The 72089-nt window shown below is 37.3% G+C and overlaps 1 protein-coding gene and 1 pseudogene across 1 annotated transcript; both read right to left on the bottom strand.

Moving 5' to 3' along the window:
* Window positions 1-32858: 32858 nt before the first annotated feature.
* LOC111484909 (aspartic proteinase CDR1-like) lies at window positions 32859-34153 on the bottom strand. Its single transcript, XM_023131556.1, has 2 exons — window positions 33563-34153; window positions 32859-33458 (listed from the first exon to the last, which is right to left on the bottom strand). Exons 1-2 carry the CDS (start codon window positions 34151-34153, stop codon window positions 32859-32861), a joined length of 1191 nt encoding a protein of 396 aa, XP_022987324.1.
* A 4467-nt stretch (window positions 34154-38620) lies between these two features.
* On the bottom strand, window positions 38621-39766 carry LOC111488807 (annotated as a pseudogene).
* Between the last annotated feature and the right edge of the window lie 32323 nt (window positions 39767-72089).

Below are 72089 nucleotides of genomic sequence, written 5' to 3'. Positions count from 1 at the left end.
TCTACCTTGATAAGAAATTAGTCACTTTCCCAAATAGCCTACCTTTGTGTGTTAAACATGAGTGTTCCTGAGTGTAAAATCAGTGAGTTGAGTGTGTGAGGTTCTAAGCATATAAAACTATTGTTTGTACAATCATGAACCAAGACGAGAAAAATGGAGGGGAGATCAATAATCTAGTTGAAGAAGTCCAGAATAATGAGAAGAAACTAGAAGATGGTATTCATTTGGCACTTATTACAAAAAGACTTCTTAAAACTCAAGTTATGGAGAATAATATTTATGATCAAAGAGACAACCTATTTCACACGCGGTGTTTAGTCAAGGGGATTGCTTGTAGTCTTATCATTGATAGTGGAAGTTGCACCAATGTAGTAAGTACTATGTTGATCAAAAGGTTGCAAATTTCAACTCAAGATTATCCTAAACCTTACAAGCTCCAATGGCTCAATGATAGTGAAACAATGAAGGTAATTTCCCAAGCTTTAATATCTTTTACTTTGGAAAAATATAAAGATGAAGTTCTTTGTGATGTGTTGCCAATGCATGCTGGAGACATATTTCTTGGCCGACCATGGCAATTTGACAGGAGGGTTATGTATGATGGCTATTTGAATAGGTATTCTTTTGTAAAAGATGGTAGAAAAATCATTCTTGTACCTTTGAGTTCTGCAAATGTATTTGCTGATCAATTAAAGTTGGAGGAAAGAAAGAAAGAGTTTGAGGAAAAAGAGTTAAAAGAAAAACAAGAGTTGAGTGAAAAAGTAGAGAAAAATCAAAGAGAAAAAAAGAAGAATGAAAAAAGAGATGAAATTGAAGAAAAAAGGAAGAGAGATAGTTATTTGGCTACAGTTGGAGAGGTGAGAAGGTTTTCACAAAAATCAATCTTTGTATTGATGTAAAATGGAGGATTTTTTTGTCTCTAACTATAACAACTTGGCTTTGCCTAGTGATGAAATTGAAGAAAAAAGGAAGAGAGATAGTTATTTGGCTACAGTGGTAGAGGTGAGAAGGTTTTCACAAAAATTAATTTTTGTACTGATGTACTGATGTACGGAGGATTTTTGGTCTCTAACTATAACAACTTGGCTTTGCCTAGTTTTTTTCAATCTCTTTTACAGGAATTTAAAGACATGTTTCAAGATAAAGAAATACCTCCCATTAGAGAGACAAAAGAAATTCAAAGGCGAGTGGAGGAGCTCATGGAGAAGGACTATGTACCAGAAAGTTTGAGTCCATGTTCTATACGAGACTTATTGGTACCAAAGAAAGATGAACCTTGGCGCATATGCATGGATAATAGAGTCATCAACAAAATCACGGTAAAGTGTCGACATCCTATTCCTAGGTTAGACGATATGCTTGATTTATTGCATGATTCGTGTCTATTTATAAAAATTATTTTGAAATCTGGATATCATCAAATTAGAATGCATGTAGGAGATGAAAGGAAAACAACTCTCAATATTAAGTTTGGAGTGTTTGAATGGTTTGTTATGCCTTTTAGGTTAACTAATGCTCCTAGTACACCTATGCGCTTAATATATAATGTTTTGAGAAAATATATGAGAAAACATGTTTATATTGATGCTATTATAATTTATTTGAAGATTTTGCTTGAGTATGTGGAGCATGTTAAATTAGTTTTGATTACACATAGAAAAGAGAAATTTAATTTTAATAAGGGTAGTTTTTGCATGAAAAAGTTCACTCTATTGGCTTCATAGTTGATAAAAGTAGAATAACATTGATCAAAGAGTGCACGTAAAGTTCGAAGTTTTCATGAGTTAGCTAACCTCTATAAGAGATTTATAGATGATTTTAGAACCATAACTAAACAATTGAATGACTTAGTGAAAAAGAATGTTGTTTTTAAATGGGAAGGAATGCAAGAGAATGCATTAAATTTGCTTAGGAACAAATTAAGCAATGCATCATTATTTGTTTTGCCTAACTTTTATAAAACTTTTGAAATTGGATGTGATGCATGGTGTTTGGTCATAATAAGTGTTGTTTTAATTCAAGATGAAAAGCTTAGTGTATTTTTTAGTGAAAAACTAAATGGGGCAACATTGAAATACCCTACCTATGATAAAGAATTGTTTGTAGTTTATATATTGCATGTGCCGCAACACTACTTAAGGTCTAGAGAATTTGTGAACTTTGATCATGAAAACTTGAAGTATGTGAAGGGTCAAACAAACTGAACCGCAAACATGCAAAGTGGGTGGAATTTATTGAAACATTTTCGTATGTCATCAAGTATAAGCAAGGTAAGGATAATACAATAGCTCATGTGTTATCTAAAAGATATGATCTCTTTACTTTTCTTACTGCAAAAATTCTTAGAGTTGAGCATATTATTAAATTATATAGAGATGACTAAGACTTTAGAACTATTTATGCATCTTGTCTTGCAAAAAAAAAAGTGGTGGATGATTTTTAGAGTTGAGCATAAATTTTTAATTACTAAGAGTATGCTTTTTATTCCTAAATGCTCTATAAAAGATTTGTTTTTTAGAGAAGCTTATGGTGGTGCCTTAATGGGACATCTTAGGATTAATAAAGTTTATAAGATGTTGCATAAACACTTTTGTTGGTCGAAGATTAAGATGGTGTCAGATAGATTTATGAATGATGCAAAGCATGCGACTTATTCTTTAAGAAAGTAGTTTATGGATTTACTACATTTCATTTGCTTCCTATTCCTACTAATTTTCTTCTAGTATTTTTGTGAGTGAAGCATTTAGATTTGATCAAAACATTTCAAAAAGATGTGACGGAAAAAAGGTGATGATTTTTTCTGATTCAAAGACGAATCAAAACATTTCAAAAAGATTCACGGTGTTCCAAATTGACCTATTATCAAGAAGATTCAAAAAAATGTCATGAAGATTCAAAAAAATGATCAATTGATTTCAAGTCTATCGCATTAACACTCAAGCACATCAACCTTTGTTAGAAAAAATTATGTTTAATTTCATAAGGTATGTAAAAGTCAAATGGTAAATTTGACTTATTCTTTGGGAGATTAAAGGGGATCGGGAATAAATCCCGTCCACAAACATATTGGGATTGAATCCTTGCCGCTCACTATTTTTTTAATATAAAAATAGAATGTTATTTAAGTATTTATTTAGTTATTTCTATTTACTCAGATCGTATTAACTTTTCATATTTCCAACCCTTTATTAAATTTAGTTTTAAGCTAAATAAGGTAAACAAAAATATTTAAATATGAGTATATTTCTTATTCTATTTTAATAATCTATCTTTGTATTAAATAAAACTATGTAAACTTTTAAAATTAAGTAATTTTTTTTAAAAAACAGTATTTCGATTATTAAAAATAAAATCTTTTATTTAATTTAACTAATTAAATAAATTTAATGTATTCTTGGATGATTAATTAACAATTTATAGTCACGTACACTATATATTAAAATTAGATATAAATAATGTAATACCTGAATATTTATAATTCTATTTTAATAATTATCTTGGAATAAATGAATTAAATAAAATTATATAAACTTTTAAATTATCTTATATATGGTAATTAATTAATTAATTAAGGTTTGTTATTATTAATTACAACTTTAATTCTAGAAAGGAAAATACTTTTAATATGAGTACGTTAATAGTCAAAGTTAGCAAGGTTGGGAAAAGTTTTAAAATTGTGATAAATAATAATGAATGCTATATTTTTAAGTTTTAAACCAAAACTTATATCAAACCACGTTTTAGAACATAAGGATAACTTCAAAATTGTTAAAATCATTTCAAGTTAAAAATTATTTTAAAACATATTTTAATCATTCAAATAATCAATTATTATTTAACTTTTTGAAGCTTCAAAAAACCAAATCGTGACTAAAAAGACGAAATCGAAAACAAATAAAATTAAATAGAAAATAAAATAGAAGATAAAAATCAGATAAAATTTAAAATAAGAAAAGGAACGGTATGAATATTTCATCAGTTTTATCGATGATTCTTCAAGGTATGGCTATATTTACCTAATGCATCACAAGTTCGAAGCTCTTGAAAAGTTAAGAGAGTATAAGACTAAGATTCTGAATCGATGAGAAAAAACTAGGTCATCGAATGAAAAGAAGTTCATGTAGCTCAAGATTAAGATCGAGTTACCTAGGTCATCGAATGAAAAGAAAATCAGTCTTAACAGTAAACGACATTATAAAGTGAGAGTGATTTTCTTCATGGTTCGATCTTATGCAATACTCATTGCATAGGACGCCCCCACTCACATGTCTCTGCATGTACAATTTAGTGATCACATTGTTTATGTCATATACAAAAGTGGGCCGCATCCGTAGTGTCCCTAGGATAAGGTACTCAACCATATCACTGTACTATTGATCATTTTGACTATATACTTGAAATTGATCCATTCTAATGTCTCTACATATAGTTCAAGTAATCATACTATAGTTAGAGTGTTCTTAGTTTATTCGATTTAGATTAATAATCGTAAAATTCACTTTATTCAATAACAATCTTTACTGAATAAACATCGATAATAACTTTATTGAAAATAGAATATGTTTTGTTCACAAACTATGAGTTTTAGGACATAAAACCCAACAAGGGGCACATCAAAGGAGGACAAGGTATTCTTCTTTATAAACGGGTTACAACCGTGGGCCAAAAAAAAAATACACGAGAAAAATATCCAAGACCTAGCTACCGCAATTGCCAGCCCCAAGAGACTCCTAGACTTTGGGAACGAAGCGGGTTACCAAAGAAGAACAACACAGGCCCCAAACACTGGGGCAAAATATATAAACCGCAAGGTCATCGAAATGGAAGCCCCAATAGGCCAAACGGAAGTAACGACAGACCAAGCGGGTGGACAGACAGACCTCCTTAGAACAATCAAGCAGGGACATCTTGAGGACCTTACCCTCAAAAGAACCACCCGACGACACCTTTACAATGCCTGTTGTGTAAAGTGTTGGGTTTTATGTCTTAAAACTCATAGTTTGTAAACAAAAACATATTCTATTTTCAATAAAGTTATTATTGTTGTTTATTCAGTAAAGATTGTTATTGAATAAAGTGAACTATACGATCATTAATCTAAATTCAATAAACTAAGAACACTCTGGGTATAGTATGATTACTTGAACTATATGTAGAGACATAAGAGTTTATCAAGTTTAAGTATATAGTCAAAATGATCTACAGTATAAGGATAAGGCTGAGTTTTGATGTACTATAGATCATTTTGACTTATACTTGAAATTGATTCACTCTTATGTCTCTACATATAGTTCAAGTAATCATACTATAGTTAGAGTGTTCTTAGTTTATTCGATTTAGATTAATAATCGTAAAATTCACTTTATTCAATAGCAATCTTGATATGAAAAATCAACCCAAGGGAAAATATGGAAAGGATTACCTTGATGATCAAGATCAAGAGTAAAGAAAACTCGTTTCTAAACTCGTGATTGGAATCATTCCACAAGAAGTTTGATCAATACTACTTGAATGACTCTACATGCAAGTTCTAAACACAAAAATTTGCAAAGAAAGTTTAGCTCTCAACAAAGCTAAATAGAAATTCTATTCTTAATTCCAAAATCTGATGTCTAATCAAAGAAAAGAAGGCTTTATATAGCCCTTACAACCTTAACCTATGTGATATATAACTCCCAAATTAAATGGGCTAGTAAATGAAAAATACCCATAACCTCCATATTAAAATGGTTAGTTAAGGGTGGAATATAGTAACATATGTGGGTTACAATATAAACTTAACTCCTATATTTAAAACTAGTTTAAATATGACAAACAAATATTTAAACTATAATTAAATAATGCAATTAATAAAATGTGCTTATTGACTCATCCTTGGACTAGTTTCATAAATTCAGCGGAGTTCATTAAATACAACTTAAAATGCATTAAATTCATCTCTTTCTTGAGGCTCAACTTTGCACAACATATAAGGAAGGTCTCCAGCGTCTTCTAGAATTTCCTTTGATGAGCTCACCATAGCTTGAATAGAACTGTATAAGGTTTGTTGTAACTTCTTAGCTCTCGTTCTTGTAATTAGACCTTGAGGTATGGAAATTCCTTGGTCGTGGTTCATATCATTCTCCCCCTCTTGAGAAAGATTCGTCCTCGAATCAAAGCCATCACCTACATCAAAAGGACTCAAATCAACAACATTAAAAGTTGTACTAACACCGTACTTACCTGGTAAATCAATTTTATAAGCATTATCGTTGATACGCTCAAGAACTTGAAAAGGTCCATCTCCTCGTGGTAAAAGCTTAGATTTTCTTTGAGTAGGAAATCTTTCTTTTCGGAAATGCACCCAAACCCAATCTCCGGGCTTGAAGATGACAATTTTACGTCCTTTATTAATTCGGGTGGCAACCTTGGAATTTTATTTCTCAATTTGTTCTTTCACTTGCTTGTGCAGTTTATGAACAAACTCAACCTTGGCATTTGCATCAAAATTCACAAACTCTTTTGACGGTATGGGTAACAAGTCAATGGGGGTTAAAGGATTAAAGCCATAAACAATTTCAAAAGGTGTGCATTTTGTAGTGCTATGAACAACCCTATTATATGCAAATAATATAAAGGGCAAACAATCCTCCCAAGTCTTAAGATTCTTATCAATAATAGTCCTAAGCATAGCAGTCATGGTTCTGTTAACAGCTTCAGTTTGTCCATCCGTTTGAGGATGACAAGTAGTTGAATATACTAGCTTAGTTCCTAACTTACCCCATAAAACACACCAAAAGTGGCTTAAAAATTTTACATCACGATCACTAACGATGCTTTTAGGAATGCCATGCAATCGTACAACTTCCCTAAATAACAAGTCTGCAATATTTTTTGCATCATCAGTTTTGTAACAAGGAATAAAATGAGCCATTTTACTAAATCGATCAACCACAACAAAGATGCTATCATAACCTTTCCTAGTCCTAGGTAAACCTAAAACAAAATCCATTGATATATCAATCCAAGGACCATTAGAAACCGGTAATGGGGAGTATAAACCATGTGGTTGAAGCCTAAACTTAGCTTGTTTACATGCTATGCAACGAGCACAAACTTTATGAACATCATGTCTCATTTTAGGCCAAAAAAAAATGTTCAGAGAGCATATCATAAGTTTTAGAAACTCCACGGTGTGCCATTAAACCACCTCCATGAGCTTCCCTCACAAGTAGCTCACGGATGGAATAAGATGGTATGCAAAGTTTGCCTTTTCGGAACAAAAATCCATCTAACAACAAGTAATTATCCACAATGAGTCCTTTTTCACAAGATTCAACAAAAGGAGCAAAGAACATGTCATGTTGATACAAATCCTTTATGTGTTCATAACCCAACAACCTAGCATTCAAAGTATTGAGGAGGACATACCTTCGTGATAATGCATCTGCAACCATGTTCTCCTTACCTTGTTTATATTTTATGACATAAGGGAATGTTTCAATAAATTCTAACCACTTAGCATGTCGTCTGTTGAGTTTATTTTGTACTCTCAAATGCTTTAAACTTTCATGATCCGTATGAATAATGAACTTCTTAGGCCCAAGATAATGTTGTCAGGGTTGCAATGCACGAACCAAAGCATAAAGCGCTTTGTCATAAGTTGGATACCTCAAAGATGCACCAGTCAACTTCTCACTAAAAAACATTAAAGATCTTTGATTTTGCATTAATACAGCACCTATCCCTACTCCACTAGCATCACATTCAATTTCAAAAGTAGACTCAAAATTAGGTAATGCAAGCAAGGGAGCAAAACTCAATTTTTCTTTCAAAGTATTAAAAGCAACTTCTTGATCTTTTTCCCATATAAAGGATACATTTTTCTTAACAAGTTCATTCAAGGGTGAAGCAATTGTACTAAAATTCTTAATGAACCTACGGTAGAAACTTGCAAGACCATGAAAACTTCTTACCTCACTTACATTTTTAGGTGTAGGCCAATCTTTTATAGCCTTCACTTTCTCCTCGTCAACCTCAACACCATTAGATGAAACTACAAACCCAAGAAAGTTAACTTTTTCCATGCAAAAGCTACATTTCTTTAGATTTACGTACAAACATTCGTTTCTTAAAGTAGTCAAAACATTGCGTACATGGGTAATATGATCATCTAAAGATTTAGAGTAAACAATGATGTCATCAAAATAAATAACCACAAACTTACCTAAGTATTCTCGTAAGACATGGTTCATTAGTCTCATGAATGTACTAGGTGCATTAATTAATCCAAAAGGCATAACCAACCATTCATAAAGACCATGCTTGGTTTTAAAAGCTGTTTTCTACTCATCCCCAGTATGCATGCGAACTTGATGATAACCCGATTTTAAATCAATCTTAGTAAAAAGACTACATCCATGCAATTCTTCAAGCTTATCATCTAATCTGGGAATTGGATGCCTATACATTATAGTTATCTTGTTTATAGCCCTACAATCAACACACATACGCCAAGAACCATCTTTCTTAGGTACAAGAATATCTGGAACAGAACAAGGACTCAAACTTTCACGTACATACCCTTTAGCAAGGAGTTCACTTACTTGCCTTTGTATCTTCAGCCTCCTTTGGATTAGTCCTATAAGCTGGTCGGTTTGGAATGGGCGCACCAGGAATGAAGTCAATCTTGTGTTCAATCCCTCTAAGTGGTGGCAAACTACTATGTGTCTCCTCGAAAAATAAATCTTCAAACTCTTTCAAAAGCACAAAAATCACTAGGCAAAGAAGGGTTAAGCATGTTAGTAAAGTAACAAGATCCCTTGCACATAAGTACAAGAATAGTCTGATTAGAGAGCAAAACATTCCTAGCCTCACTTGATCTAACATACAAGCTTACTGATTTGGCTTTTCTCTCTTTTTTTTTTTCTCTAGGCTGAGTGTTACTCTCTTGCTTTTCCCTCAAGTTCTTTTTTTCACTTGATTCTTTTTCAATCTTTGCTTTTGTATCAGCCTCTTGCCTTTTCTTTTCAAGTTTGCAATGATCAATAAATACATCTTTTGGAGACAATGGAATAAGAGTAGTTTTTCTACCGTTGTGAGTAAAAGAGTATCGATTTGCATACCCATCATACATTACCCGACGATCAAATTGCCAAGGCCTCCCTAGTAGTAAATCTCCAACATGCATGGATACAACATCACATAAAACATCATCAACATATTTTTCAATAGTAAAAGAAACAAGAGTTTGTTGAGTTACCCGTACTTCCCCACAATCATTCAACCATTGAAGCTTGTAGGGTCTTGGATGTGGTTGTGTCTTTAAATTAAGTCTTTTGACCAGAATGAAACTCATAACATTGGTGCAACTACCGTTATCAATTACAACACTACAAGGTACAGATTGAACAAGACACCGAGTTTGAAACAAGTTCTCCCTTTGGTCTAGGCCGTCCTCCTTAATGTGGGTGTTTAGAGCTTGTCGAGTAACCAAAGATATATGTGTAGGGTCCTCTTCACTAAACTCCTCACTCTCATCAGTTTCCTCATTTATGTCGCCATGTGCCTCGTCATCCGTAACAATTTCTCCCTCCTTGATGGTCATAATTCTTGCATTTGAGCAATCTCTACTAATAGTGTCCTACCCCTTGACATCTCAAACACTTTAAATCTCTATTTCGAACATTAGACTTTTCTACTTTTTCTTTCCTTGTTTTAGAACTCTCCCCTTTCTCAAATTTAGCTTGAGGCTTCTCATTAATCTCTTGATTTTTATGCTTATAATCAATGTTCTTACTATCCCTTTTCCATGTAGAAGTAGAATTGGGAAAAGTTTTAGAAGAATACCATTGAGACCTTCGTTGGATTTGCCTCTCAATCTTAATTGCAATGTGCAACAACTCCTTAATATTAGAATAAGGCTGTAAATCAGTCTTGTCCGCAATCTCTGTGTTTAACCCATTAAGAAACCGCGCCATGAGAGCCTCCATGTCCTCATCGAGTTCAAGTCGATCCATCAATGTATCCATCTCCTTGTAATAATTCTCCACAGATTTGCGTCCTTGTTTCAATGCTTGAAGCTTTTGCGCCATGTCCCGGTGAAAATATTGTGGAACAAAACGCTTCCTCATGGACTCTTTGAACTCTACCCATGAATCAATTGGTGCTTCAAGATTTCTTCTCCTACTTGACATCAATTTATCCCACCAAATTTGAGCATATTGTTTGAATTGAGCAATGCATAATAGTACCTTCTTTTCATCACTAAAATTATGACAGTTGAACACCGACTCCACCATTTTCTACCATTGAAGGTACTCCTCTAGATCGGTTTTGCCATAAAACTTGGGAAGTTTTAATTTGATGCTCCCCACGTTACGATCAATTCTATCATCATAAGGAACTCGTTGTTGTAAATTATGATACCTTCTTCCATGGTCTCTCCCTCGCATCAAGCCATGACCAACCACATGTGGATTATCATCGTGGTGATCAGAATTGTCGCCCTCATATGTATCGGTTGAGGGCGTAGGTAGTGGAATCCTCTGTCGAGCTTGATTTTGAATCTCAAATCTGCCTATTCGATCAGTCAACTCTTCTATTCCTCGAATTAGTCTTTCCATGGTTCGTTGTTGGGCTTCTCTCAATCGTGCATCAGTAATGTTAGTATTGTCCTCTAGATTTCCATGCTACAAAAGAAAGGTAAAAGAAAAAAAAAGGACCTCACAAGCACTCCCTCACATGTATTCACTGGTAAATGTAGTTCACTTGTGTTTAGCACTCAACACTCGAATCAATGTGTCACTCCCTTACAAACTCACCCTCACAATTGAGCACACACAAATCACACTCCAAAAAACAAATTGGGATGTGAGACCAGCTATGTTATAGAGCTAAGTGCAATTCGAAGTGAATAGACAGCACACTCAACACATACACAAGAGTATTGAAGGAGCAATCCGAATAACGACAAAGAAACGAATTAAAGAAAGAAAATGATTAAGGACTAATTTAGACGTAGTAACATATGAGAGTTACATATAATAATCAAGAGAAAAAAAAGAAAGACATTTAACATCAATATGCTTTCTTTCTTTCAATGGTTTTGTTTTTCCTTCTGATTGACAAAATCTAATCAATTTACCAACAAGAAAATTCATGTAGAAGATCTTAAAGAAGAACAAAGTGTTGATAAGATCCAGATCTAACACTTTAAAGAATATAAGAATTTTTTTTTTCTATATTTTTGTGATAGAACATGAACATTCTACACAAACTGAGAAAAAAAAATTATAAGAGAATTAAAAGAGATAAGCATAATGAAACATATATCCGATCTTGAGCCTGAAGCTCTGATACCAAATGATATGGAAAATCAACCCAAGGGAAAGTATGGAACGGATTACCTTGATGATCAAGATCAAGAGTAAAGAAAACTCGTGTCTAAACTCGTGATTCGAATCACTCCACAAGAGGTAACTCCCAAATTAAATGGGCTAGTAAATGAAAAATACCCATAACTTCCATATTAAAATGGCTAGTTAATGGTGGAATATAGTAACCTATGTGGGTTACAATATAACCTTAACTCCTATATTTAAAACTAGCTTAAATATGACAAACAAATATTTAAACTATAATTAAATAATGCAATTAATAAAATGTGCTTATTGACTCATCCTTGGACTAGTTTCATAAATTCAGCGAAGTTCATTAAATGCAACTTAAAGTGCATTTAATTCATCTCTTTCTTGAAGCTCAACTTTACACAACATATAAGGGAGGTCTCCAGCATCTTCTAGAATTTTCTTTGATGAGCTCACCATAGCTTGAATATAACTGTATAAGGTTTGTTGTAGCTTCTTAACTCTCTTCCTTGTAATTGGACCTTGAGGTATGGAAATTCCTTGGTCGTGGTTCATATCAATTACGAAGCAGACATATATATGAGATGAAGCACACCCAAAGACAAGGTTGTCTCGACTCTCGTTAAGTCATAGTTGGGTAAACTCAAAACATAGTATGGAGGGATTAAGACGACTCTCTGTAAGAGACTTTATCGAGGCTTTATGCAACAACCCCTCATTTATACCTACCTTTCATAATACATATTGCGTTACATCCGTGCACTCATTCTCTTTTTTGAGCTTTCCTCTCCACCTAGACTTTCCTGGTCCTAGGGCTTGCGTTCCTTACTTCAGTCTGTCTTTCAGTATACTGGATATCTTCTTCTTAATGGTTGCCATCTTCCTTGTCGCCATCCTTTGGCTTGGCTTATCAACTTTCAACGCCATCCTGTCTTTCTTTCTACCTTGGTTCTTTGGATGCTTTCCCCAGGGTCTTAGTTACTCGCTTTTGAAGGATCTTCCACCGCCTTCGGAGTTCTGTCCATAGACTTTGTCTTAAGGGCTGGGTTGTTGTTACTGCCCTTGTAGGTAGTCCTTGTTGGAGAGTCATAGCTTATCTCAATTGAGAGTTCTACACTGCGTCTTATCTAGACCGCTGACAGCCTAAGCTAGAGCCACTGTATGTAAGATTGGGGTCAAATGTGTCCTGCCTTGAACGAAGATGAACAGAGTCTCCTTGGGACGTCAAGTTCGGATCTTGGCCTTTCCTATCCGCCAACAACCTGCGCGGTTGGAACCCAATCGTTGTGCGGCTCTAGGCATCCTGGGCTGACAGCACTTCGAATGGTCTCGAAATTGTCTGAAAGGAGAAGCAAAATTAGGTAGGCTCGACCTACTGGTAAGCTCTATCATTGGCTTTCACTGGTCCTTTGCTAGATGCCAATGTCGCATTGCCAACAACCCTTTCTTTGCCCCTTGTTCGTAAGGCTTATTACCTTTCTCACTTTCATCGGTACATATAGTAAGGATGGGGCTATTCATTCTGTACGGTATTGGGGTTGTGCGACACTAGTCCTGTCGTCCGCCTAATTAGTGGGGAGACATTGATGTACGCAGTCAGCCATGAATAAGGTAAAGGATCACCAGAGATACCTTCAAAAGTGACCAACCGGTAAGTTGTTGCCGTTTCCAGCTCTGCGGCTAACGAATGTGGGAATGAGTTTGCTCCTACAGGGGAGATTTGTCTTTCCCACCCTATCTCTAAAAGGCAGATCCATTTCAATCCCCTTTATTTCCTCCTACTCATCAGAAATCACTGTTATTGGTGTCATAAGGTGACGCCCGGTGTCTCGTCACTTTGACCCCCTGTTACCCTCTCTCGTTCTTCATGGCCTAAAAAGAAAGAAAGAAAGAAAGAAAGAGAATAGAATATCTATATCAAGAAATGGAAGAGAAAGCATATCAAGCCCAATGTTGGGATTTCAGGCTTATATGTAGGACCTTGACTACTACGATCGGAATCTTGAGTCCTTTCCTCTCCTTGACTTGTATTAGGAGAGCGTTCTTCATCTAAAGGCTCTGAATATCATGAACTTGTCTAAGTCAAACTCTGATTGTTGCGGGAGAAAGTTCTAATAAGCTCGTCTCAGGTGCTGGTGTAAGTCATAAAATAACTCCTACCCTTGCTAAAGCTTTCTATTTAAGGCTTTTCACTCCGATTATCCTTATTCAAGCGGTATCACAGAGAATCTTTCCTTTCGTCCTTTTGGCAAGGGTTTGAAGTGAAGAGGGAGGGGCTTGGTAGCTAGGAAAGTCAAGTCAGGGAGGAAGGCGCTGTACTATTGGGCAAGTAGCGGTTGTAGTCTCGTCTTTCTTGTAGCTTTGGGGATTTTGCTACTGACGGATTCAAAAAAAGGCTGAAAGCTCAAGTGCAAGCTGGGTAAACTTCTTCCATTTTACTGCAAGTCTAAAGATTAAGAAAGGGAGGGGAAAAGTCCACTTGCTATTAGCTCGCAACAATCTCTCCACTCGCATGGTAAACAGCGCTCGCCCTAGTCAAATCTGGATCTTGTTACCGGAAGAACGAATACCAAGACTCCTTTCTTTTACGCCTTATTAGTTATTCAAGCGGATCACTTTGTTTGTAATGAAAAGGAAAGAGAAGAAGGCTGTAGATCGAGAGTCTTTCTGGGGAATGAAAGTGGTAGGGCAAGTGAAACGAGATTTGTCAGGCTTAAGGTAAAGGGCATGAGAGAAATAAAGTTCTTGTTTCCACGCTCAACTATGGGAATAAGGGGAATAAGAGCTGGCGGTAAGTGAAGAAATTCCTTCGGGTAGTGGATGCTGGTGAATCAGAGTCAAATCTCTCTTTTCTTTCGGAAGCGAAGTCGTAACTTATACCGTTCGAAAGGCGCTACAGCCCTTATGGTTATGGATAAGGAGAAATAAATAGAACCGTTCGTTCTTTGCGGTTACGGTAAGCAAGTCGATTAGTACACAACACTCCCTCCTTTATAAAAGGCGAATAATTCACTTTACTGACGAGCGTGAGAACGATGAACTTTTTCTTTTGGTTTTAAACTTCTAAGAGCTTTTCAGTCGGAACTCAAAGCTAGTGCGTTAAGCAAGCTTCTTTGTTGTAAGGCTATCGGATTAGAGAATTCCCTCTTGCTCGCCCTACTTCTCAGTAGAGATACTAAAGGGAAAGCAAGTGCTGTGATGAGATCTGTCTTTCGGCTTGGGAGAGGAAATGGAATTGTGAGACACAATAATCTTTTGTTTACGTACAGTTCAATCTAGTGAAGAAAAGAAAAGAAAAGAGACCCTAAAGAATAGGAAAAGGTGAAGGGAGAGGAAAAGGAAGAAGAAAGAAAAATGAACAATCAAAGATTCGAAACCGAGTCTTTACAGTCTTTGAATAAATAGGAAAAGTAGTGAAAGAAGGATTGAATATGCGAGTGAAGGAGAATGAATCGGAAAGTGGCGAAGCAGCTCTCCCGAGTTTCCCTCCTGAAATAAGGCAAGGGAATAGAGGTGAAGAGGAAGGAGTTTATAGTGAAAGAATAAATAGGGACAAGTGATTGGATTGAGTTCCAGAGTTCAGTCTCTTTCCTTCTGAATTACCTCAAGAAAGAAGGATTAAAGCAGAGAAGGCAGCCTATTTACCGAGTTCGTTCAGTAGCGAAGGGAATAGAGGTGAACAATCACTTCCTGAGAATAACTCACAAGAACTGCACACTGTTACGTATAGTAATTTGACCATAAAAAATCTTTCTTTCCTTAATGAAAGAGCTACTGAACCTATTTACCTCGTGAAAGAATAAATAGGAAAAGAAGTGAAGGAGAATTCATCTTTCTTTCTTACAGGAGAGAGAGTAAAAGAGTGAAATCAGTTGAATGAATAAGGAGTATTGATCTTTGACAGTGAAGGGAGAGTACTAGAGTGAAATCAAGGATCAGATCAAGAATGAATCTTGAGTCTGACTTTGTTAAGTCTTAGTTTACAGTTCAAGAAAGGGAGAGGTTCAGGGGAAGGAGAAGAGAAAGAATGAATCTTGAGTCTTTCCTTTCTTAATGAAAGAACTGCACACTGTTACGTTATCTATATTCCCATCAAAAAGCTTTCCTTCCTTAATAAAATGAGCGGAACACTTGATATCTGCTGTCTCAATCAAAGACAGTTCCATTCTTCTATCTTAGATGATCTGAGGTTACTCGACTGTCCGGCCCCGCAGGGCACTATTGAAGAGTTCATTGAGGCTCGCCGCTTTCTCAATATCAAATGGAAGCTGTAAAGATGAGCTGCTCTTATTATCTATGTCACTTTGCCCGAAGAGAAGAGAAAGAGAAGTAGCGAAGCCACTTTATCGTTCAAGAAGGAAAAGGTTTGAGGTTCAGTCTTTCCTTCCTTAATGAGCGGAACACTTTCTATCTGTAGTCTCAATCAAAGATAGTTCCATTCTATCTTAGACGATCTGAGGTTACTCGACTGTCCGGCCCTGCAGGGCACTATTGGAGAGTTCATTGAGCCCCGCCGCTTTCTCAATATCAAATGGAAGCTATCAAGATGAGCTGCTATGATTATATATGATATTTCAGTTTCTTCCTTAAATCAGAGAAGATCAGTTGAGAGTAAGGTAAACTAAGAGTTTTTAACTAGGTTCAGGTTCATTCTTGTTGAGTCTTGACTTGATGAATAAGGGAGAGGTTCAGGAGTGAAGCCGAGGTTCAGGAAAGAGCTACTTACTTTGACCTCCAGAAATAAGGGAAGAGAATACTCAGGGGCAGGAGAGAAGCCAGCCACTTTACAGTGAAAGAATAAATAGGCTCACAGTGAAAGAGGTGAGTGATCTGAATTTAGAACCTCGATGATAATGGGATCCCATATCCAACGGGAAGAATAGCGACGGAACGACTGTAATGATATTTGACCACTTTCCCGTAGTTCAGGGCTAAGAAGGGAAGGAAAAAAGTCCTCTGGTTTGTCTAAACGCCCTGCAATCAAACTCAAGGAAAGCTCTGAAGAGCCGATAGGTGAAGAGTATGACGAGGGGCTGACTTAATAAGCAATGAATGCGAAAGAGTAGTCTTTATAGGTGAGACAAGAACCCTGCCTTCCTTCTTAGGGGGATTTTTTTGCATGATGATATGATTCTAATTGTTCGTGGCATAGCGCCGCAGGACCTTTATTCTGATTGTGGTGGATGGCCAGAGGATCTGAGGGTAGGTATTAAAACGAAATAATTCCTCATATGATACTGATTGAGAAAGGATAAGTAGAACCGCACGAAGAGGGGGAGCTTAGTAGGCAACACCTGAAGGAAACGAAATGTCCCTATATGTGTTGCACAGAGGGGTAACTAACTGATTGTCTGTTCTTCGGTCCGTGTTTGGATCTGGATCTGAACATCACCGATTGGCGAAGCTCAACTACATTTTGAGGAAGTAGCTACAGAAAAGGGGGACCACCCTCTAAGCCTAAGCGGAGAAGGGTTTAGAATGAATGATGAGAATCGACCTAAGGGCATCAGATCGAGGAATCCTTGATTCTAATTTCCAGTATGAGTACTGCGTACAAGACAAGAATGGGGATCACCACCTCGTATAGATCACTCGTGCTATACTCGATCGGTGTGGCGGACAGAAATGACTGATGGAAACTAAAGGGGAGGGCGCCCCATTACGGTGATCTAGCAGCCGTTAGTGTCCTTTATAGCCACCGTTACAGAATTGGAAAGATTGGAAAAGAAAGAGACCACCTTTATTAGGTTTCACCCTAGATTATTGAACTATTTATTAAAGAACAAGTAGTCTCTTTTATTCAATGATTGAACTGGTGGGGAATTGCATAATAATCATCTTAAATGACTTCTTCCTCAGTGGTTTCGCTTTCCTACAGTAGTGGTTTAGCCTTTCTTATGGAGGCTCGTGGGTCTAACCAACCCCGAGCTGATAGTAGTCTCTTTTGCCTGTTCGCTGCTACAAAGGCTAATGGAAAATAGACCTCTACCTATTTCTTCGTGGGGCTAGCTTAGTGTGGTTTTAAAGCCGTGGATAGGCAGGGCTCAATCAACATGAAGAGATTCTTGGGTGGAATCTCGTTAGCTGCGTAGCAGCACACAGCTCACCTCTTTAGACTCTGAACCTATCGGCCCCGGTCAGTATACTGATTTGGCTACGAAACTACGCTATTCAATTGTTAGGGAGGTCTTTGACTCCTTTGCTTAATGAAAGAGAAATAAGGAAAGCATTCTAACAAAGACAGGTCAGCTAATGATTCTGTTGTGGCTACTAAGCTATTTCTTTGGAAAGCTCCTACTAATTGTGTGAAGCATAGAGGAGAGGGAGTAAGTAGCTCGAGGATCAGGAGAAAGAATGAATAAGGAGTCTTGACTAGTTTACGAGGTTCAGGAGAATTCATCTTTCTTTCATTTGTTTCGTCTTTCAAGCAGAATCAAATTCAATCAAAGAGCTACTGAATATGATTTACCGAGTTCAATTAGGGACAAGTGATTGAGTGAAGGATCATTCTTGTTGAGTCTTTCCTTCCGACTTACCTTGTGAAAGAGTGAAATTCAAGAAAAAATAGGGAGAGGTGATTGAGCTTCTCTTTCTTTTCTTTCTCTTTGTCTTTTACCTTGTAAAATAGTAGTTCAACCCGAGTTCAATCTGGTTCCGGTTCAGGAGCTTGACCTTCTTCTTATCTTACCGTCGAGTAAAAGAAATCAGTCCAATGCAGGGTTACTCTCACTCTCTTTATCTCACTCTCTTTCTTTCATTTTCTTCGTTTATAGAATTATAGGTTCGGGTTCAGGTTTCACTATCTCTTTTCTTTCCCATCTTTCACAGTAAAGTCGAATGAATCTTGAGTCTCCCCCTGATTTCATTCTCGTCAGGTTCAGGTTCAGGTTCTTCAAATAGCTTTACCTCCTTCAATAAGGCAAGGGAATAGAGTCAAAGGTTCCGGAGAATTAATCTTTCATTTTCTTCTCCCTTTATTCTTTCACAGTAAAGTCGAATGAATCTTGAGTCTCCCTTTGTTCACTCTCATTAATCTTGAGTCTTGACTTCCTGTTCAATCGCTTCTCTTTCTTTCATTCTCTTCTTCTTCTTCCAGTTCAGTAGTTCTGTCTCATTCATCTTGAGTCTCCCTTCGTTCACTCTCATTAATCTATCCTTAAACCTGACTTAAACCTGACGAAAAGGAAGAATCAAATTCAATACAAACAAACACGTAACAAAGGGGAGGAGCGAGCGAAGACGCTTTACCTCGTTCAATCTGTCCAGGCCGGAAGATGAAAACACCTATCCTATTCTATTTAACTTGTCAAAGAGTGAACAGAGTGAAGGGAATAAAAGAAAGCTAGCTCGGCTAAGACAGAGAAGCAATGAGACCGATAGGGAGAGGAGCGAAGCAATGAGCCCGAGGTTACGAGGCGAATGAATGAGCGAAGCAACGAAACCGAGAGGGAGACTCGAAGAGTAGAAGGAGGGTGAACTTGTTTTTGAAAGCACTGAGTTGGAAGAGGGGGGAAAGAGTTTGAAATGAATTTGGTGTACATGCTAGCTAGCAGTAGAGATTGAAAATTTAGCGACGAAAATTCGTTGAATCAAGAGAGGGTGCAGGAAATAGAAAATGAAGTGCTAGAGGGGAAAGGAAAGCATTTTATCCTTTGAAAGTCGTACTCATAGAAAAAGGAAGGAAAGGATGTGACACCCTTCTGTCCTACTTTTTTCCGTTCATGGAACATCCATCCGGAATTGCCTAATCTCTCTTTCGCGCTCGAGAGAGAACCCGAAGATAGACTTGTTCTTATGGCTCTCGAAGCGATCTTGAATGAGAAACTCCATTCTGTTTTTTTCCTTGTTCTTTTGCGTACCGAAAGAATCAGAATATAGGAGATTTTGACACTAAAGTCGTTGGTTGGATGGGGTCAGGTGAGCAGCCTTTGCCTTTTTTCTTTTTCTCCTACGTCTATGATTAGGATTTCTCAATCTCGTCTATTATCAAAACAAAGTGAAATGAACGACTACAAGATTGTGTGACTTCTTCCTTTCTTCAGGTATCTACAACAAAGGCACAAATTTGACAGGAATACCTGCACCTGTAGCTCCCATCATCACACCCATCTTATAGAATTTCTTTCTGATCGAGAATTTCGGGTGAGTTTTCCCCAATTCACACACGCTCGTTATTCTCATTTCGTCTTTGTGCCTATTTAGGACAGGACAAAGATTTTGTGGAAGGTTTTTAGAACTTTTTGCCGAGCTCGAGCTCAGTGGAACTCTAATCTTCATAGTGCTCGGTGGAGGACCTGTGGAATGTCTTGGAGGTATGATTTTTGTCACCGCGGAAGGAATCGTGGAAAAAAAGGACTTGGATAGCAAGTCTTTTTGAAAAAGCTAGTTAGACTATTATTATGGCTATTGATTGAATTATATTGCCCTGTAATTGTAATATGCCTATATCTGACGAAATGCTATTTCTTTTACGTTGTTATATTGCCTCGAACGGTGCTCCTTTGAATCCGATACCAACGGGTATCATCATCATCCCTCCTAGAACAACGTTATCTTTCAGACCTTTCAACTAGGAGAGCAGCTTTTGCTAAAACTCAAGCTCTTTATTTCTTGCTTCGTATATGATATAGTATTTATAGATGCTATCGGTATTCCCAATAATCTGGTTCGGTAACAGATCGCTTCTTCCAAACAAAGCACCCCACTCGTTACGCTCGCAACAATTAGTTCTCCAGGTGAACAACATTAGACATTCTTCTGAAACCAACACTTTTGATGTTATTTGAGGTACGTACAAGAATTTAGAAAGGAATTCCAATCATTTTTCTTATATGCTCGTTCCAACCCTCAACTCTTCTAGGCTCATCAATATTGAATCAATCGAACTCTAACACTTGTTACACTTTTGGAAGACGGAAGACCCTGCGTCACCAGATCGTGATTTTTCGTCAATTCTCTACTTCGTAAATAAAGGATTTTTCCATAAAAGCGAGGGCCAACTAACTATTAGAATATTAGTAAATGCTCCCGAAGTGTCCAAATCAGGCTTAGCTTCTTACCTTACTACTACATCCACTTAAACAATTAGAATTTGACTCTATTTTAGGTATGGTCTTTCTTTGGCTATACATCCATTTGAACAAAGAAACTGTCCAAGGCTCATTCTTGTGGGTCTTTCATCACAATAACTATGATGATATGGATGAGAAAATGCCAATTCAAATTAAATGTATTGAAAACGATGTTACTGCATGGAAATGAACAAACGCAATTTGAGGAAGAGCCCCTAATAAAGGTCCTAACGAATTCCTAAGCCTACAGATGTGATCTATCTTTTTCTATTTCTCACATTCTCAGATTTTCCATGAATGGATCCATTTGAAAACAATTAGATGCTGACAGAGAAAAGATTGGCCTTCTTTATTCCTTTCCTTCCTATTCAACAACAATGTACGAATAGTTCCTTGATTTTGACTATTGTTGAACCAACCCTTGCCTTGGAATAAATAGAAGAAAATGGATTGATATTGGTGCGGACTCATTATTAGAGATCAATCCTGAACCTGACAGATCGTTCCTTTTTCTGATATACGAAATCTGATCCAGCTAGTGTGACGAAAAAGAAAGAAAAGTGCTTCCGGCCCAGTGATATCCCCACAGGGAGAGTTGGCCCCCCAGGGTATCTTTGCCATATATCAGGGTGGAAGATGGAATCGGGGCGGTTGGCTGCGAAGCCTAATGCAAGCCTTTCCCAGGCAGAATTTATATTTCAGTAGAACCCGGAAGGTAGTTGCCCTTCTATCTCTCTTCCACCCTTTCCCGTGATATAGAGTCACGCACAATTCCGAAGGTAAAGGCAATTTCGGTTTATTCAAAAAAATGCTGAATTGTCAGCTAGCTCTTCCCCTTTCCCGGCTCACTCATTATGCAAGCAAGCAGCGGGTCAACGCTACACCGCTTTTCCATCAATTCCTTCCCTGTTTCGGGTCTCACTCCCACCTATTCTTACCGTCGAACGAGAGAGAGAGAGAGCATATATAGTTCTTTGTTCATCCCTAAACCATATGGTTTGGTTTCTAACTGAATTAGCAAACAAGACAAAATAGGTCGCTTCATGCATGTTCCAGATTGTGGCTACGACTTTCTCCCCTGTCACCTCAACCGTTAATGCAATCATCCATCTAGTTCCATTCTATACCCTCCCCTTCGTATCTATTGATCGCTATCCATTTTCCTTGCATCCATCCCAGGAGCAGAGCTAGCTATACCAAAAAAGATTGATTGCAAATTGATATCAGTCTTCTATGTTCTCATCCTCCCTGTTCCCCAGCAACTTCAAGGCAACAAAAGGGGACGTAGGAGGGAACAACGTCCAAGCTGTGACAACCCAGCAGCAACAACCTGCTTCTCAGCAAATAAAGTGAGACTCCCAAACAAACCTACCAGCAATCTCAAGTTCAGAGTAAACCATCTTCACGGCAAGACTCCTTCCACTCCAATTAGGCAAATCTAATCTCTCTCCTTCATCCCAACAACATCAAAATAAGCCAGCCACACCAGGTAGCTCCCATCGCTTCGACAGTCTAGAGTGCTCTCAACAGTCAAATTGGAAAGGTCAAAGCAATGGCCTGCGTAGGCGTCGACAATTGACTACTTCTTTTGCGGACCGGGTTGTTCTTTTCTCTTTGACAATTAAAGTTCATTAAAGATGATGGGCTTGCCCACCCGCCTCCAGAACCTAAGCTTCTAGGCTATATGACCCAACAAATCTCGAAAATGACATCCGGATATAGCACTAACATATGCAAGCAATTAGGCATTCTTTTTCAATACCTCGTTGAGGAGGAAAAAACGTCGATGGGAATTCGAGACAACCCCCAACATCCACCGCTGCTCCATCGAACCTCTTTCTTCACATAGTCTGGAAGTGGGTTTGTGAACCATGTGTAGAGAGGGGAGGGAGCAAGGCTCCCATGGAGAGCCAAACGTATTCAAGCATGCCAAAACAACAACAAGCTAGCCTTAATAAGACTGATCATCCTATGCCAGCCACCCTGTTATGGAACAAGCAGTCTGCGACACCTAAACAACTGCTAGTGACGATTCCTTCTCCTATGGTTATGCCCATTTTTGTAGCACAAAATCCTCAACCATATTAACACCAAACATTTCAGAAAAAAACCCTCTACAACTATAAGTTAAGCTGCTTCGCTCCTTCCCCTCTACGACTATAAGTCAAGCTGCTTCGTTCCTCGAGAATTCGCTCACCGCTTCACAGGAAAGGACTTATGCTACCCCACCTCAAGCAGCTGTGGGGGCGCCCATCAACATGGAGGGGAAGCCTAGCGGAACGGCTATCCCATACTTGGCTAGGCCCATTCCATTGAGGCATGATGATCTTTGCATCAATACCCTTCCCTTGTGCTACAGCCAGGTCAATACAACCAACAAAATTCTCATTCGTAGCCTCTTAACCAACCTGTTGGGATTTAGCCTGCTTTTTCGAAGCCATCCTTTTATATTATATCTCCTACAGACCCAACCTGTTGAAGAAAATCTTCCTGCCTGATCTCGATTATGGAACTTCTGTCCACTTCACAAGTCCGGCTGCCAAAGGCTAGCACAAGCGAGCGCTCCTAATTCCATTTCACCTGAGTGAGGGTTTGCAAGCTATGGTGGGCTGTCTATTTTCTCCCCCAACAAATTACCTGAATTCAGAAGGATTTTGACCGCTATCCCCATACTCGACCCCTGCATGTGGAGGCCTTAGTCGACCACTACCAAATAAAGAGGATCGTCGATCGAAACTGGTGCAGGATTTCATATTTGCATATTGAGTACAGCCAGGCAGTTGAATTTGGACCCTGAAAGGTTTGCTCCTCACTACAACTGCTTGCATATGACGGGACCCCTCGAACCGCGCAAGGTATAGTAGTTCGACTGAATCTCTAAGTGGGACCCCTTGTTCGGTCAACTCTATTCCATGTAGCAGATATACTACAATCGAAAATGTTGGTAGAATGACCTTGGATCCACGCCAACTTGGTTGTGGCATCTTCATATCATATCATTATCAAGTTTCCCATGAACAGATGATGTCTCTACCTTGATAGCGCCCCCGTCAACCCAAGCTTCATTCGACATTCAGTCTCTTCTCCTCGATCCTGTATTGATCCACAACCATTCTTGGTATCCTTTCTTTGGTGGACATCCAACATGAAATTCGCAATGAGGGTTCCTCCTCGAGACCACGTTGTTTAGAAAAAGGTGGGCTTGTGGCTCAACATCTTCGATTAGGCTATCACTCGGGGCTTGGTTTAGCTGAGGATGGTATTTCCTACCCGATGAGTCTCCCTCTTTGGTCTAGGCTTTGACCCCAAAGTCCACTTTAAATTGAGAACATCCCACTATTCATAGACTGAACATAGGTTCTACTGCGGAAAACCCCTCGCTACACAAGTCGCGTCACCGCATTTGTTCAGTCGGGTCGTCAAAGGGTGATTTAGGCTGACAAGCATGATTGACCGGAACTGGAGTCTTGGATTTAGCAGTTCCATGGCTGCATATTCAGTCGAGCATATGTAACTGAGTCGCCCGTACCTGAGCTCGAGAAAGATTCTTCATACTGACAGTGTCTGCTTCAACTTCACCCGTCACTCGTGTCGTGGAGTGTAGCAAGACTACAAATCAAGTCTCAGCAAGGAAGATTTTGGGCCCCAATGACAAAGGAACGGGCATTTTTGGGGACTAGCCCGCTTCCCATTACTCGACGAGGGAAATTCCTCGCACATAATTAAGGGAGCCATTGAAAGGTGACTGAAACACCAGAAACGGCGACAACCCGAGCTAATGATAGAGGCAAGAACACTTTCCGGCCAAGTCCCATTAATTGATCATAACGATATCGTGGAAATGCCACTAAATCTTTCCGAAGTGAGAGAAGGAGGGAATGCGCGCTACAACTAACAGAACAACCAGCGGAAAAAGGCTAGCTAGTACAAGACAAGGTGCTGCTCGCTTTCTCTCAGCCACAAGTGGCTTATTTATGTAGTGGTTGACATTCATTCCTACGTGCTCCTCTTTGCTCACCGACTTCATAATTGAAAAGTGCCCTTTGGATGTTGTCTTGACGCTTTGGTTACGAAGGTTGGCGGGGTCTAGGTTTATGGATGGATTCAGTCAACGAAAGTCCAACTCAATCAATATCAACAAGATGTCGTGACCGATTAGGCTTGGTTGATTTTGTCAGAAAAGAAAGTAGGTTTCGTGGGTTCATTGATTAGTAAACCTCCGGTGCTGGTAAGGTCGGGACCGTGGTCGTCTGTCTTTGGTTTGCCGGCAGATAAAATCTTTGAGATTGACTAGCCAGTTGGGTTTGTTTGGCTATTCCTTTTTATTGAAAAGGAGTCGGTTGTCTGCGCAAGTCACCTTCTTCTAGGCTTCGCTGGACGACACGACATTCTCGTTCAAATATAGGCCAGCCGTACTTGTGATGGTTCCCAAGGATCCAATATGACCACTTAGGTCTACGTTGCCACGATATTGTTCTATGGAAGCAGGCGGGTAGAAGTTCGGCCCGATTTTTTTTGGTGTCGTAGGGGAGGGATTGACCTTTCTAACGCATATTCAGTCGTACCGGCATGGCCCCACTAATTGATTTCTGATCGGAGCATCCAGCAGCGCAACCCGGTTCTACTTGACTAAGCCCCGTGCTATTCCAAGGAGAGAGTTTGCTTTACCCAACTCTCTTTTTGCTAACAAGGCAGAACCCCCCGACCCAAGATTCATTAGTTTCGAATGAAGAATGAAGAGTACCCTGCCCCTGCAAGCATCTACTCCTATCAAAATGAAAAGCGTGATTTTACTAAACAAGCAAGAAAATCCCTTTCTATTAGTCAAGGGCTTTAGGCTTTACTAATAACAAACATAGAAGGTAAGGCCGGCTTTTGAGCTGTAGCTTTACAACGAGAGAGCTTAGATAGGGCCCTTTCTTTCTTTCTTTCTTCTTATCAGTCAGATAGGTTGGTTGTTTAAGCGCATTTTTCCCTTGATTATTATTATTAGTCAGGTTTTCAAAAGGCGTAGACAACTTTCTGAAAAACCTTTTTGTTTAGGGGTAAGGGGAAGGGGGCGCTAACGCCACTCTAATACGCCCTTATTAGATAGAGTCTGATCGTGGCTTTCGCGCTGCTCAATCCCTTGGTTCGAGAGGTTTTTTTGGCTTCCCTCAAATCGTGAATATTTGAAAGTTGGTAAAGACCCACCCCTTGTTTCAGTTAGAATGAATCCCCGGGACCCCGGGACATTGGCTTCCGCCAACAGTGGACTATTAAGGATCGCATCCCGCGCATATTCTACATTATAGCCTGCAACTGATTCAGCTTCCGCTTCTAGGAGATCAAACAGAGCTCGATTAGTTTCTGCTAGACGAGAAATAAAGAACATAACCAATACAGGGAACAAGGGAATACCAGACCATATCTGCTTTTGCGCCATGACAATCTCACTCGAATTATGAGGACCTACACATATTAGTACAGTATACCGGGGTCCCCGGCCAGAACCACACGTGCAAGTTTCCCTGCATGTGGCTCATTCATGCTTTCCGAGGCGCTGCCTGTGACTCAGCATGGGAGAAGGGGGCGGAACTGCACACTTTCGTGTTCATAGCATTGTCCGAGTGAATAGGCAGGGCATACCACGCAAAGCTTGATTTCCGAGGCTGGGCTGGTTTTTCTTCTAGCCTGCCAACAATTTGATTTAGATGTTGGGACAAGCCCCAGGAAAGTCTAGGTTGGCTTCCAACTCCATCTCGGCCGGCATCCTGCTCTCGAGGGGGTGGAGTCCTGGAGCGAACTACTCATTGCTGTGTTGCCCCAAGGGCTTTTGGTGAGGAGCATTGTTTTGAGGAAGGAAAGCGTGGTTGACAACCCACTTCGAGGAGGCGACTGGACTAGAGTGCTTTCATCAAATGATGCATGTGGGCTAAGCCATTCCCACCCCAAGTGGTGGCCCGATTCGACTGGTTGGGAAGAGATTCACATAGAGACTAGTTATGGGAATCACTTTCTATGTTAGCGGGAGGGGGCGGGCTTTCCTATGGTAGTCCCGCTGCGGCCTCTGACCGTCTGTCCCGTCTCATCTTTCTTTGGCTATACTTGTATGTAGCGAGCCATGTTAGCTTCACATGAGAGTCTTTAGAAAAAGGCTAAAAATGCACTCATCACTCGACCCTTTTACTATTCTACTTTGTCGCCTATTAAAAGAATAGGTCTCGTTGAAGCGGCCCGCCTTTATTCATCATTAATCTCTACCAGCTGCTGCGCACGACCCAATCCAATAGGAACGATTTCAGCGCCCCTCTTCTCGTCTCACAGCTTCGCCCCTCTCTCTCACTATCGGTTGAGCTACTTACTCCTTACTCCCTCTTTAGATAAGAAGCGGAATGCACCATCACCTACAGCCCTTTCTTTCCTCTGGCGGGGACTTCCACAAAATGAAAACGGGCGGCATCGTCGTATGCTCGACATTTGTTGCCCTGGTTTATATTCCGGAGTACTGCTATGGCCGATCTGTCACCCAATCTACTTAAACAACCTAAAGGCTTGGCCCCGCGCCGTTTGGAGAATGAGCCTATATATAGGCATGGCTTAGTCAGTTATTCTAGCAATTCAGATAAGATTCGGGACCGTTGGGTTGGGTTAGGTCTCTGAAAGGATGGTTCTTGCCTCCCTCCTTGAAGCTCGTAAATTCCTAGGGTGATCCCTTGCTCTCACGTTCGAGTGTTTGCTCGTCGTTTAGGCCGGTAAGTGAGATTTTTGCTCATTGCAGTCACCCCCGTGGTTCTTCGAGTGTTTGTCTTTCTTGGTTGGCTTAGTGTGAGATCGAAATATACCTACCTAACTTAATCTTGCCAATGAGTGAATCAATTAGATTAAGTATGAGAAATTTAGTTTCATCCCGTTTATAGCATATGGGAAACCACTAATAACTTCCCGAAGGAAGGGTACTAGCCTTCGTATTATTTCAATCAATAAAAGAGTAATCTAGTTAGAATTCTATGGAATAATGACAGACAAAAAAATCCTTACGAATTGCATCATATGAGTCTATTCTATTTATACTTTTCGGACAGTCTGAGTATGATGGCAGTCGGGCAAGTATGCCCCCATCGTCTAGTGGTTCAGGACATCTCTTTTTCAAGGAGGCAGCGGGGATTCGCCTTCGCCTAGGGGTAGGGTACTCCGAAAGGAAGTGGATCATGGATTATGAATAAGCTTGGAATGGATTCTTCCCAGGTCAATGCGAGAGCGGTTAATGGGGAGGGACTGTAAATGGCAATATGTCTACGCTGGTTCAAATCCAGCTCGGCCCACTAATTCGCGTATCCCACCATAAAATGATATGTTCCATTTGTCCTTCGCCAGAACGGCTGGATATGAAGGAAGGAATATTAACCCCTCCCTCTTTTTTGATTGATTTCCAGATAGATGGATTATCAATCAATTTGACAATAACGACTATGAATCCATGCTCCTCTTACTAAAGTAACTGTCTCCACGCATATCAATCTATTCCTCGCATCTCTGTCTGGTAAAATATGCCAATTCGAATAAAAAATCTACATGAAAAGGTTTGAAGGAAATGAAATCAACAACATGTACACTTGATTTCCCCGGGATTGTAGTTCAATTGGTCAGAGCCCTGTCAAGGCGGAAGCTGGGGGCCCCGTCAGTCAGTCCCGATGGATCCAAATCCAATAAAAACTAATAGGGCAATTTCCATTTCTTCAACGAGTATTGATTGATGGGAGAAAGCCATATGTGCCATATGCGAATTACCGCAATTATTGGTAGCATCATATTCCCGATTCAAATGAATACAGTACTGGGTCTAGTTGATTGGCCCGATTTAGCTAATGGAATAGAGTACTATACGTTTCCGGGAAGCACATACACAAAGGGAATTTAGACGATACACAAAAAGGAAGGAGTGACGTCAACTATGATCTAACTTTTAGTCTGAAAGCAAGCAAGCAAAATATATACGTTCCGTTCAGGCTCCGATTTTGTGTAACCTCAATTAGTCCGTCAATTCAATTACTAAACTACTTGGAATTAGAAATAATCTATCTCATTCTAATCTCACACTAAACTTTTAATATATACGTCCCACTACTAATGAAAGGAAAGAACATATTAATACAAACAAGGATCCCCATCTATCTCCTTAGTGAGGGAATTCATCATTTTAGAAAGTTTCCGTTTCGGATTTCATTCTTTTTTTTTTTTAAGAAGATTTGATCAGTACACAAAAAGGGGTGACGGTCGAACCTACCTCCTTTTCCTTTTTAGAATTTAGTAGTGTGTTTGCTTGAGTTTGTTTATAAACTGAGGGTAAAGGTAGTCAGTCTGTCTGCTGAGACTGAATCAGCTAATTGCATTGGACAAGAGGGCAGTAGATTATAGAAAAGAAAGAATGCAACAAATGATAAAGAAAGAAATGGCTGAGATGATCTTCCTATCAAAACTGGAACGACGAGATTATGGAAGTCTCTATTCTCGCATTTATTGCTACTGCACTGTTTATTCTAGTTCCTACTGCCTTTTAATAGATGTAAAAACAGTCAAAGTGCTGAATTTGAATTCATCTTACCTTTCTATAGGGATAAGTAAGATTCAAATTACCTTGTTGATCGAATATCTCAAGGCAAGAACATTGTTTGAGATTAGAATCACTCCACAAGCAAGATCGATCATGTCTAGCTTGAATGATTCTTATTGATCAAATATCTCAAGGCAAGAACACTTGCTTGAGATTCGAATCACTCCACAAGCAAGATTGATCATGTCGAGCTTGAATGATTCTACATGCAACCTAAACTACATAGAATTGCAAAGAAACTTAGTCATTGGCTAAAGAAGAGCACAAATGCTTCTTTTACTATATTTTCCAAGTCTCTTACAAATACAACATACATGGCTTTATATAGCCTCAAAATGAAACATTCATGCTTACTGGCCTTAATTAACCATTATGTAATTGTAATCTAAAGTAAATTAAAAGTCCTAAAAACTCTAAATTATAACCCACCCAAAATTTATAACAATCAAACTTCACTCTTCTTCAATTTGGCATGCATTGAAACATCTTTTGATAATTTTGACAACCTTTTCTTCACATTGTCATTGAAGTATATTGTATGATTGATGTTTGTTGATAAGATAAGGAACCACTACAAGGGGATTAAGATTCGGATTACCTTGTTGATCGAATATCTCAAGGCAAGAACATTGTTTGAGATTTGAATCACTCCACAAGTAAGATCGATCATGTCTAGCTTGAATGATTCTTGTTGATCAAATATCTCAAGGCAAGAACACTTGCTTGAGATTCGAATCACTCCACAAGCAAGATTGATCATGTCGAGCTTGAATGATTCTACATGCAACCTAAACTACATAGAATTGAAAAGAAACTTAGATTTGATCATGTCGAGCTTGGATAATGCAAAGAACTTGATATGAACCAAAAGACATCAATCATACAATATACTTCAATGAAGATGTGAAGAAAAGATTGTCAAAATTATCAAAAGATGTTTCAATTCATGCCACATTGAAGAAGAATGAAGTTTTATTGTTATAAATTTTAGGTGGGTTACAATTTAAAGTTATTGTATTTCATTTATGTATTTTAAGACTTTATTTACTATAGGTTACAATTGCATAATGGTTAATTATGGTTATTAAATATGAATGTTACAACTCTTGGAATGCCTTTAATAGTTTCATTTTGAGGCTATATAAAGCCATGTATGTTGTATGTGTAAGAGACTTGAAAAATATAGTAAAAAAAAGCATTTGTGCTCTTCTTTAGCCAATGGCTAAATTTCTTTGCAATTCTATGTAGTTTAGGTTGCATTTAGAATCATTCAAGCTCGACATGATCAATCTTGCTTGTGGAGTGATTCAAATCTCAAGCAAGTGTTCTTGCCTTGAGATATTTAATCAACAAGAATCATTAAACTAGACATGATTGATCTTGCTTGTGGAGTGATTCGAATCTCAAACAATGTTCTTGCCTTGAGATATTCGATCAACAAGGTAATCTGAATCTTACTTCCCCTTGTAGTGGTTCCTTTTCTTATCATAACTGTTTATGAATTTACTACACTTCATTTGCTTTCTATTCCTACTAATTTTATTCTAATATTTTTGTGAGTGAAGCATTTAGATTTGATCAAAACATTTCAAAAGAAGGTGACAGAAAGAAGGTGATTTATGGATAATGCAAATAACTATCATTATGGGGTAAAGAAGGATAAAAAATAATAAAAAAAAAAACTTTCCTTTCTTATCACTATTAACAATGAATAATAATCAAAGGTCTTCTTTTTTGGGGAAAAAAACAGCATATCAAATGGATAGTAATGTAACAAAAATGATGCGGCCTTTTGTGAGTAGTCCCCATTTTTATACTAAGACTACCTTTTCGTATCCTTATGAATCAGATAATACGATGCTATTTCCGATGTTTGTGTTATCCCTATTTACTTTGTTTGTTGCAGTCATAGGAATTTCGTTCACTCAATTCAATCAAGAAGCAATTGAGTTGAATATATTAGACAAATGGTTAACTCCGTCTATAAACTTGTTACATGAAAGTTCAACCGATTCTGAAAATTGGTATGAATTTGTGAAAAATGCAACCTTTTCTGTCAGTATAACTCCGTCTATAAACTTGTTACATGAAAGTTCAACCGATTCTGAAAATTGGTATGAATTTGTGAAAAATGCAACCTTTTCTGTCAGTATAGCTTATATTCAAAAGAATATATCAACAACAGAATTCGAACATACGCACGAAGAGATCAATTGATTTCAAGTCTATCGCATTAACCACTCAAGCACATCAACATTTGTTAGAAAAACTATGTTTAATTTTATAAATTATGTAAAAGTCAAATGGTCAATTTGACTTATTCTTTGTGGAGATTAAAGGGGATCGGGAATAAATCCCGTCCACAAACATATCGGGATTGAATCCCGGCCACAAAAGTCTTTTGTCGAGAGACTATAAATACCCACAATATGTTATGTAAAAAAACAGATTCGTGGATGAATGTAATTCATATTTCAAATTGAGACGTTTCCCTTAGAAATCCGAGCATCATATTTGTCATTTCTAAGTTTCAAGCAATTCTTGTGGTAGAATTGCACCCTTGCCATTCAATCAAGTCTTGATCAAGTTAGATTGTGGAGTGACTCAATTTAGAACAAGGTTTCAAATCTTACTTCTAGATCTTCGATCGTAAGAGGTAATCTAATTCTAGCCTTATTTCTTGGTTGATCCAAATTTCGCATAAGGAGGTGTTAATTACTTTGATTCAAGGGTTCTTGCTAAAATAAAAGCTTGGATCATTGGGCTGAGGATTAGGGTTGCCTTATTACTAGAGGCTCGAGCATACGTCGCTTGGCGTTGGAAAGTGAGTAACGCACAATCGCAAGTTCGCTGCCATCAAAAGTGCAATTGTGAACAGGGCATGCCTCACCAGCCGAAATGCGCCATGTGTCCAACACCGATTCTGTTGCGCTCCTCCGTACGCCGGCCGACGCTTGGCGGCGTTCTTCTCTTCCTCCTGCGTTTTTTCCAAATTTCGAGAAACGTGAGTTTTTAGCGTTCTCAATCCATTTTCTTTCAATTTTTAAATCTTCCAATTCATAATCCGAATCGCTTCACGAATATTGTAGATCTCATATTCTATTTCTCCCATATATGCTTCTTATATTGTTTTGGTAATCACACGTCTTATTATTCGAGTTCGAATTTGTAGAAAAATACGAGTTCTTACCGAAAATAGTGTTTTCTTGAAACATCGATTCGAACGGAAATCTCGACCACTTTCACTCCAAAACTTACGAAAATCACACTCTTGAGGGTAAAAGTACAAGAATCACTCAAAAACGTCACTAGCACACCAAAATTTCGATAAACATCTCGATCTAGACATTCGCGGACTAATCTTAAGTTCTTAGACGTTTTTGACGAAATAGGGAGGTGCGATTCGTGAAAGCACCTTGCCTTGGACTACTGAAGGTTTAGGTTGAGGATTCTCAGATCTTCGGTGTCGATTTTTTATCAGATTCTTCTCCTCCAACCTCAAAACCCTAATCTCCTTTCTCAGATCTTCGACATCGATTCCATCATTGTGCCTAAATTTTGGAAATCGTAAAAGGTCTCTTGAATTATAGTAAATTTAATTATATTATTTCACCACTTAAATAAAAATAATTAATAATTAATGTCTAATTTTACCTTAAAATTTGTTACCGAAAATTACTAAAAAGAAATCAAAGAATATTGACTAAAGTAGAATATAGTTGTGCATATATTAATAAATGCTTTCCAAATTTTATGAATAAAACAAACTTAACGTCACCTCAAAAGTGTTACGAGGAAAGTAATAATAGTTATAAAATAACGTATTGTTTTGAGGCCCAAAAAATCTCAACCAGCTTTGGTGCAATCAGTGGGCTTAAACGACACGGTCATATTGTCAATATCATACCCAACCAAAAAATTTGCCATCATACTGTTCCCGATGAGTGCGTCCTTGTCGTCAACACCCATCGCGGTGAAGCAAAAGGACCCATCCGGCATCTTATTGAAAGTCTGAACCGTACTCAATCGCAGATCCACGCCGCCGTCGAAGTGCAAAGTCATCACCAAATCCCCCAAATTATCTTTGTAGCAAAGAGTATCATCGTCAATGGGCTTCGACGGGATATGCCGCCGAACTTCAGCAGCCAATCGTCCGTACAATTCTTTGGGGAGGAGAGTCGGCGGCGTGCCGGTATCGAGAACCGCATTCCCCTTGGCCGGAGGTCCCGACGTACTGTACGGAACGAGGGTTTTTCTGACGGAGATTCCCGTGAGGGTGAGAGAGTAAGATGTCTGGTCGGATGTTCGAACGAGTTGGGCTGTGATGACTCCGGGTCCTTTAACTTCAGAACCCGACCCGATAGAGAGGCTACTTGAGATTCTCGGGTCGGTGTTGTATGGCATCAGACAAAGGGAGAACTTTCTACCGCCGACCGATGGACCTATCTGTGAATATGAAGTTACATTAGAACTTTATAGTTATTTAAATAAGATGCTAATAATGTTTTTAAAAATATTACTAATAATTGAAATTGATAATATATATATACCTGAGAAACGAAGGAAATCGCTCCTCTTCCAAATCCGATCAATCCCATTTCATTGGCATTAAACGTTCCACTATTATTATGTCCGCAACCAAACACGACCCCAGGAAACGGCGTCGTCGCTCCAGACCTCGAAGTTACAGCCATTTTTTCACTCGCCAATTCTCCCTGCGTAGATCCGCTTCCATACCCATAGCTGTACTTACACGTGTCGGTGCCGGAGCACGCCGCACCAGACCCCCTCAAATGGCACTGCGGCGACTTGCAAGAAAGGGTTCGAAAGGTTGACGATTTTGAAGGGTCGTAAATCGGATTCGTTTGCTGGTAACATTTCGCACATGGACGACACTGAGCCCAAAATAAATCGCTGCCAGTGTCGAGGATTGCATGCACCTCTGTCGGCGGCGTTCCGATGGCGATTTTCACTATAAATTCGCTGGTTTCCGGCCAAATTTGTGATTTGGCTGCCATCGGCGAAACGTTGCCGGGTGAGAGACGGCGGCGGATGAGTTCCAGCTTGAGACCACCGCCTTTGCCGGCGGTGGACTCGGCGATGGAAAGTAGTGTGAGAAGGAGAAATATAGTAGGCGCCATGGGATTGCATGGATTTTAAATTTCTTTGTTTTATTTATACGCGTGAGAGAGATAATGACGTGGAAATTGAAATTATTACGTAGAACTAGGAAAGGATGGCGGTGTTTTTGGTAAAGCTCACTGTTTTTTTAATATAAAAATAGAATGTTATTTTAGTATTTATTTAGTTATTTCTATCGTATTAAATTTTCATATTTCCAACCCTTTATTAAATTTAGTTTTAATCTAAATAAGGTAAACAAAAATATTTAAATAGGAGTATATTTCTTATTCTATTTTAATAATCTATCTTTGAATTAAATAAAACTATGTAAACTTTTAAAATTATGTTTAAATTTTTTAAAAAAGCAGTATTTCGATTATTAAAAATAAAATCTTTTATTTAATTTAACTAATTAAATAAATTTAATGTATTTCTGGATGATTAATTAACCATTTATAATCACCTACATTTATTTATTTTGATTAACTAGAAATTAAAATTAGATCTAAATAATGTAACATCGGAATATTTATAATTCTATTTTAATAATTATCTTGGAATAAATGAATTAAATAAAACCATATAAACTTTTAAATTTATCTTATATATGGTAATTTATTAATTAATTAAGGATTGTTATTATTAATTATAACTTTAATTCTAGAAAGGAAAATACTTTAATAAAGTGTCCAAAAAAAAAAAAAACCTAAAATAAAATAACATAATGAGTACGTTAATAGTCAAAGTTAGCAAGGTTGAGAAAAGTTTTAAAATTGTGATAAATAATAATGAATGCTATAATTTTAATTTTTAAACAAAAACTCATATCAAACCACGTTTTAGAACACAAGGGTAACTTCAAAATTGTTAAAATCATTTGAAGTTCAAAATTATTTTAAAACATATTTTAATCATTCAAATAACCAATTATTATTTAACTTTACATTTCATAAAAATCGATTTTGAATATTTATAAGAATATCAATTTTGAATATTTATAATTATGTTATTGTCATGACCCAATTTTCGAGGCTTCAAAAAACCGAATCGTGACTAAAAAGACGAAATCGAAAACAAATAAAATTAAAAAGAAAATAAAATAAAAGATAAAAATCAGATAAAAATTAAAACAAGAAAAGGAACGGTATGAATATTTCATCAGTTTTATCGATGATTCTTCAAGGTATGGCTATATTTACCTAATGCATCACAAGTTCGAAGCTCTTGAAAAGTTCAGAGAGTATAAGACCGAGGTTCAGAATCGATGAGGAAAAACTAGGTCATCGAATGAAAAGAAGTTCATGGTTAGCTCAAGATTAAGATCGAGTTACCTAGGTCATCGAATGAAAAGAAAATCAGTCTCAATAGTAAATGACATTATAAAGTGAGAGTAATTTTCTTCATGGTCCGATCTTATGCAATACTCATTACATAGGACGCCCCCACTCACATGTCTCCGCATGTACAATTTAGTGATCACATTGTTTATGTCATATACAAAAGTGGGCCACATCCATAATGTTCCTAGGATAAGGTACTCAGCCATATCCCTGTACTATAGATCATTTTGACTATATACTTGAAATTGATCCACTCTTATGTCTCTACATATAGTTCAAGTAATCATACTATAGTCAGAGTGTTCTTAGTTTATTCGATTTAGATTAATAATCGTAAAATTCTCTTTATTCAATAGCAATCTTTACTGAATAAACATCGATAATAACTTTATTGAAAATAGAATATGTTTTGTTCACAAACTATGAGATTTATGGCATAAAACCCAACAAGGGGCACATCCAAGAAGGACAAGGTATTCTTTTTTATAAACGGGTTACAACCGTGGGCCAAAAACAAAATACACGAGAAAAATATCCAAGACCTAGCTACCGCAATTGCCAGCGCCAAGAGACTTCTAGACTTTGGGAACGAAGCGGTTTACCAAAGAAGAACAACATAGGCCCCAAACACTGGGGCAAAACATATAAACCGCAAGGTCATCGAAATGGAAGCCCCAATAGGCCAAACGGATGTAACGACAGACCAAGCGGGTGGACAGACAGACCTCCTTAGAACAATCAAGCGGGGACATCTTGATAAGATAAGGAACCACTACAAGGGGAGTAAGATTCGGATTACCTTGTTGATCGAATATCCCAAGACAAGAACATTGTTTGAGATTCGAATCACTCCACAAGCAAGATCGATCATGTCTAGCTTGAATGATTCTTGTTGATCAAATATCTCAAGACAAGAACACTTGCTTGAGATTCAAATCACTCCACAAGCTAGATTGATCATGTCGAGCTTGAATGATTCTACATGCAACCTAAACTTCATAGAATTGCAAAGAAACTTAGATTTGATCATGTCGAGCTTGGATAATGCAAAGAACTATCTATGGATTTACTACACTTCATTTGCTCCATATTCCTACTAATTTCCTTCTAATATTTTTGTGAGTGAAGCATTTAGATTTGATCAAAACATTTCAAAAGGAGGTGACGGAAAGAAGGCGATTTCTGGATAATGCAAAGAACTGTTTATGGATTTAGTACACTTCATTTGCTTCATATTCCTACTAATTTCCTTATAATATTTTTGTGAGTGAAGCATTTAGATTTGATCAAAACATTTCAAAAGGAGGTGACGGAAAGAAGGTGATGATTTTTTCTGATCCGAGGACGAATCTTTCTGAAGAGGGGGAAGATGATAAGAATCAAAACATTTCAAAAGGAGGTGATAGAAAGAAGATGATTTTTTCTGATTCGATGAAGAATCCTTCTGAAGAGGGGGAAGATGATAAGAATCACGGTGTGCCAAGAAGAAAAATGTCATAAAAATTCAAAAAAGAGATCAATTGATTTTAAGACTGTTGCATTAACCACTCAAGCACATCAACCTTTGTTAGAAAAACTATGTTTAATTTTATAAATTATGTAAAAGTCAAATGGACAATTTGACTTATTCTTTGTGGAGATTAAAGGGGATCGGGAATAAATCCCGTCCACAAACATATCGGGATTGAATCCCGGCCACAAACGTCTTTTGTCGAGAGACTATAAATACCCACAATATGTTATGTAAAAACACAGATTCGTGGATGAATGTAATTCATATCTCAAATTGAGACGTTTCCCTTAGAAATTCGAGCATCATATTTGTCATTTCTATGTTTCGAGCAATTCTTCTGGTAGAATTGCACCCGAGCCATTCAATCAAGCCTTGATCAAGTTAGATTGTGGAGTGACTCAATTTAGAACAAGGTTTCAAATCTTACTTCTAGATCTTCGATCGTAAGAGGTAATCTAATTCTAGCCTTATCTCTTGGTTGATCCAAATTTGGCATAAGGAGGTGTTAATTACTTTGATTCAAGGGTTCTTGCTAAAATAAAAGCTTGGATCGATGGGCTGAGGATTAGGTTGCCTTATTACTAGAGGCTCGAGCATACGTTGCTTGGCGTTGGAAAGTGAGTAACGCACAATCGCAAGTTCGCTGCCATCAAAAGTGCAATTGTGAACGGGGCATGCCTCACCAGCCGAAATGCGCCATGTGTCCAACACCGATTCTGTTGCGCTCCTCCGTACGCCGACCGACGCTTGGCGGCGTTCTTCTCTTCCTCCTGCGTTTTTTCCAAATTTCGAGAAACGTGAGTTTTTAGCGTTCTCAATCCATTTTCTTTCGATTTTTAAATCTTCCAATTCATAATCCGAATCGCTTCACGAATATTGTAGAACTCATATTCTATTTCTCCCATATATGCTTCTTATATTGTTTTGGTAATCACACGTCTTATTATTCGAGTTCGAATTTGTAGAAAAATACGAGTTCTTACCGAAAATAGTGTTTTCTTGAAACATCGATTCGAACGGAAATCTCGACCACTTTCACTCCAAAACTTACGAAAATCACACTCTTGAGGGTAAAAGTACAAGAATCACTCAAAAACGTCACTAGCACACCAAAATTTCGATAAACATCTCGATCTAGACATTCGCGGACTAATCTTAAGTTCTTAGACGTTTTTGACGAAATAGGGAGGTGCGATTCGTGAAAGCACCTTGCCTTGGACTACTGAAGGTTTAGGTTGAGGATTCTCAGATCTTCGGTGTCGATTTTTTATCAGATTCTTCTCCTCCAACCTCAAAACCCTAATCTCCTTTCTCAGATCTTCGGCATCGATTCCATCATTGTGCCTAAATTTTGGAAATCGTAAAAGATCTCTTGAATTATAGTAAATTTAATTATATTATTTCACCACTTAAATAAAAATAATTAATAATTAATTTCTAATTTTACCTTAAAATTTGTTACGGAAAATTATTAAAAAGAAATCAAAGAATATTGACTAAAGTAGAATATAATTGTGCATATATTAATAAATGCTTTCCTAATTTTATGAATAAAACAAACTTAACGTCACCTCAAAAGTGTTACGAGGAAAGTAATAATAGTTATAAAATAGTTTCAGGCCCAAAAAATCTCAACCAGTTTTGGTGTAATCAGTGGGCTTAAACGACACGGTCATATTGTCAATATCATACCCAACCAAAAAATTCGCCATCATACTGTTCCCGATGAGTGCGTCCTTGTCGTCAACGCCCATCGCGGTGAAGCAAAAGGACCCATCCGGCATCTTATTGAATGTCTGAACCGTACTCAATCGCAGATCCACGCCGTCGTCGAAGTGCAGAGTCATGATGAGAAGAAAAAAGAAGGCGTTAAGAAACCCTCCTGGCCCAACCCTAGACACTCTAAGATCCTTTTTCAAATCTCCTGGTCCCTGCGGAAGAAAGGAAAAGGAATTGATCGTTTCGCTTTCGGGAAGGGAGGATTAATCAAACAAATCCTATTGATTGGAGCTTTCTCCAGACCTCCGGGAAAAGTATGAAAAAAAAGGCTAGAATGGTAACCAAATCCCCCAAATTATCTTTGTAGCAAAGAGTATCATCATCAATGGGCTTCGACAGGATATGCCGCCGAACTTTAGCAGCCAATCGTCTGTACAATTCTTTGAGGAGGAGAGTCGGCGGCGTGCCGGTATCGAGAAGCACATTCCCCTTGGCCGGAGGTCCCGACGTACTGTAAGGAACGAGGGTTTTTCCGACAGAGATTCCCGTAAGGGTGAGAGAGTAAGATGTCTGGTCGGATGTTCGAACGAGTTGGGCTGTGATGACTCCGGGTCCTTTAACTTCAGAACCCAACCCGATAGAGAGGCTACTTGAGATTCTCGGGTTGGTGTTGTATGGCATCAGACAAAGAGAGAACTTTCTACCGCCGACCGATGGACCTATCTGTGAATATGAAGTTACATTAACTATAAGGTTTTGAACATTATAGTTATTTAAATAAGATGCTAATAATGTTTTTAAAAATATTAATAATAATTGAAAGTGATAATATATATATATATACCTGAGAAATGAAGGAAATCGCTCCTCTTCCAAATTCGATCGATCAATCCCATTTCATTGGCATTAAACGTTCCACTACTATTATTTCTGCAACCAAACACCACCGCAGGAAACAGCATCGTCGCTCCAGAACTCGAAGTTACAGCCATTTTTTCAGTCGCCAATTCTCCCTGAGTAGATGATCCGCTTCCATACCCATAGCCGTACTTACACATGTCGGTGTCGGAGCACGCCTCCCTCCCTTGCTGGCAAACAAATATGGTGGTTTGTTGCCTCTATGTCTAAGGGCCCCACAATGTGTATGTTTTTACACTTCACATTTTCTTCTACTTGAACCTGAGACCTATGTGTTATTAGATCGACACTTTAACCACTTGAGCTATTCAACTTGTTTGTTGATAGATTGGCTCCTCTGCAATGATATACACCGATGGCTTTAACTTGGCTCTGATACCACTTGTTTTTTCAGAGAGAGGAAATTGGTTCTTGGAAGAAAAAATGGGTAAAAAGATAGAGAGAGAATGAAAAATCATGGTTGAATATTCTGAACAAATTTTCTATTTAAATATAAATTATCCTAAAAATGGCTGGAGAGTGGCCAACTAAATCTATGCCACTCCCTACAAAATTGTCGTCTAAAATTTTGGTGATCCATTCGACGTGTTTTGTCAAATGGTCAAACAGAGATATTCTGAAATCGTGTGAATAAGGAAAAACTGTAAAAACTCAGGTTTTATCTAACAAGGAGAAGCCTAGTAGTTTGCCACCACTTAGAGGGATTGAACACAAGATTGACTTCATTCCTGGCGCGCCCATTCCAAACCGACCAGCTTATAGGACTAATCCAAAGGAGGCTGAAGAGATAAAAAAGCAAGTAAGTGAACTCCTTGCTCAAGGGTATGTACGTGAAAGTTTGAGTCCTTGTTCTGTTCCAGTAATTCTTGTACCTAAGAAAGATGGTTCTTGGCGTATGTGTGTTGATTGTAGGGCTATAAACAAGATAACTATAAAGTATAGGCATCCAATTCCCAGATTAGATGATATGCTTGATGAATTGCATGGATGTAGTCTTTTTACTAAGATTGATTTAAAATCGGGTTATCATCAAGTTCGCATGCATATTGGGGATGAGTGGAAAACAGCTTTTAAAACCAAGTATGGTCTTTATGAATGGTTGGTTATGCCTTTTGGATTAACTAATGCACCTAGTACATTCATGAGACTAATGAACCATGTCCTACGAGAATACTTAGGTAAGTTTGTGGTTGTTTATTTTGATGACATCATTGTTTACTCTAAATCTTTAGATGATCATATTACCCATGTATGGTTTTGACTACTTTAAGAAACGAATGTTTGTACGTAAATCTAAAGAAATGTAGCTTTTGCATGGAAAAAGTTAACTTTCTTGGGTTTGTAGTTTCATCTAATGGTGTTGAGGTTGACGAGGAGAAAGTGAAGGCTATAAAAGATTGGCCTACACCTAAAAATGTAAGTGAGGTAAGAAGTTTTCATGGTCTTGCAAGTTTCTACCGTAGGTTCATTAAGAATTTTAGTACAATTGCTTCACCCTTGAATGAACTTGTTAAGAAAAATGTATCCTTTATATGGGAAAAAGATCAAGAAGTTGCTTTTAATACTTTGAAAGAAAAATTGAGTAAATGTATCCTTTATATGGGAAAAAGATCAAGAAGTTGCTTTTAATACTTTGAAAGAAAAATTGAGTTTTGCTCCCTTGCTTGCATTACCTAATTTTGAGTCTACTTTTGAAATTGAATGTGATGCTCGTGGAGTAGGGATAGGTGTTGTATTAATGCAAAATCAAAGACCTTTAATGTTCTTTAGTGAGAAGTTGACTGGTGCATCTTTGAGGTATCCAACTTATGACAAAGAGCTTTATGCTTTGGTTCGTGCATTGCAAACCTGGCAACATTATCTTTGGCCTAAGGAGTTTATTGTTCATACGGATCATGAAAGTTTAAAGCATTTGAGAGTACAAAATAAACTCAATAGACGACATGCTAAGTGGTTAGAATTTATTGAAACATTCCCTTATGTCATAAAATATAAACAAGGTAAGGAGAACATTGTTGCAGATGCATTATCACAAAGGTATGTCCTCCTCAATACTTTGAATGCTAGGTTGTTGGGTTTTGAACACATAAAGAATTTGTATCAACATGACATGTTCTTTGCTCCTTTTGTTGAATCTTGTGAAAAAGGACTCATTGTGGATAATTACTTGTTGTTAGATGGATTTTTGTTTTGAAAAGGCAAACTTTGCATACCATCTTGTTCCATGCGTGGGCTACTTGTGAGGGAAGCTCATGGAGGTGGATTAATGGCACACCATGGAGTTTCTAAAACTTATGATATGCTCACTGAACATTTTTTTTTTGGCCTAAAATGAGACATGATGTTCATAAAGTTTGTGCTCATTGCATAGCATGTAAACAAGCTAAGTCTAGGCTTCAACCACATGGTTTATACTCCCCATTACTGGTTCCTAATGGTCCTTGGATTGATATATCAATGGATTTTGTTTTAGGTTTACCTAGGACTAGGAAAGGTTATGATAGCATCTTTGTTGTGGTTGATCGATTTAGTAAAATGGCTCATTTTATTCCTTGTCACAAAATTGATGATGCAAAATATATTGCAGACCTGTTCTTTAGGGAAGTTGTACGATTGCATTGCATTCCTAAAAGCATCGTTAGTGATCGTGATGTAAAATTTTTAAGCCACTTTTGGCGTGTTTTATGGGGTAAGTTAGGAACTAAGCTAGTATATTCAACTACTTGTCATCCTCAAACGAATGGACAAACTGAAGCTGTTAACATAACCATGACTGCTATGCTTAGGACTATTATTGATAAGAATCTTAAGACTTGGGAGGATTGTTTGCCCTTTATAGAATTTGCATATAATAGGGTTGTTCATAGCACTACAAAATGCACACCTTTTGAAATTGTTTATGGCTTTGATTCGAGGACGAATCTTTCTCCAGAGGGGGAGAATGATATGAACAACGATCAAGGAATTTCCATACCTCAAGGTCCAATTACAAGAACGAGAGCTAAGAAGCTACAACAAACCTTATACAGTTATATTCAAGCTATGGTGAGCTCATCAAAGGAAATTCTAGAAGACACTGGAGACCTCCCTTATATGTTGTGCAAAATTGAGCTTCAAGAAAGAGATGAATTAAATGCACTTTAAGTTGCATTTAATGAACTCTGCTGAATTTATGAAACTAGTCCAAGGATGAGTCAATAAGCACATTTTATTAATTGCATTATTTAATTATAGTTTAAATATTTGTTTGTCATATTTAAGCTAGTTTTAAATATAGGAGTTAAGGTTATATTGTAACCCACATAGGTTATTATATTCCACCATTAACTAGTCATTTTAATATGGATGTTATGGGTATTTTTCATTTACTAGCCCATTTAATTTGGGAGTTATATATCACATAGGTTAAGGTTGTAAGGGCTATATAAAGCCTTCTTTTCTTTGATTAGACATCAGATTTTGGAATTAAGAATAGAATTTCTATTATAGCTTTGTTGAGATCTAAACTTTCTTTGCAAATTCTTGTGTTTAGAACTTGCATGTAGAGTCATTCAAGTAGTATTGATCAAACCTCTTGTGGAGGGATTCGAATCACGAGTTTAGAAACGAGTTTTCTTTACTCCTGATCTTGATCATCAAGGTAATCTGTTCCATACTTTCCCTTGGGTTGATTTTCTATATCAAGTTCGAAAATATGAAAGGACGATTGAAGTCGTTGTTGTGATCGCACAACAACGCACACACTCGATCTAGATGAACACAAAAAATAGGATAGAGAAAATGCAAGGAGAACTCTTGCTAAAGGATTTATATTGATGACTTCAAGTATGTACAGTAAGAGAGAATACAGAGAATACTATATATAGCTTTATCAGATTTAACCATCTATTATATATAGCTATTTACTATATATAGTTTTACTAGATTTAACCATCTACTATATATAGCTATTTACCATATATAGCTTTACCGGATATAGCTTTACCAAATATAGCTTTACTTGATATAACCGTTGACCAAGCTATAAATAAGACATAACCTAACAGTCCTTAAAAAGATCGAGGCTACCTCCTATAGAGTTGCGCTACCCACATGGATGAAAATTCACCCAGTTATTCATGTGAGCAACTTGAAGCCCTATCACCCTGACCCAGATGATGACTAACGAAATGTAATCATGAGACTGAGCATCGATCTGAAACAAAGAGACACCAAAGAAATAGAGGAGATCCTAGCCAATAGGGTTAGAAAGATAGGAAGACCTATACGGACGATTCATGAATTCCTTGTCAAATGGAAGAATCTCCCTACGGAGGAAACCAGTTGAGAACGCGCCGAAGATCTGGACTCCGCCGCCACCCACATCGCCAGGTTTGAAAGTAGTCGGTTGATAGGGACGTCAACCAATTAGGTGGGGGAGGATGTCACGGTCATGCTCCTCGTCCAAGGCATGTTGCCCATGGCCGCATGCCCATGACAAGCCAAACCCTTTATGTCTTTTCATATTCTAGTGTTTTACTTTTGTATTTCTTGGAAGTATGAAGTTTCATAAATATCATGTCTAGGCCTGCTAGACATGAAATGCCTCAGAATTGTTGGATCGGTATGGCAGCCCTAGAGGGGGAGGGGGGGTGAATAGGGTTTTAACGATAAAAGTATTTAAACGTAATTAATTTTTCTAATGATGAAACTTTTTACAAATAAGTAGAAGATGATAATTACTAGAACAAAATAATTCAAGTTAAAACAATAATCAAGTATAACATGCAATAAATCACAATAATAGTTTTCAAATTAAATAGGAAAGAGTTGGAGAAAATGACACCGTAGTTTTATAGTGGTTCAGTCAAACTCGACCTACTCCACTCCCCAAGCGTCTCTTGGGAATTTGAATAAAGAACTTTCTCGACTCTTTCCACGGATCAAAAGGTTGAAAATTCCAACTCAAGATCATCCTAAACCTTACAAGCTCCAATGGCTCAATGATAGTGAAACAATGAAGGTAATTTCCCAAGCTTTAATATCTTTTACTTTGGGAAAATATAAAGATGAAGTTCTTTGTGATGTGTTGCCAATGCATGCTGGAGACATATTTCTTGGCCGACCATGGCAATTTGACAGGAGGGTTATGTATGATGGCTATTTGAATAGGTATTCTTTTGTAAAAGATGGTAGAAAAACCATTCTTGTACCTTTGAGTTCTGCAAATGTATTTGCTGATCAATTAAAGTTGGAGAAAAGAAAGAAAGAGTTTGAGGAAAAAGAGTTGAAAGAAAAACCAGAGTTGAGTGAAAAGGTAGAGAAAAATCAAAGAGAAAAAAAGAAGAATGAAAAAAGAGATGAAATTGAAGAAAAAAGGAAGAGAGATAGTTATTTGGCTACAGTTGGAGAGGTGAGAAGTTTTCACAAAAATCAATCTTTGTATTGATGTAAAATGGAGGATTTTTTTGTCTCTAAGTATAACAACTTGGCTTTGCCTAGAGATGAAATTGAAGAAAAAAAGGAAGAGAGATAGTTATTTGGCTACAGTTGTAGAGGTGAGAAGATTTTCACAAAAATCAATTTTTGTACTGATGTACGGAGGATTTTTGGTCTCTAACTATAACAACTTGGCTTTGCCTAGTTTTTTTTCAATCTCTTTTACAGGAATTTGAAGACATGTTTCAAGATAAAGAAATACCTCCCATTAGAGAGACAAAAGAAATTCAAAGGCAAGTGGAGGAGCTCATGGAGAAGGACTATGTACTAGAAAGTTTGAGTCCATGTTCTATACGAGACCTATTGGTGCCAAAGAAAGATGAACCTTGGCGCATATGCATGAATAATAGAGTCATCAACAAAATCACGGTAAAGTGTCGACATCCTATTCCTAGGTTAGACGATATGCTTGATTTATTGCATGATTCGTGTCTATTTATAAAAATTATTTTGAAATCTGGATATCATCAAATTAGAATGCACGTAGGAGATGAAAGGAAAACAACTCTCAATATTAAGTTTGGATTGTATGAATGGCTTGTTATGCCTTTTAGTTTAACTAATGCTCCTAATACACCTATGCGCTTAATATATAATGTTTTGAGAAAATATATGAGAAAACATGTTTATATTGATGCTATTATAATTTATTTGAAGATTTTGCTTGAGTATGTGGAGCATGTTAAATTAGTTTTGATTACACATAGAAAAGAGAAATTTAATTTTAATAAGGGTAGTTTTTGCATGAAAAAGTTCACTCTATTGGCTTCATAGTTGATAAAAGTAGAATAACATTGATCAAAGAGTGCACGTAAAGTTTGGAGTTTTCATGAGTTAGCTAACCTCTATAAGAGATTTATAGATGATTTTAGAACCATAACTGAACTATTGAATGACTTAGTGAAAAAGAATGTTGTTTTTAAATGGGAAGGATTGGATGTGATGCATGTGGTTTGGTCATAATAAGTGTTGTTTTAATTCAAGATGAAAAGACGTCAGTGTATTTTAGTGAAAAACTAAATGGGGCAACATTGAAATACCCTACCTATGATAAAGAATTGTTTGTAGTTCATATATTGAATGTGCCGCAACACTACTTATGGTCTAGAAAATTATCCATTTTGATTATGAAAACTTAAAGTATGTGAAGGGTCAAAGCAAACTGAACCGCAGACATGCAAAGTAGGTGGAATTTATTGAAACATTTTCGTATGTCATCAAGTATAAGCAAGGTAAGGATAATACAGTAGCTCATGTGTTATCTAAAAGGTATGATCTCTTTACTTTTCTTACTGCAAAAATTCTTAGAGTTGAGCTTAATATTGAATTATATAAAGATGACCAAGACTTTAGAACTATTTATGCATCTTGTCTTGCAAAAAAAAGTGGTGGATGATTATTAGAGTTGAACATAAATTTTTAATTACTAAAGTATGCTTTGTATTCCTAAATGCTCTATAAAGTATTTGTTTTTGAGAGAAGCATATGGAGGTGCCTTAATGGGACATCTTATGACTAATAAAGTTTATAAGATGTTGCATAAACACTTTTGTTGGTCGAAGATGAAGCCTGTGTCAGATAGATTTATGGATGATGCAAAGCATGCGACTTATTCTTTAAGAAAGTAGTTTATGGATTTACTACACTTCATTTGCTTTCTATTCCTACTAATTTCCTTCTTTGTGGAGATTAAAGGGGATCGGGAATAAATCCCGTCCACAAACATATTGGGATTAAATCCTGGCCACTCACTGTTTTTTTAATATAAAAATAGAATGTTATTTAAGTATTTATTTAGTTATTTCTATTTACTCCGATGCGTATTAACTTTTCATATTTCCAATTAGTTTTAATCTAAATAAAGTAAACAAAAATATTTAAATATGAGTATATTTCTTATTCTATTTTAATAATCTATCTTTGAATTAAATAAAACTATGTAAACTTTTAAAATTAAGTAATTTAAAAAAAAAAAACAGTATTTCGATTATTAAAAATAAAATATTTTATTTAATTTAACTAATTAAATAAATTTAATGTATTGCTGGATGATTAATTAACAATTTATAGTCACGTACACTATAAATTAAAATTAGATCTAAATAATGTAATATCTGAATATTTATAATTCTATTTTAATAATTATCTTGGAATAAATGAATTAAATAAAATTATATAAACTTTTAAATTTATCTTATATATGGTAATTAATTAATTAATTAAGGTTTGTTATTATTAATTACAATTTTAATTCTAGAAAGGAAAATACTTTAATATGAGTACGTTAATAGTCAAAGTTAGCAAGGTTGGGAAAAGTTTTAAAATTGTGATAAATAATAATGAATGCTATATTTTTAAGTTTTAAACCAAAACTTATATCAAACCACGTTTTAGAACATAAGGATAACTTCAAAATTGTTAAAATCATTTCAAGTTAAAAATTATTTTAAAACATATTTTAATCATTCAAATAATCAATTATTATTTAACTTTACATTTCATACAAATCGATTTTGAATATTTATAAGAATATCAATTTTGAATATTTATAATTATGTTAGTGTCATGACCCAATTTTGAAGCTTCAAAAAACCAAATCGTGACTAAAAAGACGAAATTGAAAACAAATAAAATTAAATAGAAAATAAAATAGAAGATAAAAATCAGATAAAATTTAAAACAAGAAAAGGAACCGTATGAATATTTCATCAGTTTTATCGATGATTCTTCAAAGTATGGCTATATTTACCTAATGCATCACAAGTTCGAAGCTCTTGAAAAGTTCAGAGAGTATAAGACTAAGGTTCAGAATCGATGAGGAAAAACTAGGTCATCGAATGAAAAGAAGTTCATGGTTAGCTCAAGATTAAGATCGAGTTACCTAGATCATCGAATGAAAAGAAAATTAGTCTCAACAGTAAACGACATTATAAAGTGAGATTGATTTTCTTCATGGTCCGATCTTATGCAATACTCATTGCATAGGACGCAATACTCATTGCATAGGACGCCCCCACTCACATGTCTCTGCATGTACAATTTAGTGATCACATTGTTTATGTCATATACAAAAGTGGGCCGCATCCATAGTGTCCCTAGGATAAGGTACTCAACCATATCACTGTACTATTGATCATTTTGACTATATACTTGATATTGATCCATTCTTATGTCTCTACATATAGTTCAAGTAATCATACTATAGTTAGAGTGTTCTTAGTTTATTCGATTTAGATTAATAATCGTCAAAAATTCACTTTATTCAATAACAATCTTTACTGAATAAACATCGATAATAACTTTATTGAAAATAGAATATGTTTTGTTCACAAACTATGAGTTTTATGACATAAAACCCAACAAGGGGCACATCAAAGGAGAACAAGGTATTCTTTTTTATAAACGGGTTACAACCGTGGGCCAAAAAAAAAAAATACACGAGAAAAATATCCAAGACCTAGCTACCGCAATTGCCAGCGCCAAGAGACTCCTAGACTTTGGGAACGAAGCGGGTTACCAAAGGAGAACAACACAGGCCCCAAACACTAGGGCAAAACATATAAACGTTAAGGTCATCGAAATGGAAGCCCCAATAGGCTTGAAAGTAACGACAGACCAAGCGGGTGGACAGACAAACCTCCTTAGAACAATCAAGCGGGGACATCTTGAGGACCTTACCCTCAAAAGAACCACCCGACGTCACCTTTACAATGCCTGTTGTGTAAATTGTTGGGTTTTATGTCCTAAAACTCATAGTTGGTAAACAAAACACATATTCTATTTTTCAATAAAGTTATTATTGTTGTTTATTCAGTAAAGATTGTTATTGAATAAAGTGAACTATACGATCATTAATCTAAATCCAATAAACTAAGAACACTCTGGGTATAGTATGATTACTTGAACTATATGTAGAGACATAAGAGTTGATCAAGTTCAAGTATATAGTCAAAATGATCTACAGTATAAGGATAAGGCTGAGTTTTGATGTACTATAGATCATTTTGACTATATACTTGAAATTGATCCACTCTTATGTCTCTACATATAGTTCAAGTAATCATACTATAGTTAGAGTGTTCTTAGTTTATTCGATTTAGATTAATAATCGTAAAATTCACTTTATTCAATAGCAATCTTGATATGGAAAATCAACCCAAGGGAAAGTATGGAACGGATTACCTTGATGATCAAGATCAAGAGTAAAGAAAACTCGTTTCTAAACTCGTGATTCGAATCACTCCACAAGAAGTTTGATCAATACTACTTGAATGACTCTACATGCAAGTTCTAAACACAAGAATTTGCAAAGAAAGTTTAGCACTCAACAAAACTAAATAGAAATTATATTCTTAATTCCAAAATCTGATGTCTTATCAAAGAAAAGAAGGCTTTATATAGCCCTTACAACCTTAACTTATGTGATATATAACTCCCAAATTAAATGTGCTTAAAAATACTCATAACCTTCATATTAAAATGGCTAGTTAATGGTGGAGAATATAGTTACCAATGTGGTTTACAATATAAACTTAACTCCTATATTTAAAATTAGTTTAAATATGACAAACAAATATTTAAACTATAATTAAATAATGCAATTAATAAAATGTGCTTATTGACTCATCCTTGGACTAGTTTCATAAAGTCAGCAGAGTTCATTAAATGCAACTTAAAGTGCATTTAATTCATCTCTTTCTTGAAGCTCAACTTTGCACAACATATAAGGGAGGTCTCCAGCGTGTTCTATAATTTCCTTTGATGAGCTCACCATAGCTTGAATATAACTGTATAAGGTTTGTTGCAACTTCTTAGCTCTCGTCCTTGTAATTAGACCTTGAGGTATGGAAATTCCTTGGTCGTGATTCATATCATTCTCCCCCTCTTGAGAAAGAATCATCCTCGAATCAAAGCCATCACCTACATCAAAAGGACTAAAATCAACAACATTAAAAGTTGTACTAACACCGTACTTTCCTGGTAAATCAATTTTATAAGCATTGTCATTGATACGCTCAAGAACTTGAAAAGGTCCATCTCCTCGTGGTAAAAGCTTAGATTTTCTTTGAGTAGGAAATCTTTCTTTTCGGAAATGCACCCAAACCCAATCTCTTGGCTTGAAGATGACAATCTTACGTCCTTTATTAAGAGCAAGTTCTTGATCTTTTTCCCATATACAGGATACATTTTTCTTAACAAGTTTATTCAAGGGTGAAGCAATTGTACTAAAATTCTTAATGAATCTACGGTAGAAACTTGTAAGACCATGAAAACTTCTTACCTCACTTACATTTGTAGGTGTAGGCCAATCTTTCATAGCCTTCACTTTCTCCTCGTCAACCTCAACACCATTAGATGAAACTACAAACCCAAGAAAGTTAACTTTTTTCATGCAAAAGTTACATTTCTTTAAATTTACGTACAAACATTCGTTTCTTAAAGTAGTCAAAACCATACATGGGTAATATGATCATCTAAAGATTTAGAGTAAACAATGATGTCATCAAAATAAACAACCACAAACTTACCTAAGTATTATCGTAGGACATGGTTCATTAGTCTCATGAATGTACTAGGTGCATTAGTTAATCCAAAAGGCATAACCAACCATTCATAAAGACCATACTTGGTTTTAAAAGTTGTTTTCCACTCATCCCCAATATGCATGCGAACTTGATGATAACCCGATTTTAAATCAATCTTAGTAAAAAGACTACATCCATGCAATTCATCAAGCATATCATCTAATCTGGGAATTGGATGCCTATACTTTATAGTTATCTTGTTTATAGCCCTACAATCAACACACATACGCCAAGAACCATCTTTCTTAGGTACAAGAATAACTGGAACAGAACAAGGACTCAAACTTTCACGTACATACCCTTAAGCAAGGAGTTCACTTACTTGCCTTTGTATCTCTTCGGCCTCCTTTAGATTAGTCCTATAAGCTGGTCGGTTTGGAATGGGCGCGCCAGGAATGAAGTCAATCTTGTGTTCAATCCTCTAAGTGGTGGCAAACTACTAGGCTTCTCCTCGGAAAATAAATCTTCAAACTCTTGCAAAAGCACAAGAAAATCACTATGCAAAGAAGGGTTAAGAATGTTAGTAAAGTAACAAGATCCCTTGCACATAAGTACAAGAATAGTCTGCTTAGAGAGCAAAACATTCCTAGCCTCACTTGATCTAACATACAAGCTTATTGATTTGGCTTTTCTCTCTTTTTTTTCTCTGGGATGAGTGTTACTCTCTTGCTTTTACCTCAAGCTCTTTTTTTCACTTGATTCTTTTTCAATCTCTGCTTTTGCATCAGCCTCTTGCCTTTTCTTTTCAAGTTTGCAATGATCAATAAATACATCTTTTGGAGACAATGGAATAAGAGTAGTTTTTCTACTATTGTGAGTAAAAGAGTATCGATTTGCATACCCATCATACATTACCCGACGATCAAATTGCCAAGGCCTCCCCAGTAGTAAATCTCTAACATGCATGGATATAACATCACATAAAACATCATCAACATATTTTCCAATAGTAAAAGAAACAAGAGTTTGTTGAGTAACCCATACTTCCCCCCAATCATTCAACCATTTAAGTCTTTTGACCAGAATGGAACTCACAACATTGGTGCAACTACCGCTATCAATTACAGCACTACAAGGTACAAATTGAACAAGACACCAAGTTTGAAACAAGTTCTCCCTTTGGTCTAGGCCGTCCTCCTTAATGTGGGTGTTTAGAGCTCGTCGAGTAACCAAAGATATATGTGTAGGGTCCTCTTCACTAAACTCCTCACTCTCAACAGTTTCCTCATTTATGTCGTCATGTGCCTCATCATCCGTAACAATTTCTCCCTCCTTGATGGTCATAATTCTTGCATTTGGGCAATCTCTACTATAGTGTCCTACCCCTTGACATCTCCAACATTTTAAATCTCTATTTTGAACATTAGACTTTTCTACTTTTTCTTTCCCTGTTCTAGAACTCTCCCCTTTCTCAAATTTAGCTTGAGGCTCTCATTAATCTCTTGATTTCTATGCTTATAATCAATGTTCTTACTATCCCTTTTCTATGTAGAAGTAGAATTGGGAAAAGTTTTAGAAGAATACCATTGAGACCTTCGTTGGATTTGCCTCTCGATCTTAATTGCAATGTGCAACAACTCCTCAATATTAGAATAAGGCTGTAAATCAGTCTTGTCCGCAATCTCTGTGTTTAACCCATTAAGAAAGCGCGCCATGAGAGCCTCCATGTCCTCATCGAGTTCAAGTCGATCCATCAATGTATCCATCTCCTTGTAATAATTCTCCATAGATTTGCATCCTTGTTTCAATGCTTGAAGCTTTTGCGCCATGTCCCGGTGAAAATATTGTGGAACAAAATGCTTCCTCATGGACTCTTTGAACTCGACCCATGAATCAATTGGTGCTTCAAGATTTCTTCTCCTACTTGACATCAATTTATCCCACAAAATTTGAGCATATTGTTTGAATTGAGCAATGCATAACAGTACCTTCTTTTCATCATTAAAATTATGACAGTTGAACACCGACTCCACCATTTTCTACCATTGAAGGTACTCCTCTGGATCGGTTTTGCCATAAAACTTGGGAAGTTTTAATTTGATGCTCCCCACGTTACGATCAATTCTATCATCATAAGGAACTCGTTGTTGTAAATTATGATACCTTCTTTCATGGTCTCTCCCTCGCATCAAGCCATGACCAACCACATGTGGATTATCCTCGTGGTGATCAGAATTGTCGCCCTCATATGTATCGGTTAAGGGCGTAGGTAGTGGAATCCTTTGTCGAGCTTGATTTTGAATCTCCAATCTGCCTATTCGATCAGTCAACTCTTCTATTCCTTGAATTAGTCTTTCCATGGTTCGTTGTTGGGCTTCTCTCAATCGTGCATCAGTAATGTTAGTATTATCCTCTGGATTTTCCATGCTACAAAAGAAAGGTAAAAGAAAAAAAAAGAAAAGGACCTCACAAATACTCCCTCACGTGTATTCACTTGTAAATGTAGTTCACTCGTGTTTAGCACTCAACACTCGAATCAATGTGTCACTCCCTTACAAACTCACCCTCACAATTGAGCACACACAAATCACACTCCAAAAAACAAATTGGGATGTGAGACAAGCTATGTTATAGAGCTAAGTGCAATTCAAAGTGAATAGACAGCACACTCAACACATACACAAGGGTATTGAAGGAGCAATCCGAATAACGACAAAGAAACGAATTAAAGAAAGCAAATGATTAAGGACTAATTTAGACATAGTAACATATGAGAGTTGCATATAATAATCAAGAGAAAAAAAAAAAAGAAAGACATTTAACATTAATATGCTTTCTTTCTTTCAATGGCTTTTTTTCCCTTCTGATTGGCAAAATCTAATCAATCTACCAACAAGAAAATTGATTTAGAAGATCTTAAAGTAGAACAAAGTGTTGATAAGATCCAGATCTAACACTTTAAAGAACATAAGAATTTTTTTTTTTTTTTGTTATATATTTTTGTGATAGAACATGAACATTCTACACAAACTGAGAAAAAAAATTATAAGAGAATTAAAAGAGATAAGCGTAATGAAACATATATCCGATCTTGAGCCTGAAGCTCTGATACCAAATGATATGGAAAATCAACCCAAGGAAAAGTATGGAACTGATTACCTTGATGATCAAGATCAAGAGTAAAGAAAACTCGTGATTCGAATCACTCCACAAGAGGTTTGATCAATACCACTTAAATGACTCTACATGCAAGTTCTAAACACAAGAATTTGTGAAGAAAGTTTAGCTCTCAACAAAGCTAAAATAGAAATTCTATTCTTAATTCCAAAATCTGATGTCTAATCAAAGAAAAGAAGGCTTTATATAGCCCTTACTAACGTAAATGAAAAATACCCATAACCTTCATATTAAAATGGCTAGTTAATGGTGGAATATAGTAACCGATGTGGGTTACAATATAACCTTAACTCCTATATTTAAAACTAGTTTAAATATGACAAACAAATATTTAAACTATAATTAAATAATGTAATTAATAAAATGTGCTTATTGATGCATCCTTGGACTAGTTTCATAAATTCAGCAGAGTTCATTAAATGCAACTTAAAGTGCATTTAATTCATCTCTTTCTTGAAGCTCAACTTTGCACAACATATAAGGGAGGTCTCCAGCGTCTTCTAGAATTTCCTTTGATGAGCTCACCATAGCTTGAATATAACTGTATAAGGTTTGTTGTAGCTTATTAGCTCTAGCCCTTGTAATTAGACTTTGAGGTATGAAAATTCCTTGGTCATGGTTCATATCAGAACTAGTCTTTGGTTCTTTCGACTACGAAATCTAATATGAGTACCTTATTCTGGGGACACTATGGATGCGGCCCACTTTTGTATATGATATAAACAATGTGATCACTAAATTGTACATGTGGAGACATGTGAGTGGGGGCGTCCTATGCAATGAGTATTGAATAAGATCGAACCATGAAGAAAATCACTCTCACTTTATAATGTCGTTTACTGTTGAGCTTGCTTTTCTTTTCATTGGATTACCTAGGTAACTCGATGTTAATCTTGAGCTAACCATGAACTCCTGTTTATTTGGAATTATCCTTAGATTTGCATGGGTGAGAGTGGTTCAAGTTCGCCGACTCAATAGGCCTCCCATTTCATGGGTAAGACTGGGTAAATGGCTGGGACGTGAGGTGCAAGATGGAATTCGCTCCTACCCACTTTTAGGGATAGAAGAGAGGTAGTACCCTTAAGTACTGACTCCAGGTCTTGAACAAGGGGCCCCACCCTCTCATTGGCCTGAGAGGGATTCGGTTTACTAGTTGGACCACAAATCAATTGTTTATTAGAGAATCAGTGAGACATAAGAAACAAGAAGTAACTTCAGGGGTAAAACAGTAAATTGACCCAGCTCTAGTTATGAACAACCTGTGAAGGATCGACTTACTAATCATGGTTATATCAAATGGACAGAAATATATCTATAGTGAGGGGAGTGCAACTTCTAGGCTATAGTGGAATGTCCTAGTTGTTAACGAATGTTGGTTAACAAGGTTAATGAGTTTAACCGGTTAATCTTGGATCGTTGGAGCCCATGATCTATAGGTTCATTAGGTTCCTCTGCTAGCTCATATCGAACTAAACCATAGAACAGTGTGACGAGTGAGTTTGAAGTGTTCGAATTCAGATTAGGGAGAATGCGCTACATATATACGATATAGTTAACCACATTTTTGTTTTATTTACGAATTAAACAAAAAGAGAGAATCTGAGATATTTAAATATCTTAATCAAATATGTGTCGGAATTAATTGGGATTGGCATTTGAATTAATATTAAATATTAATTAAATAGTTTAATTAATCATTTAATATTACTTTAATTTGAAATTAATAGTTCAAATTGATGGTTGAATCAAAATGAAGAAAGTCAAAATGTTGACTTCATTTAATGAAAAAATCCATGTTAGTGGAATTTTGAGGTGTCAAAATTTTGTTTAACCAAACTTGCATGCTTGCCAAATAAACCCCACAAATTTGAGTGGAATTTTGAGTGTCAAAATTTGGTTAACTCAAGCATGCATGCTTGCCACATAATCCCCAAACATTTGAGTGGAATTTTGAGTGTCAAAATTTGGTGATCTCAAATTTTCTTGAACATGCAAACATAACTCTATAAATAGAGTGATCATAATACATGAAAGGTCTTCTTCTTGGTGTAAGAGTTGCTGATCAAGCTGGTCCTTCAACAAGAGTTGTTGATGGAGCTGACACTTCTGGTCAATCACATCCGTCTCAAGAGTTGAGAATGCCTCGACGTAGTGGGAGGGTTATAACTCAACCCAATCGTTACTTCGGTTTGGCAGAAACTCAAGTCATCATACCTGATGATGGCATTGGGGATCCATTGACCTATAAACAGACAATGAATGATGAAGATAGAGATCAGTGGATTAAAGTCATGAATCTTGAAATGGAATTAATGTACTTCAATTTAGTCTGGTAACTTGTAGATCAACCAGATGGGGTAAAACCTATTGATATGAACCAAAAGACATCAATCATACAATATACTTCAATGAAGATGTGAAGAAAAGGTTGTCAAAATTATCAAAAGATGTTTCAATTCATGCCACATTGAAGAAGAATGAAGTTTGATTGTTATAAATTTTGGGTGGGTTACAATTTAGATTTATTGTATTTCATTTATGTATTTTAAGACTTTATTTACTATAGGTTACAATTACATAATGGTTAATTATGGCCATTAAGTATGAATATTGCAACTCTTGGAATGTCTTTAATAGTTTCATTTTGAGGCTATATAAAGCCATGTATGTTGTATGTGTAAGAGACTTGAAAAATATAGTAAAAAGAAGCATTTGTGCTCTTCTTTAGCCAATGGCTAAGTTTCTTTGCAATTCTATGTAGTTTAGGTTGCATGTAGAATCATTCAAGCTCGACATGATCAATCTTGCTTGTGGAGTGATTCGAATCTCAAGCAAGTGTTCTTGCCTTGAGATATTTGATCAACAAGAATCATTAAGCTAGACATGATCGATCTTGCTTGTGGAGTGATTCGAATCTCAAACAATGTTCTTGCCTTGAGATATTCGATCAACAAGGTAATCCGAATCTTACTCCCCTTGAAGTGGTTCCATATCTTATCATTTGGTATCAGAGCTTAAGGCTCAAGATCGGATATATGTTTCCTTTGCATTTCTTTTCAATTTGTTTTTATCTTTTTAGTTTTTAATCGACCCAAAATAAAGAAAATCAAATCTGGGCTCTACTAGAAAATTTGAGAGGTGAGGATGAGAGATTCATTTGTGTAAATGAGTGCAAACAGAGTGGCCTAAAATTCCTTGAGTGTATACACGTGAGAGAGTGTTATGAGGTCCTTTGTATTTCCATAACTTATTTTTTGCAGCAAAGTTTCACAAATAGATTCGAGGACGAATCCTCTTGAAGAAGTGGAGAATGATATGAACCAAAAGACATCAATCATACAATATACTTCAATGAAGATGTGAAGAAAAGGTTGTCAAAATTATCAAAAGATGTTTCAATTCATGCCACATTGAAGAAGAATGAAGTTTGATTGTTATAAATTTTGGGTGGGTTACAATTTAGATTTATTGTATTTCATTTATGTATTTTAAGACTTTATTTACTATAGGTTACAATTACATAATGGTTAATTATGGCCATTAAGTATGAATATTGCAACTCTTGGAATGTCTTTAATAGTTTCATTTTGAGGCTATATAAAGCCATGTATGTTGTATGTGTAAGAGACTTGAAAAATATAGTAAAAAGAAGCATTTGTGCTCTTCTTTAGCCAATGGCTAAGTTTCTTTGCAATTCTATGTAGTTTAGGTTGCATGTAGAATCATTCAAGCTCGACATGATCAATCTTGCTTGTGGAGTGATTCGAATCTCAAGCAAGTGTTCTTGCCTTGAGATATTTGATCAACAAGAATCATTAAGCTAGACATGATTGATCTTGCTTGTGGAGTGATTCAAATCTCAAACAATGTTCTTTCCTTGAGTATTCGATCAACAAGGTAATTCGAATCTTACTCCCCTTGTAGTGGTTCTTTTTCTTATCATTTGGTATCAGAGCTTAAGGCTCAAGATCAGATATATGTTTCCTTTGTATTTCTTTTCAATTTGTTTTTATCTTTTTAGTTTTTAATCGACCCAAAATAAAAAAATCAAATTTGGGCTCTACTAGAAAATTTGAGAGGTGAGGATGAGAGATTCATTTGTGTAAATGAGTGCAAACAGAGTGGCCTAAAATTCCTTGAGTGTATACACGTGAGAGAGTGTTGTGAGGTCCTTTGTATTTCCATAACTTATTTTTTGCAGCAAAGTTTCACAAATAGATTCGAGGACGAATCCTCTTGAAGAAGTGGAGAATGATATGAACCAAAAGACATCAATCATACAATATACTTCAAAGAAGATGTGAAGAAAAGGTTGTCAAAATTATCAAAAGATGTTTCAATTCATGCCACATTGAAAAAGAATGAAGTTTGATTGTTATAAATTTTGGGTGGGTTACAATTTAGAGTTTTTTTATTTCATTTATGTATTTTAAGACTTTATTTACTATAAGTTACAATTATATAATGGTTAATTATGGTCATTAAGTATGAATATTACAACTCTTGGAATGCCTTTAATAGTTTCATTTTGAGGCTATATAAAGCCATGTATGTTGTATGTGTAAGAGACTTGAAAAATATAGTAAAAAGAAGCATTTGTGCTCTTCTTTAGCCAATGGCTAAGTTTCTTTGCAATTATAGGTAGTTTAGGTTGCATGTAGAATCATTCAAGCTCGACATGATCAATCTTGCTTGTGGAGTGATTCGAATCTCAAGCAAGTGTTCTTGCCTTGAGATATTTGATCAACAAGAATCATTAAGCTAGACATGATCGATCTTGCTTGTGGAGTGATTCGAATCTCAAACAATGTTCTTGCCTTGAGATATTCGATCAACAAGGTAATCCGAATCTTACTCCCCTTGAAGTGGTTCCATATCTTATCATTTGGTATCAGAGCTTAAGGCTCAAGATCGGATATATGTTTCCTTTGCATTTCTTTTCAATTTGTTTTTATCTTTTTAGTTTTTAATCGACCCAAAATAAAGAAAATCAAATCTGGGCTCTACTAGAAAATTTGAGAGGTGAGGATGAGAGATTCATTTGTGTAAATGAGTGCAAACAGAGTGGCCTAAAATTCCTTGAGTGTATACACGTGAGAGAGTGTTATGAGGTCCTTTGTATTTCCATAACTTATTTTTTGCAGCAAAGTTTCACAAATAGATTCGAGGACGAATCCTCTTGAAGAAGTGGAGAATGATATGAACCAAAAGACATCAATCATACAATATACTTCAATGAAGATGTGAAGAAAAGGTTGTCAAAATTATCAAAAGATGTTTCAATTCATGCCACATTGAAGAAGAATGAAGTTTGATTGTTATAAATTTTGGGTGGGTTACAATTTAGAGTTATTGTATTTCATTTATGTATTTTAAGACTTTATTTACTATAGGTTACAATTACATAATGGTTAATTATGGCCATTAAGTATGAATGTTACAACTCTTGGAATGCCTTTAATAGTTTCATTTTGAGGCTATATAAAGCCATGTATGTTGTATGTGTAAGAGACTTGAAAAATATAGTAAAAAGAAGCATTTGTGCTCTTCTTTAGCCAATGGCTAAGTTTCTTTGCAATTATAGGTAGTTTAGGTTGCATGTAGAATCATTCAAGCTCGACATGATCAATCTTGCTTGTGGAGTGATTCGAATCTCAAGCAAGTGTTCTTGCCTTGAGATATTTGATCAACAAGAATCATTCAAGCTAGACATGATCGATCTTGCTTGTGGAGTGATTCGAATCTCAAACAATGTTCTTGCCTTGAGATATTCGATCAACAAGGTAATCCGAATCTTACTCCCCTTGAAGTGGTTCCATATCTTATCATTTGGTATCAGAGCTTAAGGCTCAAGATCGGATATATGTTTCCTTTGCATTTCTTTTCAATTTGTTTTTATCTTTTTAGTTTTTAATCGACCCAAAATAAAGAAAATCAAATCTGGGCTCTACTAGAAAATTTGAGAGGTGAGGATGAGAGATTCATTTGTGTAAATGAGTGCAAACAGAGTGGCCTAAAATTCCTTGAGTGTATACACGTGAGAGAGTGTTGTGAGGTCCTTTGTATTTCCATAACTTATTTTTTGCAGCAAAGTTTCACAAATAGATTCGAGGACGAATCCTCTTGAAGAAGTGGAGAATGATATGAACCAAAAGACATCAATCATACAATATACTTCAAAGAAGATGTGAAGAAAAGGTTGTCAAAATTATCAAAAGATGTTTCAATTCATGCCACATTGAAGAAGAATGAAGTTTGATTGTTATAAATTTTGGGTGGGTTACAATTTAGAGTTATTGTATTTTAAGACATTTTATTTACTTTAGGTTACATTTACATAATGGCTAATTATGGCCATAAAGTATGAAGGTTACAACTCTTGGAGTGCCTTTAATAGTTTCATTTTTTAGGCTATATAAAGCCATGTATATTGTATTGGTAAGAGACTTGAAAAATATAGTAAAAAGAAGCATTTGTGCTCTTCTTTAGCCAATGGCTAAGTTTCTTTGCAATTATAGGTAGTTTAGGTTGCATGTAGAATCATTCAAGCTCGACATGATCAATCTTGCTTGTGGAGTGATTCGAATCTCAAGCAAGTGTTCTTGCCTTGAGATATTTGATCAACAAGAATCATTAAGCTAGACATGATTGATCTTGCTTCTTGAGTGATTCGAATCTCAAACAATGTTCTTGCCTTGAGATATTCGATCAACAAGGTAATCCGAATCTTACTCCCCTTGTAGTGGTTCCTTTTCTTATCACCTATTGGTTGCAAATGGATCTATAGGAGGAAACGAGACCAAACTGGTAAGGTACATACCTTTAAAGCTCGACTAGTAGCAAAGGGTTTTACCCAAAGAGAGGGGGTGGACTATGAAGAAACCTTCTCTCCTGTTGCTATGCTTAAATCGATTAGAATACTCTTGTCTATTGCCACATTTTATGATTATGAAATTTGGAATATGGATGTTAAGACAGCCTTTCTAAACGACAATCTTGAAGATTGTATCTATATGGCTCAACCAGAGGGGTTCATTGAACAGGATCACGAGCAAAGGGTTTGCAAGCTTAAAAGATCCATTTATGGGTTGAAGCAAGCATCTTGATCCTGGAATATAAGGTTTGATACTGCGATCAAATCTTATGGTTTTATACAGAATGTTGACAAACCTTGCGTTTATAAAAGGATAGTCAACTCTACAGTGGCTTTCCTGGTGTTGTACGTTGACGATATCTTACTCATTGGAAATGATGTGGGATTTCTGACTGACATTAAGCATTGGCTAGCGACACAATTCCAAATGAAAGATTTGGGACAGGCTTAGTTTGTTCTTGGAATCCAAATTGTTCGGAATCACAAGAACAAAACACTAGCATTGTCTCAGGCATTGTACATCAACAAAATATTGATTCGATATAAGATGCAGGACTCCAAGAAAAGATTATTACCTTTCAGGCATGGAGTTCATTTATCGAAGGAACAAAGTCCTAAGACACCTCAAGAAGTTGAGGATATGAGACACATTCCCTATGCATCAGCGGTCGGTAGTCTGATGTATGCCATGCTGTGGGAATTGTCAGCAGATATCAGTTCAATTCGGGACGTGCTCATTGGACTGTCGTTAAGAATATCCTCAAGTATTTTAGGAGAACGAGGGACTATATGCTAATGTACAGTGCTAAGGATCTGATCCTTATAGGGTACACTAACTCAGATTTTCAAACCAATGTAGATTCGAGGAAATCGACATCAGGATCTGTCTTCACTCTAAACGGAGGAGCAATAATATGGAGAAGCATAAAGCAAGGTTGCATTGCTGATTCCACCATGGAGGCTGAGTATGTTGCTGCTTGTGAAGTAGCGAAAGAATCTATATGGCTTAGGAAGTTCTTAACTGATTTGGAAGTCGTTCCCAATATGCATCTTCCCGTCACTCATTATTGTGATAACAATGGAGCAGTTGCAAATTCAAAAGAACCAAGAAGCCATAAGCGAGGAAAACATATTGAGCACAAATATCATCTCATAAGGGAGATTGTGCAACGAGAAGATGTGACCGTCACACAGATAGCTTCAGAGCACAACATTGCTGATCTAATTATAAAGCCCCTCACGACTAAAGTGTTTGAAGGGCACCTAGTGAGTCTAGAACTACGAGTTATGTAATCTAGGGCAAGTGGGAGAAAAGGCATGAGTATGTGAAAAAGGAATTTGAACTACAAAAGGTTAGTATTCAAACTCATTAAGTTTTAATACTTATGAACATGCTAGTTATTTACTATAATTGATGTTCTAAAAGTGTCTAAGATCTAAATTGCTTCCGCATGTGTTATATTAACACTATCATAAAGGCCCCCACAGACTCTCCTACTGTCCTCATCGGGCCTCTCTCAGTGCACTCCAAGTGTCCATTCAAGAGAGCAACGACACAGGAGTTGAGACTATGCCTGACAAGAAGGAAGATCAAGACAACCTCCGAATGGGCGCGCTCAAATTCTTGTCAGCCCTCCAACAGAAGGTCGACACAAGGGAGATAATAGAGAAAGGGCTCATGTTCGTAGATGCGACAATAAACTGTCGACCAAGCAAGAGCACCTTGATAGACTCAGGAGAGACCCACAACTTCATCACTGATCATAAAGCACGAAGATTGGGACTCACCATAGAAAAGAACCTCGAAAAAATGAAAGTTGTCTACTCTGAGGCCTTGCCTATTGTGGGAGTTTCCAAAAGAGTCACCTTCAAATTAGGGGCTTGGACAGGAGAGTTGGACTTTGTCGTGGTTCACATGGATGACTTCAACGTGGTACTTGAGATGAACTTCCTCCTAGAACACAAAGTTATCCCAATGCCACTGGCGAAATGCTTGGTGATCACCGACCACAACCCCACAGTAATACCTGCAAGCATCAAGCAACCAGGTAATATTAGAATGATCTCGGCCATACTGTTGAAAAGAGGACTCGCACGAGATGAACCTACATTTATGGCTATACCATTAATAGAAGAAGTGACCACTGAGGAATCTATTCCAAGCGAAATCAAGGAGGTACTAGAAAGTTATGTTGACATAATGTTAGAGAGCTTACCACAAGCATTACCACCTTGTCAAGGCATTGATCACGAAATTAAACTCCTCCCCGGGGTTAAACTCCCAGTGAAGAACACATACCGGATGGCTCCCCCTGAGCTAGCCGAATTGAGGAAACAACTAGATGAGTTGTTGACGGCAGGGTTCATCTGCCTGGCAAAGACGCCTTACGGAGACCCCGTACTATTTCAGAAAAAGAAGGATGGGACGTTGCGTCTGTGCATCGATTATAGAGCCTTAAACAAGGTGACAGTATGCAACAAATACCTACTGCCGATAATATCTGACTTGTTCGACCAACTTCACGGGGCCAAATACTTCACGAAGTTGGACTTACGATCAGGGTACTACCAAGTACGTATCGCCGAAGGGGACGAGCCCAAGACGATGTGTGATAAGGCAACCCAAATCCTCAGCCCAACGATCCAAGCTTTTGTTTTAGCAAGAACCCTTGAATCAAAGTAATTAACACCTCCTTATAAGAAATTTGGATCAACCAAGAGATAAGGCTAGAATTAGATTACCTCTTACGATCGAAGATCTATAAGCAAGATTTGGAACCTTGTTCTAAATTGAGTCACTCCACAATCTAACTTGATCAAGGCTTGATTGAATGGCTTGGGTGCAATTCTACCACAAGAATTGCTTGAAACATAGAAATGGCAAATATGATACTCGAATTTCTAAGGGAAACGTCTCAATTTGAGATCTGAATAACATTCATTCATGAATCTGTTTTTTACATAACATATTGTGGGTATTTATAGCCTCCCGACAAAAGACGTTTGTGGTCGGGATTCAATCCCGATATGTTTGTGGACGGGATTTATTATCGATCCCCTTTAATCTCCACAAAGAATAAGTCAAATTGACCATTTGACTTTTACATAATTTATGAAATTAAACATAGTTTTTTTCTAACAAATGTTGATGTGCTTGAGTGGTTAATGCAACAGACTTGAAATCAATTGAGCTCTTCGCACGATTCATGACATTTTTTTGAATCTTCTTGGCAATAGGTCCATTTGGAACACCGTGATTCTTATCAGTACACAAAGACGTGCCTCATTTGCCAACAGGACAAAGTTGAGAAAGCCAAAGTCTCGAGACTCTTGAAACCTCTACCTGTGCCAACAAGGCCTTGGGAAAGTGTGTCTCTGAACTTCATAACACACCTCCCAAAAGTCGGGAAATATGACGCCATCTTGGTTATTGTAGATCGGTTCTCGAAATATGCGACATTTGTCCCCACTCCCAAATTATGCTCGACTGAACTAACAACCCAACTATTTTTGAAACACGTTGTAAAGTTATGGGGCATTCCGTCAAGCATCATCAGTGATAAGGATGGTAGATTCATTGGCACATTATGGATTGAATTATTCGCCTTCTTGGGAACGACTTTAAACATCTCCTCGAGCTATCATCCTCAAACCGATGGACAGACAAAACGGTTCAACTGCTTGCTCGAAGAATACTTACGTCACTTCGTCGAGGCTCGCCAGCAGAACTGGATACAACTGCTAGATGTCCCCCAATTCGGTTTCAATTGTCAAACGAGCTCGTCTACAAACAAGAGTCCCTTCGAAATTGTAAGTGGACGACAACCGGCCTTGCCCCATATTATTGATCATCCTTATGTAGGAAAAAACTCTCAAGCTCAAAACTTCACAAGAGAATGGAAGTAGACAACAGATATAGCCCGGGCATATTTAGAGAAAGCTTCAAAGCATATGAAGAAGTGGGCGAACAAGAAGCGTCGCCCCCTCCAATTCCGAGCACGAGATCAAGTCCTCATCAAGTTGAGACCAGAACATATTAGATTTTGTAGCCGAAAGGACTAGAGACTAGTTCGAAAATATGAAAGGCCGGTTGAAGTCGTTGTTGGGATCGCACAACAATGCACACACTCGATCTAGATGAACACAAAAAATAGGATAGAGAAAATGCAAGGAGAACTCTGGCTAAAGGATTTATATTGATGACTTGAAGTATGTACAGTAAGAGAGAATACAGAGAATACAGAAAGTACATTTTCAAAACTCTACCGTACCAGATATTTATATAGTTCAGTTTACTATATATAGGTTTACCAGATTTAACCATCTATTATATTTAGTTATTTACCATATATAGCTTTACCGGATATAACTTTACCAAATATAGCTTTACCGGATATAAATGTTGACCAAGCTATAAATAAGACATAACCTAACAGTCCTTAAAAAGATCGACGCTACCTTCTATAGAGTTGCGCTACCCACATGGATGAAAATTCACCCAGTTATTCATGAGAGCAACTTGAAGCCCTATCACCCTGACCCAGACGACGATCAGCAAAATATAATCACGAGACCAAGCATCGATCTGAAACAAAGAGACACCAAAGAAATAGAGGAGATCATAGCCAACAGGGTTAGGAAGATAGGAAGACCTATACGGACGATTCGTGAAGTCCTTGTCAAATGGAAGAATCTCCCTACGGAGGAAACCATCTGGGAACGCGCCGAAGATCTGGACTCCGCCGCCACCCACATCGGCAGGTTTGAAAGTAGTCGGTTGACAGAGACGTCAACCAATTAGGTGGGGGAGGATGTCACGCTCATGCTCCTCATCCAAGGCATGTTGCCAATGGCCGCATGCCCATGACAAGCCAAACCCTTTATGTCTTTTCATATTCTAGTGTTTTACTTTTGTATTTCTTGGAAGTATGACGTTTCATTAAATGCACTCAAGAGAGTTTGAAAAACCATTTGACACTTAAGCGAGTGGTTAGCTGGCCCCTTTCAAGAGAGTTTGAAACCAGATAAGAAAGGAAAGGATCAGGTACAATCAGACGATCATCCTCGTTTTGTCTTTTCCCATAGGCTGAATCAAGCGAAGGTCTGAACATTTCTTATTTAGCCTTTAAAAAATGTCACTTTGACTGACGTAAACTCCAACCATCGTCAGAAGAGAGAGCTTCGATCTCTTTCCGGCATCCAAGAGTTTCATCTGAGAAACCTGGGCTAGACAAAACAAAGGGATTCCGAGGGCTAGCTAATGACAGAGTAACTCACTCCTCTTAATTGGAAAGCGATTCCATCTACATACTAGGCTAAAAATGTGCACTAAAAGCAAACTAGACTACGAATCTTAGTCTTCCATGTTAGGGGGTGAAAGCAAGATTCGAAAGGAAAGAGCTCTGTACTCGAGGGTGAGAAACCCATGAAATAGGTTGGGAGTTATATATCACATTGGTTAAGATTGTATGGGCTATATGAAGCCTTCTTTTCTTTGAATAGAGATCAGATTTTTGGAATTAAGAATAGAATTTCTATTTTAGCTTTGTTGAGAGCTAAACTTTCTTTTGCAAATTCTTGTGTTTAGAACTTACATGTAGAGTCATTCAAGTGGTATTGATCAAACCTCTTGTGCAGTGATTCGAATCACGAGTTTAGAAACGAGTTTTCGTTACTCTTGATCTTGATCATCAAGGTAATCCGTTCCATAGTTTCCCTTGGGTTGATTTTCCATATCATCACCATAGCTTGAATATAACTGTATAAGGTTTGTTGTAGCTTCTTAGCTTTCGTCCTTGTAATTGGACCTTGAGGTGTGGAAATTCCTTGGTCGTGGTTCATATCAATTACGAAGCAGGCATATATGAGATGAAGCACACCCGAAGACAAGGCTGTCTCGACTCTCGTTAAGTCATAGTTTGGTAAACTCGGAACATAGTATGGAGGGATTAAGACGACTCTCTGTAAGAGACTTTATCGAGGCTTTATGCAATAACCCCTCATTTATACCTACCTTTCATAATACGTATTGCATTACATCCGTGCACTCATTCTCTTTTTTGAGCTTTCCTCTCCACCTAGACTTTCCTGGTCCTGGGGCTTGCGTTCCTTACTTCAGTCTATCTTTCAGTATACTGGATATCTTCTTCTTAATGGCTGCCATCTTCCTTGTTGCCATCCTTTGGCTTGACTTATCAACTTTCCCCAGGGTCTTAGCTACTCGCTTTCGAAGGATCTTCCGCCGCCTTCTAAGTTATGGCCATAGACTTTGCCTTAAGGGCTGGGTTGTTGTTGCTGCCCTTGTAGGTAGTCCTTGTTGGAGAGTCCTAGCTTATCTCAATTGAGTTCTGCGCTGCGTCTTATCTAGACCGCTGGCAGCCTTAGCTAGAGCCACTGTATGTAAGATTGGGGTCAAATGTGTCCTGCCTTGAACGAAGATGAATAGAGACTCCTTGGGACGTCAAGTTCGGATCTTGGCCTTTCCTATCCGCCAACAACCTGCGCGGTTGGAACCCAATCGTTGTGCGACTCTAGGCATCCTGGGATGACAGCACTTCCAATGGTCTCGAAATTGGCTAAAAGAACTCAAAATTAGGTAGGCTCGATCTGCTGGTAAGCTCTATCATTGGCTTTCACTGAACCTTTGCTAGATGTCAATGTTGCATTGCCAACAACCCTTGCTTTGCCCCTTGTTCGTAAGGCTTATTACCTTTCTCACTTTCATTGGTACATATAGTAAATGGATGGGGCTATTCATTCTGTACGGTATTGGGGTTGTGCGACACTAGTCCTGTCGTCCGCCTAATTAGTGGGGAGACATTGATGTACGCAGTCAGCCATGAATAAGGTAAAGGATCACTAGAGATACCTTCAAAAGTGACCAACCGGTAAGTTGCTGCCGTTTCCAGCTCTGCGGCTAACGAATGTGGGAATGAGTTCTCTCCTATGGGGGAGATTTGTCTTTCCCACCCTATCTCCAAAAGGCAAATCCATTTCAATCCCCTTTATTTCCTCCTACTCATCAGAAATCACTGTTATTGGTGTCATAAAGCGACGCCCGGTGTCTCGTCACTTTGACCCCCTATTACCCTCTCTCGTTCTTCATGGCCTAAAAAGAAAGAAAGAAAGAAAGAAAGAGAATAGAATATCTATATCAAGAAATGGAAGAGAAAGCATATGAAGCCCAATGTTGGGATTTCAGGCTTATATATAGGATGTTGACTACTACGATCGGGATCTTGAGTCCTTTCCTCTCCTTGACTTGTATTAGTAGTTCTTCATCTAAAGGCTCTGAATATCATGAACTTGTCTAAGTCAAACTCTGATTGTTGCGGGAGAAAGTTCTAATAAGCTCGTCTCAGGTGCTGGTGTAAGTCATAAAATAACTCCTACCCTTGCTAAAGCTTTCTATTTAAGGCTTTTCACTCCGATTATCCTTATTCAAGCGGTATCACAGAGAATCTTTCCTTTCGTCCTTATGGCAAGGGTTTGAAGTGAAGAGGGAGGGGCTTGGTAGCTAGGAAAGTCAAGTCAGGGAGGAAGGCACTGTACTATTGGGCAAGTAGCGGTTGTAGTCTCGTCTTTCTTGTAGCTTTGGGGATTTTGCTACTGACGAATTCAAAACAAGGCTGAAAGCTCAAGTGCAAGCTGAGTAAACTTCTTCCGGTTTACTGCAAGTCTAAAGATAAAGAAAGGGAGGAGAAAAGTCCACTCGCTATTAGCTCGCAACAATCTCTCCACTCGCATCGTAAACAGCGCTCGCCTTAGTCAAATCTGGATCTTGTTACCGGAACAACGAATACCGAGACTTCTTTCTTTTACGCCTTATTAGTTATTCAAGCGGATCACTTTGTTTGTGATGAAAAGGAAAGAGAAGAAGGCTGTACATCGAGAGTCTTTCTGGGCAATGAAAGCGGTAGGGCAAGTGAAACGAGATTTGTCAGGCTTAAGGTAAAGGGCATGAGAGAAATAAAGTTCTTGTTTCCACGCTCCACTATGTGAATAAGGGGAATAAGAGCTGGCGGTAAGTGAAGAAATTCCTTCGGGTAGTGGATGCTGGTGAATCAGAGTCAAATCTCTCTTTTCTTTCGGAAGCGAAGTCGTAACTTATACCATTCGAAAGGCGCTACAGCCCTTATGGTTATGGATAAGGAGAAAAAAATAGAATCGTTCGTTCTTTGCGGTTACGGTAAGCAAGTCGATTAGTACACAACACTCCCTCCTTTATAAAAGGCGAATAATTCACTTTACTGACGAGCGTGAGAGCGATGCACTTTGTCTTTTGGTTTTGAACTTCTAAGAGCTTTTCAGTCGGAACTCAAAGCTAGTGCGTTAAGCAAGCTTCTTTGTTGTAAGGCTATCGGATTAGAGAATTCCCTCTTGCTCGCCCTACTTCTCATTAGAGATACTAAAGGGAAAGCAAGTGTTGTGATGAGATCTGTCTTTCGGCTTAGGAGAGGCAATGGAATTGTGAGACACAATAACACCTTTTGTTTACATACAGTTCAATCTGGTGAAGGAAAGAAAAGAAAAGAGACCCTAAAGGATAGGAAAAGGTGAAGGGAGAGGAAAAGGAAGAAGAAAGAAAAACGAACAATCAAAGATTCGAAACCGAGTCTTTACAGTCTTTGAATAAATAGGAAAAGGTGTGAAAGAAGGATTGAATATGCGAGTGAAGGAGAATGAATCGGAAAGTGGCGAAGCAGCTCTCCCGAGTTTCCCTCCTGAAATAAGGCAAGGGAATAGAGGTGAAGGGGAGGGAGTTTACAGTGAAAGAATAATAGGGACAAGTGATTGGATTGAGTTCCGAAGTTCAGTCTCTTTCCTTCTAAATTACCTCGGGAAATAAGGATTGAAGTAGAGAAGCCAGCCTATTTACCGAGTTCGTTTAGTAGCAAAGGGAATAGAGGTGAACAATCACTTCCTGAGAATAACTCACAAGAACTCCACACTGTTACGTATAGTAATTTGACCATAAAAAATCTTTCCTTCCTTAATGAAAGAGCTACTGAACCTATTTACTTCGTGAAAGAATAAATAGGAAAAGGAGTGAAGGAGAATTCATCTTTCTTTCTTACAGGAGAGAGAGTAAAAGAGTGAAATCAGTCGAATGAGTAAGGAGTATTGATCTTTGACAGTGAAGGGAGAGTACTAGAGTGAAATCAAGGATCAGATCAAGAATGAATCTTGAGTCTGACTTCGTTGAGTCTTAGTTTACAGTTCAAGAAAGGGAGAGGTTCAGAGGAAGGAGAAGAGAAAGAATGAATCTTGAGTCTTTCCTTCCTTAATGAAAGAACTGCACACTGTTACATATATCTATATTCCCATAAAAAAGCATTCCTTCCTTAATGAAATGAGCGGAACACTTGATATCTACTGTCTCAATCAAAGACAGTTCCATTCTTCTATCTTAGATGATCTGAGGTTACTCGACTGTCTGGCCTCGCAGGGCACTATTGGAGAGTTCATTGAGGCCCGCCACTTTCTCAATATCAAATGGAAGCTGTAAAGATGAGCTGCTCTTATTATCTATGTCACTTTGCCCGAAGAGAAGAGAAAGAGAAGTAGCGAAGCCACTTTACCGTTCAAGAAGAAAAAGGTTTGAGGTTCAGTCTTTCCTTCCTTAATGAACGGAACACATTCTATGTGCAGTCTCAATCAAAGATAGTTCATTCTATCTTAAACGATTTGAGGTTACTCGACTATCTAGCCCCGCAGGGCACTATTGGAGAGTTCATTGAGGCCCGCCGTTTTCTCAATATCAAATGGAAGCTGTCAAGATGAGCTGCTATGATTATATATGATATTTTCGTTTCTTCCTTAAATCAGAGAAGATCAGATGAGAGTAAGGTAAACTAAGAGTTTCTAACTAGGTTCAGGTTCATTCTTGTTGAGTCTTGACTTGATGAATAAGGGAGAGGTTCAGGAGTGAAGCCGAGGTTCAGGAAAGAGCTACTTACTTTGACCTCCAGAAATAAGGGAAGAGAATACTCAGGGGCAGGAGAGAAGCCAGCCACCAGTGAAAGAATAAATAGGCTCACAGTAGTTAAGGATAATTAATTAAGTTTGTCCGAGTCTGATTCTTCAATCAATTCATTCTCTTTCCGTAAAGGTTTCGGTTCATGAGCTTCTCTTCCTTTCTTTCCTGCCTGCCAGTTCCTTCTTCTTTAACTCAAAAATGACACTTTACAGTCGTAAAGCATCAACTCTAATTAATTGAAGCTGCTTTTGTTAGTGAAAAAGCTCTTACGAAACTTGACAGTTATATGGAGCATCAAAAGAATGAATTTTCTATGCAGCTGTTAGTGAAAAAGCTCTGACGAAACTTTACAGTTATATGAAGCATCAAAAGAATTAATTTCCTATGCTGCTTTTAGTGAAAAAACTCTTACGAAACTTGACAGTTATATGGAGCATCAACTAAATAAGAAATGGTCTTTACACGAGTTCAATCAGTCCAATGAATAAAGAGTTGAGGATTGACTTCCCTTCCGGTTCAGTAGCTCAGGGAATAGAGGTTCAGTCTTTCAATGAAACACTTTCTCATCCAGCCTATGTAAAAGAGTGAAATCAGGGACAAGTTCAGGAGTTTCCCTTGTTTAATGACCTCAAAAATAGGGAATATCGTCAAAGGGTTTCGCTTCTCTCTTTGTTTACTGTGTTTGAATAACTCACAATAACAATAACTGATGGTAATAAAGGTGAAGGGGCAGGTTCAGGTTCATGAGCAAATCTTTCTTTCATTTTCAGAGTCTTCAAAAGAGACCGAGTGAAAAAGGGAGCAAAGCTTCGAGTCTTTACTTGATGAATAAGGAGAAAAATCAGAGAAAAAGATGGAGCGAAGCAAGCTGTGAGACCCATAGCTAATCTCAGCCTATTTATTTACCGAGTGAAAGATAAGAGAGTGTTTTACCTCCTTCAATCATTCCAATGGAGCAGAAAGAAAGAAAGACCTATTTACGGAGAAAAAGATAAGAGAGTGCTTTACCTCCTGAAATAAGAGAAGGGAAGGTAATATCAAGAAGAAAATGAAAGATCAGAGAAGAAAGAGACTGATAGCTGAATCACTTGAATCAGTTGAAGGAGCGAAGCTGCGAGACCGATAGTTGAGGAGGGAGAGGAGCACCGTTTATTTATAAATAGAGAGCAATCATAGTACGATAGAGACAAGCGAGATTTTGACTAACTTCTGTTAAACCAAGATGATATTCTTTACCTTTTCTTTCATTAGCTTTCTTCCCGGGACAATCAGTTTAGCCATTCCTATCTCAAGTCCGGTAGGATTCTGCCTCTTCAAACAAAGGAAGAAACTCTGATTTATGATCCAACTCACCCCCCCTTCCAAATTGTCTTGAGCCCTAGCACCACCCTTATTGCCAAAATCTCCCTATAATACTGAGGTTATATCAA

This window comes from Cucurbita maxima, unplaced genomic scaffold (genome assembly GCF_002738345.1).
Source record: "Cucurbita maxima cultivar Rimu unplaced genomic scaffold, Cmax_1.0 Cma_Scf00001, whole genome shotgun sequence".
NCBI classification, from domain to species: domain Eukaryota; kingdom Viridiplantae; phylum Streptophyta; class Magnoliopsida; order Cucurbitales; family Cucurbitaceae; genus Cucurbita; species Cucurbita maxima.
This window is presented reverse-complemented; position numbering and strand designations above follow the sequence as displayed.

Bases quoted from the DNA above. Each gene is read 5' to 3' on its own strand.
- LOC111484909 (XM_023131556.1), bottom strand. From the start codon at position 34,153: ATGGCGCCTACTATATTTCTCCTTCTCACACTACTTTCCATCGCCGAG. The intron at 33,459-33,562 runs GTATATATATAT...TCATATTCACAG, and splicing joins CGATTTCCTTCGTTTCTCAG to ATAGGTCCATCGGTCGGCGG.